This window comes from Aedes aegypti, chromosome 2 (assembly GCF_002204515.2).
Source record: "Aedes aegypti strain LVP_AGWG chromosome 2, AaegL5.0 Primary Assembly, whole genome shotgun sequence".
In the NCBI taxonomy this organism is placed as follows: Eukaryota; Metazoa; Arthropoda; class Insecta; order Diptera; family Culicidae; genus Aedes; species Aedes aegypti.
Window position 1 is genome coordinate 452,321,751 of NC_035108.1, and position 72,089 is coordinate 452,393,839.

The 72,089-nt window shown below is 37.1% G+C and overlaps 1 protein-coding gene across 1 annotated transcript; it reads right to left on the minus strand.

Annotated features, from left to right (window-relative positions):
• Positions 1-8,506: 8,506 nt before the first annotated feature.
• LOC5564932 (ankyrin repeat domain-containing protein 29) lies at positions 8,507-52,050 on the minus strand. The gene is made up of 6 exons (XM_001649220.2): positions 52,003-52,050; positions 40,302-40,400; positions 28,200-28,298; positions 27,702-27,800; positions 9,677-9,874; positions 8,507-9,347 (listed from the first exon to the last, which is right to left on the minus strand). The coding sequence occupies exons 1-6, from the start codon at positions 52,048-52,050 to the stop codon at positions 8,952-8,954; spliced, it is 939 nt and encodes a 312-aa protein (XP_001649270.2). The 3' UTR covers positions 8,507-8,951.
• Positions 52,051-72,089: the final 20,039 nt, after the last annotated feature.

Sequence of the window (72,089 nt, forward strand, 5' to 3'; positions counted from 1 at the left end):
TTAAGTATTTTTGAGTGATTTATAGACAAATCAAAAGTTTAATAGTGCATGAGTGATCGGTGCGTAGCTTTTGTGACAAATTGGTATTGGAGCAGAGAATTGGACCTTTCAAAGTGGTGAGTTTTTCTTAAGCTGTTCTTGTGTTGTTTTAGTCGGCAGCTCACGAATGACGATAATATCGTAAGCATTTATTTCATTCAATGATAAAGCCCATGTTATATAATATTTTTGTGAAAGATGAGGTTTACATGGAAGATTATAGTTCAAGGAATATGTTGAGTACATTGAAGTTAACTCAGGACGATAAGTTGGTGCTGCCGAAAATATCCTCAGGGTGCTGAAGCCATCATTTACCCTACTATTCATGCTGTAAGCTCTGCATAAAAATAAATTAAAATTTCTGTAGAACTATATTTATGAAGCAATGTGTCCTGTAATTCCTACATTTAGAACTGTATTTGATGTTATTTATTCGCTTTTGGAACAAAAAGAGGTGTATTTCAAATAACCGTTATATGGAATCATCGGGAAACTAAGGAGTTACGTTGAATAAACTATCAAATCTTGAATCACAAAATTGAGCCGTTTTACAACAAAAAAAATGTAGGGAAAAGAAAAGTTTTTTATTCAAAAATACTTAAAAATCAAGTTGATCAGAATTAGGTTTTTACTGCGCATAATATTCCATGATTGAACAGGATATATTGTCGATGAATTAAGAATCAGCTGGTCTGGATAATACCACACAGTTATAGGGATAGAACATTTGTTAAATATATATCAAAGGAACGAGACTAAATTACAAATTATCAATATCTTCTATTGACTAAATATAATCGCTTTTTTCAGCTGTGTGTTTTATTATAAATATCTTTGTGCGTGTCTCTTAAGAGGTCCGATATATTAAATAATCTTTAAATCGGTAGCAAATTTATTACATGGCATCAATCCTTAAAGAAGTTTCAAATAGTTATTCGAAGACAAAAGTAGGTAACCGAGAGATTTAATAACGTTTGAAAGGTTCAGACAACTTTGTTGCACTATGTTGCTCATGTCTTTTTGCTCAATTGATCAATTCTCACAATTTTTACAGTTTTGTGTAGGGGGTTAGTTGCGCCTCCAAAGATTTGGATACCAGCCATTCCCGACACACAGCTGCAGATATAGTGTACACCTCCTATTCAGGCTTTATTTTGCTCATCTTGATGTTCATTGAATAATCCGTGGCTGAGAGAGTAAAGAGAAACGTTGGATCTAGCCAAATGCACATCTCTCATTTGACAGCTCTTGCTTACAGCGATGCTCATCAGAAGGAGGAAAGTACCCAAAATCCGGGTGTACATTTTTCAAATTGGGTACTATTTCCATGTGCATTTTTATGACTCTGGAAAGCGTGTGCAAGTTTCTTTGAGGAAAACAATACCGAACTGTGTATGACGAGCGTATGCTTCGTGAGCGTGTTCGTGCGTTCAAATGTCACTAAGCTCTATAAACTCTCACCCCGCAAAGTACGTTTGCTCAGTTTGTGTACACACAAACTGTGTGTGGGTAAAATCACTTCTCTTTTGTAGTTCATCAGGGGGAGAAAGAAGCTATGTCAAAAACAAGGAAGAAACCTGCTCCCATTATACCTTAATTCTTGATAAAACTCCAATATAATTGAAATTTTGCGTAACTTATCAAAATGGTTTATCTAACATTGAAAGGCTCTCTTTTTTACTCTCTCTAATCAATAACAGAACCACATTAAACACTTCTGCTGCATTTTGTGCATGGATCATTTTCTTCCAATCCATAGTGAAAAAAGTACCAAAAAAACTTTTAGTATTGCACTGCTATAATCGAAATAGAATGAAAGAGGAGAGAATCTCTCATTGTTACATAGGGCCTTGAGAATTCATGCGAAACATTTTGGAACAACAATAATCACTTGGCCATTTGAAATGTTCAGATACACGACGCCGGAATTCTTAGTATGCGATCCCGGAGAACCAACCCAAATCAAATGTTCATTTTCATAATACTGTGTCAAATAAAATCAAATTTACTTGACAAAATACGGCCATCGGAAACTTTTCTGGTCATTTTAAACACATAATAAGTCCAGGGTCAGATCAGAACCAGAGTTTTTGATTCCAAAAGAACAATTGTTATCATTAGAAAACACCCATTATTCTAATTTGGAACATTGTGAACGTCTAAGGGCCATTTTGAGAATTCTTCAGTAACTCCGGTATTCAGTTTCGGAATACAAATTGATATTTTAACGAATGAATTACTTTGTGGCACAAAATTGCAAAATTTGAAGGTATTTTTATCATGAGAAATATAAAATGCAACTGTTTCGAAAAAGTCGATCTATCGGAAGCTAAGAAAAAGTATTTGGGATACGGTTGAACATTATTCAGCAACTTAGGTTTAGTTACCAAGTTCCACTTTTTGATTTCGAAAGATCCATGGTTTCCTTTTTTTTATTTTTGTCACACTGGGAGGGTTCTTGTGGGAATACTTAAACGATTTAATTAGGAAACCTGAGAAAGCCTATGGGAATCCTAAAAGGATTCTGAAAAGAATCCGAGAAAGCTTCTAATGAAATCCCTGGAATGTTTCTGATAACAATTCTGGACAGTTTGTGGTAACAATAGTGGAAGATTTCTGGTGAAAATCCTTGTAGGATGCTGATACGATTCCTGGGAATGAGAAGTCTGGAAGAAGCACTTTGGGAATCCTGGAAGAATTGTGAAAGGATTTAGATAAAAGTCCTGAAAAGAAGATTCTGTAGCGAATATGTATCCTGGAAGGATTCTGATGAGAACCATGTAAAGATTCTGATAAGACTCCTGGAACGAAAGCATTCCGATGAAAACTTTGGAATGGTTCTGATGAGCAGAGCTGATAAAATTTCAGACGCCAATCCTACGAGGATTCTGACAAACATCTTAAGAAATATATGCTAATATATTTTATAAATTTAGAGCGGGATTTGTCTCAGCTAAAACGTAATTTCCAAAAAAAATCGGTGGTGGAAGGGGTATTCTCTGGAATAAATCCTGAAAGGACCCATTATGAATTTCTAGAGTTATTCTAGTAGTAATTCTGGCAGAGGGTGCTCCATTGAGAGATTCCTGATGCATGAAAAATTTGAAGTTACTTGCCAAATTTTGTTTTCAAATATTGAGGTAATTACTGGTAGAACCCAAGACAAAATTTCTAAACAGTTACCTGAAAAAATACCTGAAAAAACTCTGGAGGAATTCTTGAAAGAAAATTTAAAAAAAAAATCTTTAGACTAATTTAAGAAAGAAAGCGTTTTGAAAAATTTCTCGAAAGAATTCAAGTTTTTATTTTCACGTGCAAAATAATAATAAGTCAGCTTTTAGTATTTTTATCTATTATTATTATTATCTACCAACCGTAACAAAAAATAAATTTTAATTTTAAAATAGAAGGAAAGTTTTTCAATGAAAATTTTGATAAAGATTCCATCCATGCTATGACTTTTTTTGGAAAGCTTCGTGGGTTTTATTTAAAAACTCTCATTACCTCCTTTAAAATTCAATGGACTTTTACAATATATTCACAAAGATTCTAACAAAAGCTCTCCAAATTTTCATTTATTTCATAGATATGATTTATTTTAGGGACTGCTTTAGGGATTATGTTTTATGGATTCTCCAGAAGCTCATCCAATTTAACATCGCTTTGTAATTCTCCCAAATTATCGCCTGATAATTCCTGCGGGGATTTTTTCAGAAACTCTTCATGTTTCCAAATGTTTTTTTTTCCAGAAGTTAATTAAGGATTTTAACAAAAAAAAAATCCAGAGATTTCATTTCATTGAACTTGCCCACCTGGCTAATGTTGTACTACCACCCAGTAGGTTTTTTTTTATTATTCATAGTTTTCTCCAAATATCTACAAAAGCTAATTATCCAGAGATTTCTTTAAAGAATTTTTCATAGAATTTTTCCAAAAGATTATCTAGATATTCCCTCAGAATCTTTCAATCAATATTTTCTAAATCAGTTCCGATAAGGCTCGAATCCTTTACTCCAAGAATTTATCAAAAAAAAAAATCTTTCCAAGACTCGTCCGGTGATTTATTAAATAATATTTTCAGAGATGCTTCCTGGTATTTCTCTATAAATTTGGCAATTCGTCCAAGGATTATTCCAGGATTTTTTTTTTCAGAAAAATATTCACAAAGAATTCTTTAGCAAATTTTTTACAGTGGTTCTTCCAAAAAACTGTCCGAGCATACTCTAGGGATTTCTTCAAAGATGACTCTAGCGATGACTCCAAGAAGTTCTTTAGCAATTTAGCCGGGTTATCCTTCTGAGATTTCTCCAGTAATTTCTTCAGGAATTTCCCCAGAGATTAAACCAGAAAATTCTTTTCCTTTTCCTTCCTAAAAGTTGTTGTAGGGTTTTTTTTTCAGGAATTTCTCCAGAGATTTTTCTAGGTATTCCTCAAAAAACTTCAACAAGAATCTCCAGCACGGATTTTTCCAGAGATTCCTTCAGGAATTTTCCTAGAACTCCAGCAATTTCTCTAAATAATTCTTCCAGAGGCCCCTCCTGTGATTCCTCCAGTAATATCTCCAGAGATGGTTCCTAGTATTTCTTCATTTTGCAATTCGTCCAAGGATTATTCCAGGGATTTAAAAAAAAATATTAACAGAGATTTCTCCAGCAAAATTTCTACAGCTATTCTTCCATAAATTGTCCGATCATACTCCATGGATTTCTCCAAAGATGACTCTATAGATGGATTTTCTCCAGCGATTTCATCAGGAATTTTCCCGGAGATTACACTGGCAAACTCTTTTTATAAGTCTTATAAAAGTTGTTCTAGGTATTTTTCCAGGAATCCTTACAGAGATTTTCTCAGGTATTTCTCGAAAAACCTCCGGCCAGAATTTCTGCAGGGATTTATCCAGGGACTCCTCCAGGATTTATTTTTCCAGAATTGTCTCTAGCGATTCCTCCATAAAAATCCTACAGGGATTTAAATTTTTTTCTGGCGTTCCTCTGGGGATTGCTTCTGGAATTGCTCCAAGTATTTCTCTAAGAGTTTTTCTACGGATTTCTCCAAAAAGTTTTTTCGAGGATTTCCTGGACAAATTCTAGAAGGGAGGAATCTTGGGTTTATTTCTGATGAACATCTGGTATAATTCATGGTGGAATCTCGGGAGGAATCCTCAAAACGATCCCCGGAGATAACTTTTGAGGCTCAAAACAATTCTCTAGATAAACTTCTAGGGAAGCTGAAAAAACCCTTGAATAATTCTTGTGGCGATTATGCTAAAGCAATCTCCAGGAGAATTGCTGGTGAAAACTCTCGAGGAATCCTCTTAGGAATTTGTGAAGTTATTACTCCTAGAATCCATGAAAAAAATCCTGCGTTCCTGCAGGAATTCCTGACAGAATACCTGGAGCAATCCGTGGAGAATCCCTGAAGAATCTAATGTAAATCCTGCGATGATTTTGATGTATATTGTGAGCATTCTTACTATAATTATGAATAGATTCTGATGAGAATCCTGCAAAGAATCTTATATGAATACTACCAGAAATCCAATGAGAATCCAGAGAGGACACTGATAAAAATTCTGTGGTGATTCTGAGAAATTCATATTTTATGGGAAGTAAGTTTTGCAAATTTTTGTAACTTTTTGAAGTGGAGAAATAACCCTCTAAGCGTCAGGCAACTTGAACCGCTAGGTCCATGATTCCGACAAATGCAGACAAATCTTATTAGGCATTCCAAAATCTGAAAGCGAACATTTCCATATTTTAAATCATCTGCTAATATCGATAGATTCATGCTACCAAACTTACAGAATACTGCTGAAGAATCGTACCCAGGATCCTGTATTTCTCCAGAAAATTCTTCTTCTTCGACCGAACTTTATTCAGGAATCCAACAGATTCCTATGAAGGATTGCAACCAAATTCTATTTAGGATTCTATTCAGGTCACAGATAGATTCCCTTGTGAAATCTAATCAGTATTCAAACATAATCCTGCTCAAGATTACAGCCAATACCTGCTAAGGATTCCGACAAAATTCTATTCACGGATCTGACAAAATCCTGCACATGATTCCAAAAGAATTTTGCTCAGAATTTCAACAGAATCCTGCTGAGGATTCCAACAGAATACTTCTAAGAATTTCGGCAGAATCCTGCTCAGGAATTCAACCGATACCTGCTCAGGATTCCGACAAAATTCTGTTCAGAATACTACTCAGGATTTCGACAGAATCCTTTTCAGCATTTTGAACAGAATCCGACTCAGAATTTTGAACAGAAACTTGCTCAGAATTCCAACAGAATGCAGTATTCTCAGTATTCTGACAAAATCCTGTTCAGGTTTCCGACAATCACTGTCCAAGACTCCAGCAAAATCTTGTCAAGAATTCCGACAGAATTCCGACAGATTCCGATAGAGTCCTACTCAGGATTCTGACAGAATCCTGCTCAGAATTTCGATAGAATGTTTCTAATGATTTTGAACAGAATACTGCTCAGCATTTCGAACAGAATCCTACTCAAGACTTCGATTAGAAAATTTCTCAGTATCCTGCACAGGCTTTCGACAGGATCCTGCTCAAGATTCCTTTAAAATCCTGCACTGGATTCTGATTGAATCCTGCTCAGTATTCCAACAGAATCCTGTTCAGGTTTCCGACAAAATTCCTCTCTTGCTCCTCAACGATTCATTTGCGAGAAGGGCAACCTAAAAGTTAGACTTAGTCTTGCCCCCACTTTTCGGTATCTTCCTTCACAAGACAGACGTCCTTAGCGTGAAAAGAATCTTCGCAAATCATCCATTTAGCATCCATGCTACAATGTTTGGTAGTCTTGCTTTTTCTTAAGCAGAAGAATATCAGAATATATATATTTTGATATATATCTTATATTTCAGAAGAATAATAAGAATTAGGTTTCTTTTTTTCATATTGATTGGGGAAAGTCCGAAGATTCGATGTTCAGGAAATTTGTCTAAAGCGTCGAATTGATTGCTCATTTCGATGCAGTAATCAACATAAACCATTAAACTTTTGGAAGAAAGCACGTATTCCGGAGGAACGCCCTTTCTACCATTTTTACCGTGTTTAGTTTCAAAACCCACTTTTTGAAAGAAAGTTGTGAATTGTGCGATTAACCCTACCATTTGTTAGTGGTGGCAACCATATTCAGTGAAAAAAAAAACAAAAAAAAAGTTATTGCTAGCTTTTCGGGTTCAAAGAAAAATCGAAGGCACTGGTCCAAACAAGGATCAAAAAGGGATCAATATGTAGAAAAGTATTACTGATAAGTACTGTTTTTGAAGCACTGAAAAATATTGTTGTATTGCTCTAAGTAGATTTAAAAATTTCCGAGAGCAGAAAAAAAAATTGTGTACGCACAGCACGAAGCATCGTTCCAACAGCACTTGCAACAACAGTACTGTTTTCATCGAACAAGAGCGATTGTTTAAGTCATACATTTCCATCAAGTTCACCACACTGCATACCAACCTGATCGCCTTCTGATTAATACCCCCGCTTTCCGGCAAATTAACGATCTGCCCTCGCCCCTCATTTGTTAATCAATAATTAAATGTTTTGACATTTGATTAAGATTATGATTTCACCTTCGCATATTTCTCCGCATTGTGTCCATTCCGCTTCAGAAAACTTTCATCATCGATCGAGCGAGCTGTGCCCAAAAACTTTCGTGCGCTGAAAGTCGTTTTCTCCTATCTCCCGTGTACTATCCGACTATCCAATCTGCTAGTTTCGTGCACTTGGCTGATTATTGATTTCTTTTGAGCAAAAAACAACAAATCTACGCGGCTGAGCGCCACATCTCAATCACACTGTTTCGCTGTGCGAGAGGAATTCCCCCGCATATATTTTTTACTGCCTTATACCTCTAATTTGTTAGTCTAATTTCTAATCTGTTGCAGTGAATAAATTATACACAACGACGCGACGACGACGGCGACGATCAAATCTACAAACTGTAGCAGTTCACACAATGGCAAAGCGAATGCGCGATCGAGAAATGCGTACAATCTAAGAAAAAACACGTTATAAAGCAGCTTTAACGACATTATTTCGAGTGATATACACTTTGGGGCAGGTCGTTGGTTTTGATGGACAAAACCTCTAGTACTCTGGAGATCAGAAAGCTTTGGTGTCTTCGACTAAATTCCTTTAAGTAGATGAAAAAACAGAATTTAGTACTGTACCATTTAATTCCACTAGAGTTTGTATCCTTTGACAGATACGCGTATTTCGACCTCAACTGTAAGGCCGTCTTCAGTGTCGTGTACTAGACTCGACTTACGCGTATCTGTCAAACGAAATACGCGTATCTGTCAAAGGATACAAACTCTAGTGGAATTAAATGGTATAGTACTAAATTCGGTTTTTTCATCTACTTATAGGTATTCTACTAAACAGCTCGAGGATTTATTATAAATTCCTTTGTTAATTATTTTCACTTAATTTTTGATTTTTTTTTTGCGCAAAAAAACTAAATCTATTTTTTGGATGCTTTTTATAAAACTCCTTACAGCGCCTTAAATTTCAGTGATTAAGCGTAGCTTTCTTCCATAGAAAATTACTCAATGAACAACTTTGCAGAAGAAAGCTTTTAACTGGGAGTCTCCTATCAAAAGATAAAACTTATCTAGATATTTTAGACTTATCTTGATTATCTTCCAAAATGGTTGTCGAAGACACCAAACCTCTAGGATGCATATTCAGAGAACCAGAAGTTTTAGTCGTCGAATCTGCCCCAGTGTGCAAAACCGACTGGCTTTACTGTGGCTGGGATCTGAACCGAGATCCAAGTATGGGCGATACGTTAATTGCCACCCCCAAAATTATTTTTTTTTTTATGTTTCTCAACTAGCATTATTATTGTTGTTGCCCCTGTCGGCAACGGACTCCTCCTTCTAGCTGGTGATCGCAACGACGCTGCTTCCGCTGGTGGTTCCCGCACTGGACACCACAGTAACGAGCCCCTTACCACTGACTCCGCCTCCTCCGCCCACGGAAGCGCTCTGATGACGCAGGAAGTGTTCGCGATCCTTCAGATACTGATAGACGGAGAGATACTTTTGCTGACGGGCGATCTGCAGAGGCGTCAGCCCTTCCTGATTTTTGAGGCAGACTTCAGCGCCAGCGGCAATTAGCTGCTTCACGATCGGCAGATGACCGAAGAGGGCGGCTGCATGAAGGGCGGACTCTCCGTTCGGGATAAGACCGAGATTCGGGCGATACTTGAGCAACTCGTGGACCACCGAACTGTGTCCCTTGTGGGCGGCTTTGAAGAGTGCCGTGGCACCGTCCTGCAGAACATGGGCCATTGTTTCGATAAGTGAGTATCGTAAAACGGGGTATCATCGAACAGCGGGGTAACATTGATTGGTATGACTCAGAGCAAAAAAAGTTACCATTAACGTATCAAAAACATGATTCATGTTCTTATATATAAGATAATAAGAATTAATTTCTGTAATCTAAAAGTGTTTGTATATGCGAAAAAAAATTGTAATGCTTGTAAATTTTGTATTTTTACACGAAATTTTAAAGAAATATAAAAAACCGATCAATGTTACCCCAGATTACAGAAGCTGTGTGGGGAACAGGGATTTGTAAGGGGGTTTAATATACTTACGCAACGGACGGCATCCACGTAGGCTCCATGCAGCAGAAGCATTTTAACGATGTGATCGTGACCCATCTGGGAGGCAATCCACAGGGGGGTGGCCCCATCGTTGCGAGGGGTGTCCGGTTGGGCACCGGCCGCCAACAGAAGCTTGAGGACAGCGTTGTGACCATTTTGGGCCGCAATGAACAGCGGAGTGGCTCGATCCTGTGAAAGGAAGAAAATGTAAGGTTATTGATTGTTTTATCTAATTGAAGTTCGATCGCATATTAAAGTCAACTCTCCATGCACAATGATTGGGCTCCATACAAAGGGGCGGCCAAAACTACCAAAAACTTTTTTGAGATTTTTATGGTTTTTACTGTTTTAAAATATACCTCATCATCTTTGGTAAATAGGCCTTGACCGGGTTGCCGGTATTTTTTCTGCGCTTGTCAATTTTTTTCCATTTTTCAGGTGGATTTCATAATTTATAGTGTTGAAAAATTAACTAATTGATGGGAAGTTACATTTAATTTCAATGTATAATAATTTTTTATTTCAAAATATTTTACCAATGGAATGGCGTTTTGTAAAAGTTGTAAGTATTTTAAATCCTTCTCTAGTTGAAAGTAGAAGACCAATTAGTTTATTATCCTGTCTTCGTAAATTAATGGAAAGGATGATTTTAAATCGGCTTGAGTTATGGGCTGAAAAAAACAACATGTTTTCTTCGTCTCAATTTGGTTTTAGAAAAGGTCGAGGTACACGTGATTGTGTAACTCTTTTAACTTCACATATTGAGTAGATGAAAAAACCGAATTTAAAAACTCGACTCTGAAGTTCGAAAGTCGAGTCCAGTACACGACACTGAAGACGGCCTTACAGTTGAGGTCGAAATACGCGTATCTGTCAAAGGATACAAACTCTAGTGGAATTAAATGGTATAGTACTAAATTCGGTTTTTTCATCTACTTATAGGTATTCTACTAAACAGTTCGAAGATTTATTATTCACATATTGAGTTATCATTTAACAAGAAACAAGATGTAGTTTCCACATTTCTTGATGTTTCTGGTGCATATGATTCTGTTCTGATAGATTTGCTTTATAATAAAATGATCGATTGTAAACTTCCCTTAATTATTGCTAATTTTTGTACAATTTATTTTCTTTTAAAATTATGCATTTTTTTCATAACGGTGCAACGAAAATGATCCGTTATAGTTATTTTGGTCTTCCACAGGGGTCTTGTTTAAGTCCATTTTTATATAATCTATTCACTAGAGATTTTGTTTCTATTATTCCTAATGGATGTTATTTCATTCAATTTGCTGATGATAAGGTTATTTCCATCAGTGGTAAGAATAGAGAAGTTATCCGTCATTCCGTCATCATATGCAAAGTTGTTTAGACAAAATTGATACATGGGCGCATAGTAATGGTTTTACTTTTTCAGTGCAAAAAACTAATTTTATTATTTTTTCTCGAAAGCACTCTCCAATTGATATTGAATTGTATTTAAATAATCACCATATTGATCAAGTTTTTGAATATAAATATTTAGGTATATGGTTTGATCCTAAATTAACATGGAATAATCATATTCAATATATTCAAACCGTTTGTTCCAAGAGAATTAATTTTCTTCGAACGATCACTGGTACTTAGTGGGGAGCTCATCCCAGTGATTTAATTACACTTTATAAAACAACTATTCGTTCTGTAATGGAGTATGGTTGTTTTTCTTTTGGAAGTGCTGTTCAATCGCATTTTTCTAAACTGAAAAAAAAATCAATTTCGTTGTTTAAGAATTTGTTTGAAATTAATTAATTCAACCCATACTAAATCTGTTGAAGTTTTAGCTGGTATTACTCCTCTCCGAATTCATTTCGATGAATTGAATTGTAAATTTTTATTTCAATGTTTTTCAAATAATCATCCAATAATAAATATGTTGAAATCTTTGTATGAAATTAATCCTTCCAGTAAAATATTGAGCTCATTTATTTATTGTTCTGCTCATAATGTCATGTTAGATACATCTCCTGGTTTTCATGAATACAGCATGAATGTTCACTCTTTTCAACCTCATATTGATTTTACCTTACATGAAGAATTGAAAAATATTCATCCAAATGCTCGTGCTTCTTTTGCTAATTTATTATTTCAGCGTAAATTTATTGGAGTTGAACCCAAACAAATTTATTTTACAGATAAATAATGTAGCAGGTTTTGGAGTATTTAACTTTTATATAGCACATTTTTTTTTTTTTCAAATTAGAAACTCCTTGTTCCATTTACATAGCTGAGTTAACAGCTCTTCATTTTGCTTGTTGCTTGCTCGAAAAATTGTGCCCCAAACATTTATATGGTGTGCTCTGATAGTTTTAGTTTTCATGCTTTGAATACTATCATTTTTAATTTTAAAACAAGTAATATTATTTTATCTATTAAAGAAATATTAAATGAATTGTTTTGCAGAGGATTTATCATAAAATTTGTTTGGGTTCCAGCACATTGTAATATTTACGGTAATGAACAAGCTGATTCTTTAGCAAAATTAGGTGTTTCTCGTGGTGTAATTTATAATCGTGTAATTTATCCATCCGAATACTTTTCTAAATTGAAACAATATTCTATGGACAATTGGCAAAATACTTGGAAGGCAAGTGATAAAGGGCGTTATTGTTATTCTATTTGTCCAAAGGTAAAGTGTTTGCCTTGGTTTGATCAATTGTCACTTGGACGTAATTTTATTTGTTTCTGTTCTAGACTTATGTCTAATCATTATATATGTAACAATCATTTATATCGCATAAATATCATAGATTGAAATCTTTGTGAATGCTGTGAGTCATATGAAGATATAGATCATATTGTCTTTAATTGCACTCGTTTCAATTTGCCAAGAAAGGCTATTTTTGAAAAAAATTACAAAATCGGGTCACAATATTCCAAATTCTATCCGAGATATTCTGGCGTGTACAAATTTGAATATTTTAAAAATTTTATATGAGTATTTTAATGAGATTTCTTATTTTAGTTGATACGTTTTTTATATATTTTCAGATAGTGGACCTTCCGTATAATTTGTTTTTCTTCGAACATTTTAGCTGTTTCAGTTCCAGTCACTTGGATACAAAAGGTCCCTCATGATGATTACGACGGCTCCGATATGGATCAATTCCGGATGAGCCTTTAAATCTTAAGTTTTCTTTTTGTCATGATTTAAGAAAAGATAAAGAGGTTTTGTGCCTTTTGGAGAAAGATTCCAAAGTGAAATCACTCAAAGGGGTTTTTCTCTCTTTCAAAATTGAAGTTAAAAATAAATAAATAAATAAATAAAATATACCTCATGTATTATATTATTATGATCTTTAATTGAAATTGAACTAAAATTTAAATTTTATGACTTTTATGACGGCAAATCGGCTAAAGTCAAAAAATTGAAAAATGTAACAATAAAATAAAGCACAAAATTAATAATTTAGAAATGCAAGTTTTTCCCAAAGTAACGTACTATCTGGAAGCTTATGGTTCAACACATTTATCGAGCATGAGGATGAAAAGAAATATTTGGTTGAAGTTTTAATACTACTCAATATTGAACTTTAGTAATTTTGATGATTTTGATCATGAAAAACAACTCTTGTCGCGTCATGTCGCCGCCATTTCGAATATTGCTTATCAAAAAACATCCTTTGATCTTACAAAAAACGTTTAATTTTTTTTTTGCAGAAATTTGCTGATTTGCAAGTATGAGCTATTTGAATAATTCAATATTTTACATTCAGATTGCATATTTCATCGATTAAGGCAATAAAACTAGTTTTGGCCAAACTTCATTTTTTCCGACCATTGTGCCATGATTGGATATTGAAGGAATTATCGAAATAAAACCTAAACCGCAAACGGAGCCTGTGGAGTAACAGGGCACCCTCTGCAGTTTTGTGCCCTTCCTGTGCTACCCGGAGCAATGGCGCAGGTGACCTTGTGTTTCTCCGAGATATTCGGCTGCTCTTTTTCAGTCTCTAGCCTGAGGCAAAATAAGGGTGGGATTATGAATATGTTGCTATTTAATTTAAATTATCACCTATATGATTTCGCATTATGCGTTTTACACAGTGTATTCTGTGCTTTTTGCCTTTGGCTACTTTCAATAGATACCGATCTGTTTTTTTTTCGCTGCTGGTCTTTTTCGTGCTGAGATTGAAAAAAAGCTCAATCCTGCCTAGTTTGGGTAGTGGCTACGGTTAGGTTAGCTCAGATCAATCTTCAGCATAAAAGAACAGCAACGATCAATCTTTGCAGACTCATGCAAAATGGTGCAGCCAAAGTGGCGCTAGTTCAAGAACCCTACTTTCGTAGAGGGAACTTCTATCTAGGTAACCTTGTGGACCGATTTTATGCTACTTTCAGCAAACTTGAAATGGCAAACTCGCGCGCCATGCCCCGCGCATGCATGCTCATTAATAAAGCAATCTTTGCTACACTCATTTCTGAGCTAACTACCAGAGATGTATGTGCTGTCACAATCGATGTTTCTGTTGGTGACCTCAATAGAAAATACGTCTATTGTTCGGTATATATAGCATCATGTGGTACCATCCCCAATGGATAACTTCAAACGAGTTGTCGTACACTGCGTGACAAAAAGCCTTCCGCTAATTGTGGGCAGTGATGCTCATCACATCATTTGGGGCAGCTCAGATATCAATTTGAAAGGCTCCAGTCTGATGGAATACTTAAGTAGTACAGATCTTGGATTACTTACCATAGGCAATCGCCCAACCTTAATGGTATCTAATAGAGAAGAAGTGTATGACATAACTAGGATCAATGGAAATTCTCGAATTCGCGGAAGCCGCGAAATCCGCAAAATTTGAGCATTGCTGCGAAATATGGAAAATCCCGCGAAATGCCGCGAAAATAGTTAAATTTGGAGAATTTATATGAAAATCACAATCAATTTCAATGTTTTTGCTTATGAAAATTGTTTTTTTTTCATTTAATTTTAACTTGGACGTCTTTCTGGCTTACTACTTACTTACTACTTACCTACTTACTACTTACTAAACCTTGCACTACTCCTCTAATAACAAATTCTATCATCTAGGTTTGTAAAATAAAGTATTTTTTTTTTGTTCACTGAAAATGTGTATGAAATGTGTAAAATATGGCCAAATGTATCAGACCGCGACAAAGCCGCGAAATTTTAAGATTTTTGTTTTGGTCGCCCACGAAATTTTAAAAATTTTGCCGCGAATTTCCATTGTCCCTAGACATAACGCTCTACGAACAGAATCAGTCACGAGTTGACGAATTGGCATGTATCAGATAAGGAATCATTATCTAATCATCGCTACATCTTCTTGAAACATTCAAATGTTACTGCGCAGATTTTGCATTTTAGGAATCCCCGGTCAACAAACTGGGAACTCTATATTGAATTGGTTGCGACCAAATTTCATTGATATTCTCCGTCCATTGAACATCCAAGTGATTGGATGATGCCGTTGATACTACAACATCCTACATTATGGAAGCTTTTAAAGAAGCATGTCCTTTGCGGTCTGTGAAGACTATAAGAGGAATTCCATGGTGGAATTCCGATCTGACTAGACTCAGGAAAACAATGTAGAAGGAGTTTGAACAGCTCGCAAGGCTTACAAGAAGGCTCTTCGTTCTGCTGAACGATCCGGCTGGAAAAACCTTTGTACAAATGTTTCCAGTTTGAGTGAAGTCAGTCGGCTGAAAAAAATCATTGCAAAATCTAAGGATTTCCAAGTGAACGAAATTCGCTTACCTAATGGTGACTTTACTTCTTCCGATGAAGAAGTTATATAATGTTTATTCAATACACACTTCCCCGGATGTGTGGACATAGCATCTACGGATGAACCAAATGTCTTTTTATGTAGTTACGAGTCTCTGGCCTCGGCTAGCAGTATCGTAACTACGGAATTGATTCAATGGGCACTTAATAGTTTTGCTCCTTTCAAATCTCCAGGAGCGGATGGGATTTATCCTGTTCTGCTTCAAAAGGGATTTGAGTTTATCAAACATGTTTTGAAAAAGCTACTTGTAAGCAGTTTTGCTACCGGGTACATTCCCAGATCCTGGCGTGATATTACTGTAAAGTTTATCCCGAAAGGAGGACGTGCGTTGTATGAAGAAGCGAAGAGTTTAGACCAATCCGTCTGACTTCTTTTCTTCTGAAATGTCTCGAAGGCATTATCGATCATCACATCCGTGATGTTTATTTGGCAAACATGCCTCTTCATATGAATCAACATGCTTACCAATCTGGAAAGTCCACTGTGACTCTTTTACACAAAGTTGTATACGATATCGAGAAAGCATTCGCTCAGAAGCAATCCTGCTTGGGATTGAGGGTGGCGGTGCCTTTGATAATGTGTCTTTCGATGCCATATTGGAAGCCGCACGAAACCATGGGCTACCTACAAAGATTACCAATTGGATTCATCAAATGCTCAAAAACCGACATCTCTTCTCGACATTGCGTCAAGCAGCAATTCGAAAATTGAGTGTTTGCGGATGCCCCCAAGGGGGAGTCTTGTCACCACTTTTGTGGAATCTCGTAGCAGATACGCTATTGAGGCAACTCAATAATTGCGGTTTTCCAACTTATGGATTTGCCGACGACTATCTAGCTCTGATAGTTGGTATGTACATAAGCACCCTATTCGACCTGATGCAAAGTGCTCTTCAGGTAGTCGAGAGTATTTTTGACCCTAATATGGCCTTTCAGTTAACCCGAATAAAACATCTATTGTTCTTTTTACGGAAAGACGAAACCGCGATGGAATTCGACCTTTACGTCTTTTTGGCACTGAGATTAATGTAACTGATCAGGTAAAGTATATCGGAGTCGTTCTAGATTCCAAACTTTCTTGGACACCTCACATTGATTTCAGAGTCAATGCCAGCGAATCTTTGATGAAACCTGGTTGAGGCCAAGTATATCAAATGGATTTACACAACAGTTGTTCGACCAATATTGGTATATGGATGTCTTGTGTGGTGCAAAAAGGGCGAAGTGAGAACTATCCAATCAAAATTGGGCCATCTCCAAAGGATGTGCTTGATGGCGATGTCTGGTGCGTTCTCTACAACTCCCACAGCAGTGCTCGAGGCCCTTTTTTGTCGAAGCACTTTCTTGCTTTTACCGTTTATGGGTACTGGATCTACTGGAGAAAAATCCAGTGAATCGTAGATCTACACACACTTCGTTGTTTCCACTTTAGGTGAATTGGGACAAAATGGTCCTTGCTCCAAGTGATCTCACAATTGCTTGTCACTTTCCTTACAGGACATTTATCACACAATTCCCTTCACGGGAAAAGTGGACGTCTGGCTATTTGGAAGAAGTATATCAAACAATATAGTATGTTACACTGATGGCTCCCTTCTTGAAAGTAGAGCTGGTGCAGGAGTATATTCTCGTGAGTTGAGGCTGAATCAGTTTTAATCACTTGGTAGAAACTGCACCATTTTTCAGGCGAAAATATTTGCTCTTTTGTGTGGAGTGCAATCAGCACTTCAACAGCGCGTAATGGGTAAAGTCAAATACTTCTGTTCAGATAGTCAGGCTGCTATAAAAGCTCTTGTTTCGGCCAACTCAAGGTCGAAGCTTGTTATCGCATGTCGAACTCAAATTGAGGAACTGAATTCAGTCAACTCTGTAAACCTTGTATGGGTACCTGGCCATTCTTCCATCGTTGGAAATGAATTGGCTGATGAGCTAGCTCGTGATGGAGTATCACATGACTTCATTGGCCCTGTTTTGAATGTATCCAAACTACTATTTCTGTCCAAACATGTACACTTGATTTCTTCAAAAGAATTTATGCTAAAAAACAAAATGGCATTGCTTTGAACATTGTTTCACAGACAAACGGAAAGAAAATTGAGGGTTTAAGTAGGTTTCTAGCAAAAGAATCTAAAATTTATATTTCCACTCAAACATGTACACTGGACACGTACAATGCAGTTTACGCCGAAAAAACTACAAATCATCGCTTTGAAATTTGATTTATAGGCAAACAGGTTAAACAATAGGATTTCTTCAAGTTTATCTCTCATATTTTTAATTCATCAACATCTTTTGGAATGTGTCTAACATTTTTGTTAATGTTTTGTTAATATGTTTTGTGAAGATACTAGATTTTTTAGAAAATGCAACTTCGTCTCTGATTATTTGTCTACATAACTATGGTCATTCAGATTTGAAAAACCTGAAAATATATAATTTGCAGTAAAATTTGACACGATTCTAATGCCACGTCAGTGTGCAAAAAAAAATGTGTTGGTTTCATTGCTCTAGGGGAAATTTGAAAACCATAGGAACATTTTTTTTACCGTACTACACTATAATATATGGGGCCCAGATAGCCGTAGCGGTAAACGCGCAACTATTCAGCATGACCATGCTGAGGGTCGTGGTTTTGAATCCCACTGGTCGAGGATCTTTTCGTGAAGGAAATTTTCTCGATTCCCAGGGCATAGAGTATCATCGTACCTGCCACACATACACATGCAAACATGGTCAATCGGCAAAGAAAGCTCTCAGTTAATAACTGTGGAAGTGCTCATAAGAACACTAATCTAAGAAGCAGGCTTTGTCCCAGTTGGGACGTAACGCCAGAAAGAAGAAGAAGAAGAAGAACTATGGAATATAAATTTTAATATAAATTTTGAAAATCGGTTGGGCAGTTGCTGAGGGTTTATGGACATAAGGACGAAATACAAAAGGTCGAAAACAATTTGCACGGTGGGAAATTTTTCCTTATATGAAAAAAGATTTTCGACCTTTTGTCCCTTCTTTTTGTTCTTCAACTTTTTGTCTTTTCGACCTTTTGTCTTTTCGACCTTTTGTCTTTCAATTTTTTGTCATAGATTGCAGCTGATATTTATAGCATCTAAGGCAAAGAATGTCTCTTGAGATTTCCTTCTGTAGAACATTTCCTGTTTTTTCATACTAAATTTCGGCGCCTCGAAGATTAACAAAAATGAAGTTAAATTGTTAACTAGCCTAAACGGTTTCATGTAAATGCGTTTGCAGCTATATTGTCAGATACGACGATATCGTGATCTCTAAGCCACGGCCAGAATCGAGCTAAAGCATGATCATAAATAAGCGGTCAGAGAGATTCATACCAAAAAATTTTATTCAATTTGCTTATCGGCATATCGGTCTATTTTGCTTTGGCGTTTAACTTTTCGCAAATTTTCACCATATCTTAGAGTCTTAATGTACTTTAAAAACAACCCTTTTACAAAGTAAGTTTCTCAGTAATTTAACATACAACAAAACCAGTTAGTCAAAGTGCCTATCCACTTCCCCTTCAAGTGAGAGTCAATTTCACATAACGAAGACACATTTGCAAATTCCTCCAATCTTCCGAAGCATGCCACAGTAGTCAATTCGCGGAAGGTCTCCTCAACTTAAACCCAAGTGGCGATATACCACATTCCCATTCACCACCAAGTCAAGTCGGCAGCAGTCGGTGTGGTCGCTCATATCGTGTGCCTCTTCTACTAGTTACTTGAACCAATTCAGGTCAAGCCCCAATATGGAGAAAAAAAAATGAAGCAAAGCAAGATTCGCATGCTGATGGTGCCGGGGCAAGTTGGCATTTTTGAACGCGAAAAGCGAAAACCACTGAAGCGTTATCTTTCACAAACGATGGGACTTCAACACTCTCTTTCCCACCCGGTTGGGCCGATCGGGGCTTGTGGAGTCCCTGCGGGTTGCACTCCCTGGTTAGTAGGGTGCGGCTTATTTTTCGAATGTTCTCAAAACAAAAAGTTCGAGAGTTTTAGTCATGTTTCATTCTACTGACTTATTGTTCTTGATGAAGAATCGCGATTAACTAATGAATATGGCCTTTTTTTATTAAACTCACCTATTCTCGTTTACGTTCGAAAGCTCTTTCGATCGAAAACGATTTTGCATTCCCGTTTACGCCAGCAAAATCAAGTGGGCCATGGATTCGAACGAATAGGATTCGATCGAAAGTTGAATTCGCTGTAAACAAGAATGAGGGTGATAGTTTACTCTCCTTTACTTGATATTCCGTGTCTCTACACACTCAATCTGTTCGGTAAAAATAACTGGGTTTTTGAACTACCGAAAAAATCAGTAAACAAAAAAAAAATGTCAGAAATCGAAAAACAAAGATTTTTGCTGAAATTTTGCAGAGACCTTTCTTTTTAAATCATACATCGATAAAAAAATAAAACATGGTGAAATTTGCTTTTCAATTACGCGTGGCGACACTTTTTAAATTTTACTGACTTTTTCGGTAGTTCCAAAACCCAGTAAAATTTTACCGACCCCAGTACTTCAATCTAAGTGTGTATATCCAGTTAGAGAACCATAGTAAAAGTTGGGATTCATGACTACCTCGATATTCCCTTGTGTCGCATTTGCATTTGTTTTGTGTTCTAAAGCTCGATACCTCCCTTCAATATGGTCCCTTCAATTTCGAGTTATGGAGAGTTGACTGTATTCAATAAATACATTCAGTGCATTAAACTACTGGAATACAAAAGAACAAACGAACATTTGCTTTTGAAAACATTCAAAAAATAAGCCACACCCTATTGGTTATCCATATTCTGTCACATTGTTGCTGAGATTGGCAGTGCCCTCAGTGGAAGTGGACACAAACTGACGGAGGCAAGTATCGTTCGCTTTACGATCTATTAAGCAAAAATTCCATTAAGCCTAAATTGTCTGCATGCATCATTTATCTTCATTTCATTATATTCTTATGCATCTCTTCGTTGACGAACGAATTGGGGATTGGCGATTGTCGTCTGTTCTGGTAGTTGGATCGATCAATTGGGGTTTCTTCTTCGCCAGTTGTGATTTGCACCGGCAACTTAATCATGTTTTAAAACAATAAACACAGTAGCTTGGAAAGTGTGTGTGTTTTTTTTTTCGAAGAAGTAGCAATCACAGCATACTGAGGTGCCGTCGACTAACGGCAACAGCAGAAGAAGATATGACCGTAGGCAAAGAAGGCCAAAAACTTATTGAAACTAAATACCTATCACTTTAAAACAGTCTTCCCATGAACCGAACCGATGTGCAACTTTGGTTTGAACATTGCTACTTGTGTTGGACCACAAACGCGCTTTGTCTCTGTACCAGTGTATCAAACCGAACCCGGTACATGTGTACCTCGGTTCAAACTTTGGTTCAAACTTGGGTTCAAATAATGGAACAAACCAGGCAGACAGAGAACGGTTGAAATCCACGCGGATAAATTTCTACGATCATATATGGAACTTCTTGGTTCAAATCGCAAGACCCTTGAGGCGTGAATAAACGTTTTGTTTGAGCAAATTTATTGAGATCAATACTTTGAGGAACATTCAGTGGTAACTTTATGAAAAAAACAAGGATTTTACTATATCAAACAACAAGACACGATAAGTAGAAATTGATAAGCGTGGATATCAACATTTTTTTGTCTCTCCGTTTGTGTCATCATTCTGAAGCTCGAATACAACCGAAGATTTGCACCAAAATTTGAACCACGGTTGCAATCGAGGTACAAATGGACCGGTTTTCGAACCGGCGTTTGCACCGATGTTCACTTTACACATGTTTGGGTTTAGGTTCAGTTTCGAGCGTTTCGGTTTGTACACGAAAACAGAGTACAAGGAGAGTACCGAAACCGCCTGAACCAACGTGTTCGGTGTTCGTTTGGGAAGACTGCTTTAAAATCACTTCTATATACTTCAAGCTGCTTGTGCTGATGGTGATGGTTCTATTTTGTTTATAATGGAGGGTCAAAAGGATCGATATATTGATAAATTTGGAGCCTATTACAGAAGCATAAAAGACAATCGTCTTGAAGAAAAGTTTGCCAGTAAGTCTGACAATGATCGTGGAGTTTGCTAGGAATCTAAGTAGAGACTAAAATTAGATGCATTTAAGATACCGGTTTTAAGGGAAATAAATGACTAAGGTTGTTATTAGTAATGAACCGTAATCCAAGCAAGAGCAAGTGAAGTTACACACCAAAAAACTACAATAAAAAACTGCAAAACTTTTTGCATTCAGTTTGACCAATAACATTGGATTCCGCATTATGATTATTTCCTTGTTGATCAAAACTCAAATGACACATGCACTATTCAAATCCACTACAATGGCTGAAGCAGTCCAAGTTGGTGTAAAATTCACTCTCAAAATTGTTATTGGATTGCGTTTCTCTAATGGATCCAAATATTTTTTTAAATATTTTAAATCGAAATGCTTGTTCTTCTACTGATAAAGAGGACGAGCTGTTTAATTTTCTATAAGGTAATAACATACATATAGCAGTTATTACTTAAACTTATTTGAAACCCCGATCCCAACTCAAAAGAGATTCAAACTTTTTTGTTTATCGTAATGACTATCGACTTATCGAGCATGTGGGGTAGTTGCTATCATTAGTCATAGGCGTATAAAACATCAACTTTTTAAGTAGATGAAAAAACCGAATTTAGTACTATACCATTTAATTCCACTAGAGTTTGAGGATATTACGGCCTTACAGTTGAGGTCGAAATACGCGTATCTGTCAAAGGATACAAACTCTAGTGGAATTAAATGGTATAGTACTAAATTTGGTTTTTTCATCTACTTATAGGTATTCTACTAAACAGCTCGAAGATTTATTATCATCAACTTTTTGGTCATTTGAAACCAAAGTTTTTGAAACTGTGGATGTTTCAGCTTTGTAAATTTACTTTCATAGCTGCCCATTTGCCTTTTAAATGCACTGGAGAGCAAGTTAATTTGTACATGGATGCTTTTTATGCAAAACACCGCAATACCAATAACGGAGCTCTTGAGGATATTTCTCAATGTAATACCCTGATAGCCCTACTTGTTTTTCCTCTTATAGAAACTCTTCTACGATTGATTTGGTCCTAACCGACTCTAGTCACCATTATAGCCAACTGATTACTCACGCTGATTTTGATTCTGATCATGCATCCTGTTACATTTCAAACATCCCATGAAATTATTCCCAATTTTATTAGCTTCGATATAAATGTTTTCGAGCCGTTTCTAATACATATGAAACATATATCGATAGCAAACTTGATGTTAACATTTCTTTGCAAACAAAACTTGATATTGGTAATCCTCTCGAAACTTTAACTTATTCTATTGCTGATGCAAGAGGCATTGTAATACCAAAATGTGAAGTAAAATTGGAATCCGTTATCGTAGACGATGATCTTTAACTCTTGATCTTTTTGTTTTACGAAAATTTAGAGCCGGTCGTCTGATACCTGACACGTCGTTATACATAAAAAATACAGTTCTTCAAACAAAACTCCAAAACATAAAACGATATGTTTCTTTCGCATCAAAATGACAAAGTGTAGAAATTCACGTTTCGTGAGCGATGATAAATGGCACCCGTTAGCTATATGCTCTTTTCTGCATACCCGCAAGGGATTCAGTTTCCAAGAAGGATCCGTGGGTGTTCATTTCGTGTCTTTATTGGGCAGACCATTTCGAAGAAACAACACTTAGTTAGACTGATATCCTGGGTCTCGTGCTTGGGGATAATCTCCCTTCGCCAGAGAAAGTAGGTTAGCAGACCGTGTAAATTTGTGTGACTGCCTTCCCCAGTTTGCATCCGTCACTGCCAGCGGCGGTACTTTCTTCGTTATCTTTCGCAGTTGATTGAATGTATCGAACGTGTGCTGTCATCGCCAAATATCCGTTTTAATCGCATTGTAATTTAGGCCAGTTTGATGAACTTTACAGTTACAGCAAGTCAATCATTCTGTTTCTCCCTTATTTCAGCGACATGTTGCTGTCGCTTCAAAAAAATACACACGTGCCGGAAGAAATAATAAACATCTTTACGGTACTGTCGGTGCTATTAACGAACGCATTTAAGGGATGTGCGTAACCCCTGTGGGTATTTGGTACAAACTCGTTGAAATTTTCAATCCTGATGTGATGACCTTTTCATATTTGTTTTGAGGGTTATATTCAATCCGTAGTAAAATGTGTTCTGTACTTCCACATTGAATCCTAGAAGGAATCCAAGGAAGTTTTAACATTAAATCACTGGAATTTCTGATAAGAAACCTGGAAGGTTCCTGATGTAAATCTTTGACAGTGTCTGGTTTGAAGGGTTTCTAATGAAAATTCTGGTAAGATTCTGATGAGAAATGAAAGATTTTATGTGAATCCTGAAATAAGCAGCATTAATTTAAGCAATTAAATTAAAATCCAAGAAGAATTCAGAAAGAATTTCGATCAAAATACTGGAAATAGTTTGGAATGAGCTCTCCAAGGGTTTCAATTAGATTGTCCAAAGGATTCTGATGCGAATGCGTAATAGATTCTGATGAGAATCCTGGATGAGTTTTGGTAAGAGACTTGGAAGGATTCTGTTGAGGATTCTATGGAGCATCATTTAGTGGAAAATCCTTGAAGGATTATAATGAAAATGTTAAAATAAGTGTGATAAGAATCGTAGAAGGATTCTAATAAGAATCATGTCAGTTTTCTGAAGACAAATATAGAAAGTTTTGATGATTCATATTAGAATCCTCAACTTGAGTTCGGGACATAGTCATCATTTCCGGGTTACTCTGAATTTCGATAATCTTTTCTAGTGATATAAGCCGTATCAATCTCCGCAAGTTTGCTAGCATAGCATGTTAATAGCAATGATTTAGCTGAAGAAAGTTTTAGCGCAATAAATCTTGTGAAGTTATTGAAATAGCTGAGATTGCCGCCGATATATCTGCTCAAGACTACAGATAACAGACGTTTAAGCTCGATTATAGAACTGTGTAAGATAATTAACGGTCATTTTAAATGGCAACACATGTAGCAACATCGTGGTGGCGCTGTTATCGCTAAGTTCCCATGACGATATCAGTGGTGATAATGGAACATTTCTAGATTCTGATATTCATCACTGTTTGACGCAATAAGCTGTGTGACGGTGCTAGTGATTTCAACGTGTTTTAGTTTGAATATTTACACAGGTTTTCAGAAGATTTTTGCTCTAGCATAATCATCTGTTATCTGTGTTTATAGCGAAAACCGTGAAAAGGGAAGAGAGACTCGACAGCAGTCAATAAACTATTTTGATTGCCGTTACAACATCCCGGCCTGATGGCCGAGGCAAAACATGCCTCGTCTAGTGGTGATCCTGGCGATCCAGGTGGGTGTTGCTTCTACGCAAAAAACTAAACGAAGCAAATACGCAAAATAGCGTTAGCGTAGCGTTAGCGTTAGCGTTAGCGTAGTTACGGTATACTTCGTAGATTGGATACTAGCAACATTCATGTTTCTTTTTAATAATCTCATCCTGACTACTTTCAAGAACAAGGCAGGGGAGTATACCTTGTTCAAATCATAAACAATAATACTAAAAGCATGAATATCGCTATTCCCGGCCACGCCCATCTTTACCGTAACTTGGGATAGGGAAAGGAAATGTTGATGCAGCACTTACTTAACGAGAGGCCACCGACTCAGCGACACCCTCATAAGTGCTACGGAGTTGGAGGTTGGGGAAGGTATATTGTCAGGATTCGCCTAGAAAGCTGGCGATAGACCATAAATATTTGTTGTTTAAGCGTTTTCAAATTAATCTTTTGAATGCCGGCAATCAAAAGAAAAAACAATAGCTTATTTATAGTATAAATAGTATTTCGCGAAATGCTTGTCGATTGTGCAGTAATATTTTTGCTCAATAACCAGTAAAAAGCAAAACCGATCCCTCCAGGGTCATCGGATTGTATAAAATAACGATACGCGTAAAAAAAAATCACGCCTATTGAAAAACTGTACTGTGCCCATTGAAAAACTGTACTGGGTGGTACTGTATTTTTAGATAATCGAAAAACGAAAGGAAGCGCGTTCGAACTTAACACTCTAGGATAACACAGTCGGTTTTTCTGCTCAAAATTATACGAAAAGCAGAATCGATCCCTCCAGGGTCATCGAACGGTTAAAAAGCATCCACAACCGATTGTTAGTTGCGTAACACCCGCCCGGACAGAATGCGCTATCTGAACATAATTATCAAACTCCGAAAATAACATTTTCCGTTCAAGAAACGATCAGAAGTTCCACGACGCGGACAAAAACGATCCGGAAGGCTCACAAAAGAAAAAGTATCATACTGGAACAAACTCACCGGATTGATTCTCTAAATTTATGTGCTGCATGTCACTACCAAACGAAGCAAATACGCAAAATAGCCCACAAACGCCACTAACAAACCCTTACATCATTTACGCATCTATTGAACTAGCGGTCGGAGTGCAAGATGCAGCGAAGATAGGAATGACCAAGGAGGGCCGTGGAACTAGGTACATGCTTCGTATAAATTTGAAATCAGTACATCGTAAGGTGAAGATAAATCGAAGCCAAACCTCAAATTTTCAAGAGCACGGATCTGGAGAACTAAACATCCGTTTAATCTGAAAACTTAATCGATTGGTCACTCGCTGGTGGTGACCAATCGATTAAGTTTTCAGCTTAAACGGATGTTTGGTTCTCCAGATCCGTGCTCTTGAAAATTTGAGGTTTGGCTTCGATTCATCTTCACCGTAAGCTGACTAAAATGACCCAGCTCACTAAAGAAAGACAATTTACACCGTCTTCGGTCTAAGGCTGCACAGACTGAACAATCACGAACATTAGGCAACGGACAACACGGAACACCCAGTAGCCCAGTGATGAATTTTTCGTTTGACGAAAAATTTTCACCGTCTGGAGCGGGAATCGAACCCACACCTCGTGGCACAATATGCCTAGACGACTGACGCCGCCAACCGTACGACCACGAAGCCCACGGAACCGTCGTCGAAATTACTTCCCATCCTACGATGAACAAGATGCAGGGCGTCGTCTACGAATCTGATTCTACTGAAGTCGACGAGGTAGCACATCTCAGCTATCTGACGTCGCAAGGAGTATCATTCCCGGAAGTCGAGCTTACTACGGGCTCCACAAGACCTTGCGGTCTGGTAAACTCGTCCTAAGTGTACCATGTAAGCTGATAAGACCGGTAGTCCTCTACGGGCATGAAACGTGGAGGATCCTCGAAGAGGACCTGCAAACGCCCTGGATTTCGACCGACTTGTGCTTAGGACGATCTTTGGCGGAGTATTTATGAGATGTTTGTTCACTCTACGGTGAACTCAGTATCCAAACTCACGTGATATTCATGATAACTGACAGCTCGGCCTACAATCTGCTTTATAAGCAGTCATTAGACTACCGTTTTGTCTCCAATTCTGAACATACAATGGTAAGAATCGATATTTTTACATCTTTTCAATGTAGAGAACTGTAATCATAGTAGAATTGATTGATTCTATAACATTTCCCCGAATATCATTACCCCGAAAACCATCACCCCGAAAGTCAATACCCCGAATGGTCAAGTACCCCGAAAACCAAGACCCCGAAATCCATTACCCCGAACTCAATTTTGTGTAACTTCTTCTAAGCTTGTTTTAGGTCATGCGTCATATCAACACTCTTAAATCTTTTCAGTTAGCTACATTTTCCACTCCTTATAAATTTAGGACAATAACATATCTCATTCAATACATCACCCTCTTTTGACCAGACGATTTGCAATACAATTAGTTCAATTCAAATGGAATTCACTGTTGATGGATCACCATCTAAAAATGCAGTTTATTTTTTTAAAGAATATACTGTAAGCCGTTGTTATCAATAAATTAACGCAAAGGCCGTAAGAGCATCCATAGTAACTGTTGGTATACATTCAATTGCCTTTGCTGGTTACCTCATTTGCTCTGGGCCACCTTATTATACCCAGTTATTTTCGACACTTGATTTTCATTGCAAACTGTTCCGAAAACTTGCTCAACTCTTAGAAGTATTTGAAACTCGCTCAAAGGAAATTTAGTGCTTTTTTATCATCATCCTCCAAACAGCGATGCACACCTAGCGTTTATTAATAAATCAGTGAAATAATGAAAACTAATTTAAACCACTCACCTTCATGCAGGCATGAACGTTGGCCCCGTAGCTGAGCAGTTCGCTAACCATGTTCTCGTGACCGCCCTGACAGGCGACGAACAGTGGCGTTCCTCCGTCCTTCCGAATGCCGGAAATTTCGTAGCGCGCACCAAAAGTCGTCCCGGAAGGTGAGAAACGGCAACGCAGCAGCAGCATAGTAGAAGAAAGAAAAAGGATTTAATTAAAAAATATTCATTTACACAATGTTATGGCAGTGCACCGAGGCGTGGACATGGACGACAACTATGGACGGAATCTGGGAAAGGTTGAGAGTGACATAGTGCTTGGAAAAAGTGTCCTGGAGAATAGTGCATTAGACGTTGAAACGTTGCTAGTGCGGGTATTGGTTGGGAAGCAATCGTTAAAATTAAAAAAAGCAATTGACATGGAGCAAAAGGATTTTCTAATATGGTTGAGGGGAAATAAGAAAGGATCATTTCCTAGACTGAGCGAATGGCTACAGCTATAGCTACTTACAACCGAGCAGCAGTCCACGGGTGCTCCGGATTTCAAAAGTATTCTAGCGACGTCCACAAAGCCACCCTGGGCGGCAAAGAAAAGCGCTGTCGTTCCGGTCTGGAAATAGAAAAAAAATGCTAAAGGAACTGGTACCAAAAACTTAACCTTCTCACAATATTGAGTGAGAATTTACGAATGATGTAGTCAACGATTGTTTGAAAAATATAACATTTCACAAAAATTGGTAAGTTAAATTTCATCAAAAATAACACATTGGATAAAGGTTGCCAGTAAGACTACCGTAGGTTTGAAAATGAATCTAAACATAATTTGAAAGTTCTGTGCAAATAGGGTTATGCAAAACCAGTTATGGACAAAATGGTTCCCTATTTCGCCATACGGGATTACATTTTGAAAGATTTTTTGTGTTGTAGTAGTAAGATTTAAGATGTATCTTTATGTTTAAACATTCAAAATGATTTAATATGTGAAAGTTATCGAAATTTCCCGTATGGCCAAATGGGGAACCACTATGGCCATAACTGGTACTCTTTCCCTAGTTGAAATATTTATTTGCAATAACCATGTTGCATTCATTACAGATGTCAAAAGAAATCAGAATCCTAAAACAAGCTTATGACTCATGATATCATGATTTCAATGTGTCTTATGAAAATACACCATGATTTGGACTCTTGATGATAATTGAGTCAGATTGCCGTAACGCAACGCACGTGTTATTTATTTGTTGCTGATTGCTTGGAATCATCATTCATATGCATAAAATAATGATATCATGGTCGAAAAACAAAATACAACTATAAAGCGGGATTTGAATCTAAAACCTTCGTATTCCAATACGATATCTGGGAGAAGTAGATAATTTCAAACAAATCATCGAAAAAGATTGAAAAAAAACTTCTGTTAATATTATGTTAAACTTTTAAAAAAATGTAAATCTTTTTTAAATTTTTGATTTTTTTTTGTGCATAATATTCTCTGTTATTGGCAAGTACATATTATCAAACTGAAATAGAAATGCTTTGTTCCTTATGCGGTTTCTGTGACCCAATGTCACCCCTTCAAACGGGCCAATTTTCATACATTTAATTTTCATTTTTTGTAACAGATTTGTGAAAATTAAATGAATTCCGTATATTTATTCAACATTTGCAAATACAGTCGACTCTCCGACTTCACAATATTGAAGGGACTATCGAGATATGGAAAGATCAAGACAAAAAACACGCTGATAATGAATTACTAAATTGAAAACCATTCCGTTACCAAGAAAATAATAAACGTCACTTCGTGTTCTCGAACTGTGTTGAATCAATGAGATCAGGTGTAGTAACCTTTCATAATGGGCATATCGACATACGGAGAGGAAATCGGAAACGAAAATCAACCAGGAACACATCGAGAAAGGGAGTTATCGAGATCAGTGGTGGAAAAGTTCGCATCACGAAGCAGCTCCCATTTGCTCGGGAGAACCTGCAAACAAGTAGCAACAAGTTCAGGAACGTTTACTGATAGCAGCAAGCCATGCGCGCGGGCGGCTGCGTTTTGAATTTTATGTCACGTTTATCTCGTCTGCGTTCTTTTTTTTTTCTTCAATTCCGCTGGTGAAAATTAGATTCGGCGGTGCTACGCCACGTGCAAATGTCCTGTGGAAACATGTTTTTCGAAGCGATAGATGTGTTTAATATCGTAGATTACATCTGAAGATGTTTTGTGAAGCTTTGTTTTTTACTTTTATTCGAATTGCTTACGTTTTGCTCGAAAATGCACTAGAAATTAAATTCGTTTTGCATTTCTTTTTTTTTATCTGCGGTTCTTGCATTTTGATGGGCAGTGCTAAGTTACGGCTTACGCTATTGTTCATTATTAAAAGAGCGACAGATTGCAGCGGATTTTCGAAAAAGGAATTTGGTGAGTTTGTTCTGATCAACAGCGCATAATCACAATGCGTAAATACTAACCATTTGTCGGCCAGAACGTCTACCGAACGTATCCTATGGCACTACCCTTTCCATCAACATTCCACAACATCCCGTAACACCTATGAGAGGTCGTAGAGTTCTCTGCATCTTTCTTAAGTAGGTGTTCAATCAATCATCCTTTCCCATTTTCCAGCTTTCGCTAGGACGTGGCCAGGACAGCTCTCGATTATTAGAAGATGCGTTCATCTTGTCTAAGAGTTAGAGGTTAATCCCAAATCTCTGACTTTGGTAACGGACGGAAAGGAGGCAACCCTCATACAACGGTCTAGGACTGTACCACCTACGAATTTGTGCGAAATGCCAAATGCTAATGCTAATTCAAACAAACTCAGGAATGTTTACTCACGAGTAACCGAGCAAGATGTGATTTATCATGATTTGCAAGACTAATTAATTGTATAACCAACAAATCGACAGTAAACAACCAGTTTGTAGTCAAAAACTCTTGAAAACATACATACAAATGGACTGGATGTACGAGTCTTCAAACTTCACGGGCTTCAAACGACAAACGGCAACAGGGACGAATCTTGACGAATGGAATATTTTCAAAACAAAGACTAAAGTTTGTTTTTCGAATGGGACCGGTTGATACAGACTTGCTCATGATTTAGCTTAGCTTAGCTTAGCTTAGACTGACTACACATATCAATGGTTGCTATTCCGTGATTAACCGAAGTCAGTGAAAATGCACAAAGAATCAACTAGAAGTTCGGCTGGGATTGGCCATAATCTTCTTCAGTGTGCATAATTCAGTGCCTCTATTCATACAGGGTCAATAACGGCGCCGGCCACGTCCTTGCAGTCAGGTGGGATTGGGGAAAGAATGTTAGTGTGTAACCTTTGCTTTTTGGAGACCGTGTTTGCCTCTGCATCGCCACAAAGGTTACTGGGAGGGATGTTTGTTAATGGGGAGGATCGTTGGGTCATATGATTCACTTTGATAAGCGATTAGACCATGATAAACAATGATTTGTGAGATATATACATGCTTATATGTAAATATAATATTTTCATTTGATATGAACAATTTCTATGTAGAGGAAAATTATGCCGACACTTGAGGTGACGAACCATTCAAAGTTTGTTGAACAAATACCTAAATGTAACATTCCTACAGCTGTCAGGACGAAAGCATGTGTTATTATATTTTACTCATTTGAAAAGAAACAAAAAACTCGATTGGTTGGGACATCATAGAACACTCTTATTCTTATGCCGACACTTACAGTGGCGAACCATCCAAAGTTTGTTGAATAAAGTGAACCTTTCGCAAGTCTACATTTGTAGTGTCGAACCATTCAAAGTTTTTTTAATTACAAAAATAAAGGTATATAAGAGGTGTTCTGAAAAAAAAATGGTAAACATAAATAAATCATGAATCAGAGTTTGTGTCGACACTCACAGTGACGAACCATCCATAGTTTGTTGAAAAATCATATTTACATCCCACCATTGTAACGATTGAATGTGCAGTCATACATATTTTATAGATTAGTAGTAGCATGAAACAAGCTCACCAATTGATCCGTTATCCTTAACTGAGCAGCCACAATCCACTTTCGGCTTCACTCGTTTGCTCGGCTATAAAAAAGAACTCAGGAAAAAAAATAAGCGCGCGACCCAAAAAGAATAAAAAAAAAACTGTTCGGGCTTTCTTGACGCACTGCCCAGGAGCAAGCGTCAAGGTCGAAGGATCAAACAGAACTAACCGATCGCGGCACTTTTTCAGTTACTCCAACCGAACTCACCGATCACGCCACTTTTTCGCTTACGAGACCGACGCGCGACATGTTTGATCCTGCCCTCGTTGCTCGCCCCGGCAAAAGCAAGTGTCCAATACAGACTTGCTCATGATTTAGTACAGAAACTGTAATTTCTAGAGAACGATATTTACGAAATTTGAAACATACAATAAGGTCCGTTGCAGCTGACAACATTACAGATCACATGGTTTTAAAATTCAAAATAAACATCGATCAATCTAAAACTTTGGGGCATTGTTAATCAATACTGAAGAAATGAAGAAAAATATCCATAAAGGAATTTGCAAAAAATCATTATCATTATCAATCTGAGCAGAATTTACATCGAATTAATCAAAAAGTAGTTTTAAGTATTGCACGCCAAAACTGCTAAGCTTTGTGAAGAAAGGAAAAATGAATGATCATACTTTGACTAACTTTTGAAACCAAACATATCTGAAACTTTTCGACCTCTAGGAGAAGCGCTACAAACAAAAGCTTGAAAGGCAAAAAATGGACAATAACTTTCAAACTCTCTAAAAATTAAATAATTTTTTACCCGATTTCCATTTTTTAACTCTAAATGAGTGTTATAAGCCTCTAGGAATTTTATGAAAGTTTGGCCATTCTGGGCACTGTAGGACATCAGTAACCTTTTCCAAGAGGATCTGATACATTCAATGTTCATAAGGACTGTTCATTTTATAAAGTGGACACCTTGTGCATGCTGTATCTTTCTTATTAATCAATGAAATTTCAATCGGTTTTTTGCACATCGTTCGACTAGTATTGTACAATGTTGTGATAATAAAAATTCTCCAAAATAATTAAATTTCACACGAACATGGAACAACGATTAGATCGGTCGATTTTTTGAGGTTATCAAAATCAATGATTGTAAGAAATTGGCTGGAAAATTCGATAATTTATATTTTCTATTTTCAAAAAAGGCTTGTTCTTCGAAAGCATCATCAATCAAAAGCCTGATGGAAAAAATCAAGTTATTTTTGGAGCAACAATTTTACAGATATAATAAAATCAATTTTCCCGTATATTTTTAAAGAAATTTTTTTTTAAATTTGATGGGAATTGATATGAGTAGAATTTTTTATGTAAAAGTACGTCCTGACGGAAGTCCTAATATAGTATTAATATGACTAATAACTTACGCCTTCATAGAGTTACTTAATAAGTCCCCACGTCACATTCAAAGCACAACAGAAACACAATTGTTTTATTCTTAGAAGACCTATCAAAGTACATTGACAATCATCAAAATTGGCAACACTGCTGTAATAAAATCGATTTTATTTTCCACATATTATTTTCATAATATGTTATTCTGAGATTACCAATTGAAAAATTCGGAGAAAACTGTTTACAATTTGCTGTAGATCGATAAATATCGTACATGATTTTAAAAGTATGAGACTTTTTAGTAAAACTACCATAAACAGTAAAATTTATACTTAAGACTGTAGTTTAATCTCACGATTTAGCTTTCGTTTATACTAATATAGTTTCTTTAGTAATCCAAACTAGTTTTGAACACGCTTTTTACTTTTCTCTTTTGCTGGGAGTGAAAGGATGGTGTGTCAGCAAATTTGGCCATAAATGGGTAAATCACTAAAGTTACCTAATGTCATAGAATGGTGGAATATAATTGATATTTTTAAAGCTTTACCTTTAGTAGAATAGTAAAGGATACAAACATACAATTTGTTCATAAAAATAAGGATTGTTTTGCGAAAAATAATGTTAAACTTTGACGGACAGCTTTTTTTAAGAGTTTTTGGAAAAACTATTTAGCTCTTCAACCAAAAGCATTTTCAAAGATTTTATATTTTCATTGCATTTCAGAATAATAGGTCAACGATACACAGAAAACCGATTACGATTTTATCAATAAATAAAAAAGATATAGCATAAACAAAGTGTCCACTTTATAAAATGAACAGTCCTTAATTTCATGCGCTTGTATGGTATAATCGTTCAACTTTCATGATTTTTTATTCCAATTTACAAGATCTTCGAGCCATTAACGTTTGAATTTGACCATTCCAGAATATTTCCAAACCAATTTTGGTAGGGCGTGGTGTGGATATTCCAAAGACATCATCGACCACACAACATTTATGATTTTTCATCTAGATTTCAATAAAAAAAAAGTTCCATTCGGATACTCAAAACCGGTTTTGATCCCACCAAAACATGAGAATTTGATTATAACATATTATACAGTATTCGTCAGCTCAAAATTCATGATGTTTTTTTTTTTAATATAAGTGAAACAGTCTATTAATAAGAACTTTTGATCGCTAGCGGATTGTTGAATTCTGTTGAGATTAGTGATGGAATTTGGCGAACATGTCTGCTGAACCGAAACAAAATGCTCATTTACGCTCGTCTGTCGTACTCGGGAGTAAACGAAGCTAAAGTGGTTCTTGAACGTGTTTAAATCTATTCAGTCATTTGCGCTTTTGAAAAAAAAGCTGTTTTACCTCCGAGCTTTCTGGTTTTTAAAGTTTTTTGACTGCAACCTAGTAGTTTACTGTCGTTTTGAAGGATATACCGTGTTGACTCATACTCCGAACACTTAGTCAACAGGGGCTTCAGATGCATCTGATGAGCAATAATAAACTAATATTTATGAATATTTCAATTCCTTCGCAAAGTCTAACTGCTAGCTGTTGGGTGTGATGAAAAAATGTATATTTAAACATGTTTAGTATTGTTTTTACGTAGAAGTGAAGAACAGCATATTGATTCAAATGTCGAACACGGTGTTCATTCTGGCTCATATTCCAAACACCTTGATTCGAATTCCGAATAGCACGAATAAATCGTACTCCAATGAATAATTTTGCATATAAATTTATCTGAGCTAATTTTACTGACCTCGAAGAAGAGAATCATAATTATAATAATAATCATACAAAATTTCTGTACGTCATGGTGGGCTGAGATTCTGCTGTCACGAATTGTCATTGTGAGCCCGGATCTTTAACAATGGACAATCATGTTAAAAGACGAAAATCAATTGAGAATGCATTGAGGCTTATTTAAAAGTAATGTCAGCATATTTTATTCTGATATAATGTAAAGTATACAAATACGCGTCATTTTGCTTATTCCAATAAAAACGAAAAAATTGAAAAGATTGGCCCTATTTCCATGTCAGCACTTGTCATTAAGTCTGCTTTGATTGTCGTTGAAAAGCTGGAGTTTTCTTGCAGTTTGAAAAAACTTTGTGTCATATTTCGTGTGTAGTATCTGTACCTCCCTCATAGGTCAAAACCATAATAAATAAGACCTTATTCGATCACTCGCGAGTAAATGTTCACGAAGGGGCCCAGATAGCCGTAGCGGTAAACGCGCAGCTATTCAGCAAGACCAAGCTGAGGGTCGTGGGTTCGAATCCCACTGGTCCAGTGGTCCAGGATCTTTTCGGGTTGGAAATTTTCTCGACTTCTCAGGGCATAGAGTATCTTCGTCTCAGAAATTTACACGTTTCTAACTGTGTAGGCTGAGAAGCAGGCTCTGTCCCAGTGGGGACGTAACGCCAGAAAGAAGAAGAAATGTTCACGAACTTTTTGCCATTTCTTTTGATTAGTTCTCCCGAACAGGCGAGTGTGAACTTATTCACACCAAGCATGTTCGTGAGTCTGTCTTGTTTGTTTTGCGTTACCTGCAGAATACCTTTATAAAATCTGTAGGCTTTCTTTCGTGTACTCTAAGGTGAAGCATACCAATATTATCCATGAGTTCTTCTAAAATTCTCTCAAGCATATATTCAAATAGTCCGACGAAAATCTCTCCAGACATTGCTTAAAAAAATATTTTAACAGTCTTTTAATAATTGTATTTTTCTTACTTCTTAAATTTATCTGCAAGCAAATCTTTATTAATTATTGGCCAATTTCTTCTATGGAGTCGTGTTCGGTCCGCGTGGTACGAGTGCGAAGAAAGAGTCGCGTTTCTCATATAGTCCGTATGCAGTACTCAAAGCTGAAAGTGGATTATGGCTGCTCAATCGAGGATGAAGGATCAATTAGGGAGCTTGTTTCATGCTTTCATTCCAAAACTGTGAAATATGTATGACTGTACATTCAATCGTTACAACGGAGGGATGTCAATGATTTTTCAACAAACTATGATTGGTTCGTCACTGTGAGTGTCGGCATAAACTCTTATTCATAAATTATTTACGTTTTACAGATTTTTTCTCTTATATGTAGTTGATGTCTTGTAATTGAAACAATGATTTATTTGTAATTGAAACATAACTTTGAATGGTTCGCCACTGTAAATGTCGGCATAAACGCGTTCTGTGATGGTCCAGCCATTCGAGTTGGTTTTTTTTCATATCATTGGAATATGGTAACACACGCTGTAGCTGTGTTCATATTTTTTCAAAAAGCTTTGAATGGTTTGCCATTTCAAGTGTTGACATTGTTTTTTTTTCTTCTTCTTTAAAATTTTTCATATCAATTGAAATATTATATATAACAGCATGTTTATATCTGACAAAAAAAAGTGTATATCATGGTCTTATCGCTTATCAAATTAAATCCTGTGACCCAACGATCCTTCCGATTAACGAACATCCTTCTCAGTGACCTTTGTAGCGATGTAGAGGCAAACTCGGTCTTCAAATAGCAAAGGTTACACATTAACATTCCTTCCCCCAATCCCACCTGATTGCAAGGACGTGGCCGGTGCCGTTATTGTATGAATAGAGGCACTGAATTATGCACGCTGAAGGAGATTATGGCCAATCTCAGCCGAACTTCTAGTTGATTCTTTGGGCATCTTCACTGACTTCGGTCAAGCACGGAATAGCAACCATTGATATGTGTGGTCAGTCTAAGCTAAGCTAAACTTTGTAAAGAAGCTTAGCAGTGTTACCATATTGTTGGTTTCAAAACCATTAAATTATAGGTGATACAAATATTGATTTTCTTTTATTTCCGAGACGACTTGTACTTGCACAACTAGGTACGAGGAGATTTCAGAACATATAAGGATGGATTAATGGGAAATTTTGAGTTATTTTTAATATTTGTAGTAGCATCATTAAAAAAAATATTTGTACAAATTTCGCTTAGTTGTATTGAGAAACGTGTTTAAAATCATGTCTGGATCAATGGGCTTCTGATACTTGTATTTAAGGTACCGTAAAACGGGGTAACTTTGAAAGGTTTTTCGAAGAAATCTCATTAATATCGCAACTATTAGGAGCAAACTATGTTTAGCAATAAATGCATTAACGAATCTGTGTAAACTACATTAAAATACAAAAAAATAATAAATTGCCTTGATTTTTTTTTTTTTTTTTCAAACTGTTGTTAGTTTTTGAAAACCTCAATATCTCTCATATTTAAAAAATTGAGTAATTTGGAACTAAAAGTCCCACGGGGCATGAGTTCGCAGTGGATTTTTTCGGCTCACACAACAGAAATCCTGACAACACTGTAGGGCAAAGGTTCGCACCTAACTGTCCGCAGAAGATATCAATTGAATTAAAAGTATTTCAGATCCAGCTTGTTAGTAGGGCAAGCTATACCTTATCATATACTATCGTTGAGGGTAAGATTGGGCCAAAAACGCGTAAGTCCGGATTTATTTTTAAACTAGTGTCGCAATTTCGTTAGAAACGGTTTGCTAAATATGATTATGCGTTTGATGGTAATAAATTTGAAAATTCTGAAAAAGTAATTGAAATTTGTTTATTTTCCTTTGAATAGTGTTGCGTCTTCGGAAAGACCAACACGAGATAGTTTGTCGAAAACACGAGGAATTAAGTTGTTGATAATTTGTTTTTTTTTTTTTTGTTAACGACACTTTACACTATAAGTGCATTCGTGTCAACACTTATGTCTACATTGCTCTATAAACATATATAGCGATAAATTTGTCTTGCCGTTTTGAGCGTCTGATGAATTTGGCGATCCATCCTGCTGAATCTTTTGAATCGGAAATTTAGTGGACTGTAACACTAATAGCAAGGAATTTCGATTCCGGAAATAAAAAAGCACTTGGAAAATGTAAGCTTAACTTTAACAATTAATTACATTCATGAAAAGGTACCAAGGTAAGGTTTCGCGTTAATACCGTGCGGTCTACTTGAATAATATTTTTTCGTACACCGTCACATCGATGTCAGTATGAAAATCAGTAGGAAAATTGATGTAATCCCAGCCCTTCGAAGGGGTGACATTGGGCCATAGAAACTAGAATTGATACGCAATAAGAACAAATCAAAAGAATCGTCTTCCAAATAAGTTTTCTAGAGCTTTCAAATAACAGTTGATATATTGGACATGTATATGGACATGAATATCCTTGAAGCCCACAACATCTGCTGTGAAATATTAATAAAAATAACAGCTTTTTTTTTAAAGAAAAAATATCGATTATTAATGATAAATTAAATTAAGCCTTCTTTCTCATATTTTCCAGAGATGAATTTAAAGATGATCTCTGTAAAAATTTGCGAAGAAGAAAAAATTTCCAAAAAAATTAGAAAAAAGTCCTGATAGTGATATAATTTGAAAAACTCTGAAGGGGACTAGAATTGACAACTTCAGAAAATTCTTTAAGATTTCTAAGAAAATACTTGAAATTTCTGGAGAAATCTCTAAAGGATTTCTTGAAGGTATCTAATTTTCGGAAAAAATCAAGAGGAATTTCTTGCAGAAACCTTGAAATTTTGGGAGCAGTCTCTGTAGAAAACTGTACATAAATAACTAGCGGAAACCACTGCACCAGTGCACTGGAAGAGCATATGGAAGAATCTCAAGAAGAATACCTACAGTAGTCGCTTAAGAATTTTTAAAAAGAAGCTTTTGTACGGATCTCTTAACCTTTTTGATCTCAATATCAATTTAAGTTATCTAAAATCGTTCTAAACACGTTTTGGACAATGATTTATTTTTATTCGCAAATCTATGAATTTTGGTTTTTGATTATTAAAATTTTTATTTTTGAACATCCCTATCCTTTTTAATTTTTTCTTGCAGCCTCTTCTAGTTACTGATTTTTGGCAATAATAAAAATTCAAGTTTTAAAGGTACTTTTAAAAATAATAACTTTTTAATATTTTTCAAGAAACATTTTTATTTTCCGTGTAATTAACGGAAAAACTGGTTTGAAATTATTCTTATACCACCAAGCTCTTCTTCTGTTATAGGTTGATAGTAGAAAAATATAAAAGGTACGATTTTTTATATTACACGTTAAATAAACCCCAGGCATTTGTAGATTCTATAAGAATACAATTTTTCAAACAATTTTCAAAAATACAAAAAAGTTCAAAAGCCATAAAAAACTTTTCTCATATGCGTCAAGGTTTAAGCCAAAAATAAAATCATTTTGATTCCCGAGCTACGAAAAAATACACAAAATTCCAAAGTGTACCTCGTCTAAAGGCGGGGTTGGGTATTAGAGGGTTAAAGAAGACCTGAAACAATTTCAAATGGAATCAATAGAGGACAAATATTTTGTGGAATGCATGCAAGCACCCCTTGAAGAAAATTTAAGAGGTATCCATGAGGAATTTCTGTAAGAATTTTCGGCAAAAAAACAATGTCGTTTTAGACTGTAAAAGGCAAAAAAAAACCTAGGTACCGAAAGTTAAGCTTCACCACAGCATTGAGTGAGCAAATCCTGATGGTGTATTAAATAGTTGTATGCAATACACTACGTTCATAAAAAAAAATGTTCAGTTATGCTTCATCGAAAACATTTTAGCGGATAAAAGACGTCAATGAGACTGCAGTGCAAAACAGTTCAAGGTGGTCTATTTTGCCAACCTGAAATATTAGAAAGTTGAGACATATTTGCTATGGACGAAACAAAAGCAGCAAAAAGCATTGATTGAAACTTAAATGCTTTTAGATGGATGACGGTAACATCCCTCCCCATGCCTTAAGTGTCCGAAACATAAATGGGAACGGTGGCACAGGTTTTAGCCTTTGCGCGTCACTAATGAAGTAATCATCATGTGAAGTACAAACATCGGACTCATCCAGGGCACTTAATAGCACATGTAATGGAAAAATAAATTGCCCGAAATCAAATGCCACGAATCCGCCGCAAACCACTGCACTGCCTCTGCTTATGATGATGATGACGATGAATTATTCATGCGGTACAAGCATTCAACAAATTGCGTGAGCCTCAAACCGGTAGCCACTTGAGCTCGAGGGTCCACTCGAGAACTGTAGCTAATTTAGACAATTTGGAATTTTGCTACTCTCCCATCACCCCACCCCAAACTTTTTAGCAGGTAGATCTGCGAATGCAGAGAGATTACCTAAAATTATTGCTCTACTTCTACGAAACTTTTTGGCTTTGTAGGTGCTACTTACAACTCGTCTTGCATTGGGGTCCGCTCCTTGCTCCAGCAGTTCTATGACGCAGGCCGTGTGCCCTCCTGCAGCAGCCAAAATTAGTGGCGTTGTGTAGTCCTGCAAGGAAAAAGAACGAGAAAACATGAAAAATTCGGATAGGGTAAACGCATTGTATTTCGACCGATGAAACGGGCAAACCATTGATATTCAAAATTCTCTATCATATAGAAAGCAAAGTTGGCATCAATGTTGAGCCTTATTGAAACGAAATATACTGGTATATTTTACATTAAAAGAATAAATGTAAACCGCATTTAGTGCTTTACCTTTTAATTCCACTAGAATTTGTATCATTTGACAAATACGCGTATTTCGACCTCAACTATGAGGCCATCTTCAATGCTGTGTACTAGACTTGTTTTTTAATTGAATTGGGTTCAACAACATTGAGGGGGATTATTCAATTTTAGGTTTTGACGTTAAAAACTGGCTCCAAAACCAAATTTTTAATAGTTTTCATCTGAGGGGTGCGGTCTGGAACATTTTGTTCATTCAATTTGAACGCATTTTTTTCTACCAGTGCTAACCGTGGTTTGTTTGCCATTTTCAAGGTTCACACTTAAAATACTTCACACAAAGCTTTTACAGTTCGATGCAGGCAATAAGTTCAATAAATCAGCTGAATCGGGTAGTTTCTGACGGTGTTTTAGTTCAGAATATATTTTGCAAAAAATCTGAATACTACACGCTTCAAAAGGACCAAGTAGAACGTTCCTTCAACACCTTTAATATTTCATAGTGTTTGTATCACATAAAATGTATAACATTTTTTAGCGTGACGAGGTAATGACCACAAACTTCTAGACATACTCGGATCATTTTGATGAAAATTTAGGCTTGACAGCAGCCTGGCTGCTTGTTTATATCCACTGCGGTTTTCAAGACCTGAAACTAATAGAAAAAAACAAGTTGAAAATTTGAGTTCAGACAGAAGAGCATTAACAAACAGCCAACTTTTCATTTGGACAACCTTTTCATCCTCGCAGCATGGCCTCCTTGGCCGGTTATAAACTGAAACCTGATGTTCTAATTTTTGACCGTTTTCAAAAACAGAATAAATAATTTTTGTTTTTAATTAGAAAAAAAAACAAACAATTTTGTTCTGGGACACTCGATGTGTTTTATTGTTAAAACATATCAATTACATATAAATTCTAATAAATTCTTGCAGAATTTATATAAAGTTTATTCTACCAATGAGCCGAAAACCAGCACGTTGTCGATTATTCAATCCCTTACCCTACCTTTCTCGTCTTCAGCAATACACCAACACTCTTTCTTATTTGGACAGTAGAATGAGGCATTTTTCGGTCCTGCAGAGAGGAAATCTTCAGCGGGCGAGTACTTTTAAATTAAATTACGTAACAAAACTCCCCATGCCTGTCAAACAACTCAAGGATCCACAGGGGTGCCCCTCCTCTCGGGACACTGAATTTTGAAGGCAAACGGTGGTGCCGAAATTGAAAATATGACGTAAACGAGAGCAGCAAGCCCATTAAACATTTTGAATAATTCAGGAAGTGCACACAAAACGGGAGTACATTCGACACCATCGGCGGCCATGACTTGGGTGAATCGCGTCGAAAGTGGTTTTTGCTGGTGCGGATTTGAAAGCCGAAGAGATATTTGCACTTCAGTTGTGCAATGGAGTTTCTATAGTGTGGTAGGAAATGGTTGAAGTTTACCTGAAAATCCCAAAACTTTGAAAATATGAGGGGAAAATGGAGCAAATTTAGTTGCAAAGGTAACGATTAAGAAGGCTGTAAGATGTAAGGTCACAGTTTTTTGCAACATTTCAATAGAGTCCGTAAATTCTTGATAAAACCATTCTTCTATATGAAAACACGATAGAGCGTGTTCTTGTAACTACTTAGGCGTTCGGGTGTTTATCGAAATTCTGCTTCCATCTTTGATACAATTCGCGATGATCCATTAATATGGTTCTGCTCCTAGTGTAATGTAAAAATAAACTATTCACTTTTAACGCATTTCTAAAATAAACCTTGAAAAAGAAATTGTAGCAACGCTTGAAGATCGACTTGTGGAATAGAAACAAATCCCAATGTCTGATTTTTGTTATATGGAGTGGAGACTGTGATTGTATATGAATCGTTATGTTGCACTAACTTATTGCTGTACGCTTAACACATGATGTAATATATGGATCTACCGTTCAAGTTTGCATCCCGTACAGAAAATTAAATTCACCGGTATATCAAAATGCGTAACTTCGACGGCTTCCGTCGCCAAATGATTCGTAACTCTCTCTCTCTAATTGGGTTACTGAGGCACGGCACCCGATGAAAACTGTAATAAACAACATCCTTCTCCGTTCAGATTCGGTATGTATCCTCCGAAGCAGCATGTGAGTTGTTGTCGAAAATATTTGGCACATTCTGGGCATCCATTCCTGGGCCTATGATGGGGAAAAAGTCGGTCACCAACTGCCATAAAAAAGCCTGTACTGCGTGTTTCTGCTGCCGGTAAGAATAAAGCACAGCATACACATAACCCTTACATGCTCTTTCGGGCATATCAAAAGGAAACTTTTCAGGAGGCTATTTCTCCATTCTCTGCTGTGGGAATAAATCACACGTGTGTGAGCTATGAGATGCGGATGATGGAGTTTGATGCTGCCAAACAATAAACCTGAACAGGCTCCTCTTCCGAAGCGGAGTCACTTTTGGAAAGGGAAGTGGCCAATAATGAACGAATTGATAGGTGCACACAAAAAAGTCTGAATCTATCCAACTACGGTGATGCCGTTTGGACGGCTTAAGGACATTTCATCGAAAGACATTTTGTCGAATGACGTATGATCGAATGACATTTGGTCGGACGTTTATTTTGTAATGGTTTGTTGACAAATTGGGCCGTTTTATTTCATCCGGTACAGCAGAACTTCGAATGTAATTCTGTCAAATAATTTAAAACTAGTTTCCTCAAGTTGATCGATGTTGTTCATTTTTATTGAATTTATTATTCTTTCAAAATATCATCATTCTTTGGAAAAATGCCATCCAATCATTTTTGTTAGTATTTTTTTGGTATTATTCAGCTATAAGAATATCAAGTTTTATTGGATTTATTATTCTTTCTAAATTTCATCGTTCTTCCTATAAAGCTGTTGATAATAATCTAATGATATTCAGTGTGCGTGCTTGAAAACTTTTGTGATTTTCAGATATTAAAGCGTATGAACTTGGTTAGGAATTTAGGATGCAGAGACCAGACTTGGAACGGTTGGGCTGAGAACTATAATTGATTTTTTTTTCTTAGCATTACGTCCTCACTGGGACAGGAGCCCGCTTCTCAGCTTAGTGTTCTTATGAGCACTTCCACAGTTATTAACTGAGAGCTTTCTTTGCCAAAACTTGCCATTTTCGCATTCGTATATCGTGTGGCAGGTACAGTTATACCCTATGCCCATGGAAATCAAGGAAATTTCCATTACGAAAAGATCCTGGACCGACCGGGAATCGAACCCAGACACCTTCAGCATGGCTTTGCTTTGTAGCTAAGGAAGGCCCCTATAATTGAATATAAAATGAACTTTTATACAGCGTCAATTTTGATGGTCAACGCTTCTTATTGTCGCCATCAAAAGTGCCGCCTATATGATAGTATAATAAAGATACCATTTTGTACTCATCATAAATCAGGTTATTGTGACTTCCACCTAAAATATAGGGCAAATATGATGAGATAATAAGTAATAATAGTTTGATAAATAATTTAGACAAGAAAGAAACTCAAATTGGAGAATCGAGTTTATTCTGTGTATCGGGTGAGGTGAGAAATGTCGACTGAGGTGACAAAAGTAGAGTAGAACTAGCGCAAACAGTGCCTAATAAGGACAAAATGTCACTATGTGAAATAATTTGGAAAATCCCTATTCAAATGTCCTTTCGACCAAATATCATATGCTTCTCAAAGCAACTAAATTTGTTTCGACCAAATGTCCATTTCGACTACACGTCATTCGACTAAATGTCATTCGACCAAATGTCATAGATTCGAATAAATCATTTCATCGCATACTTATTTGAACTTTTATTTGCATCCGCAAATTTTGGACCAGTCTTGACAGGGGCCCAATAAAATCTCCAGGAATTTCTTCAGGAAAACCCCTTAAGATTCCAGCAAGGAATATTTCAGAATTTTTTCCAAGGAATCCTTCAGGAATGCCTTTAGAGATTCATTCCAGAATTTATACTGGGATTTCTCCTGAAATGCTTCGAAACATTCCTTCAGGGATTCTTTCGGAAAATCCTCTAGGGACTCCTCCAAGGATTTAGCTTGATAACCTTATTAGATTTCCCTTGGAAGAACTATTGATCACAACTAGTTTTTTAGACCGGTTTCAATAGGGCTTCAAGAATTGTTCCTGTTATTCTATCAGGACTTGCTCTTAAGGAATTCTACACAGATTTTTTCAAGAAGTACTTCAGAAATTTTTGTAGGTTTTTTTCATGAATTCCTCTAAATGTTCCTCCAGGGATTTTCTCGGATTCTCTCAGACTTGCATATTCATTCAGATGTTCCTCCCGAGTGCTAAATCCCATCCAGGAGTTCCTCCACAAATTTCTCAACAGGGTTTCCTCCAGACACTTCTTTATATATTCCTCCAGTAATTTTGCCAGAAATTTGCCCAGAGATTTTTTCAAGAACCAAGAATATCTCCAGGGAATTTTGTTTAGGGATACCCTTCAGCAGGGCCGCTTAAGGAGGTGGTGGGGTATCATGATATCTTGGAAGGCTTCTGAATAAAACCTACTGAGATATATTGAAGGGCGAAGAAACGGTCTTCAAGTGCTTATACTCTGTTTTTCAATATTCACATCTCAGAGTATTTTGAACCAAAAATACTTTTTAAAGAACTGTTAAGGTTAATTTTCAAAACAGAATGCTGGCATTTAGAACTGTAACTAGAACATCAACCAAAAAGTTATGTGGAAAATAATCTTCTAGTCCATTCTATAATACTAAAAAAGCTTACTTGGAAAAAGGCCAGCCCCCACATTTATATATCCGGCCCTGCCCTTCAAGTATTTTTCCAGAGATAACTGCAGGGACTTTTTTACCATTTTATCCAAGTATTCCTTTAGAGATTCTTCATGAAGTTTTTCCAGGGACTGCGCCAGGGATCTTTCCAAGGTTCTACAGAAATCCTTCTAGAGATATCACCATGAATACCATCGGAAAAACCTCTGCATAGATTCTTCCAGTGATTGTTCCTGGTATTTCTCCTCTAACTCTTCTCTAATCTCCTGCAATATATCCAAGTAAGTCTTTCCAACAACAAAACCAATGTTTAACTTTGGTTTGAACCTTGCAACTTGTGTTGAACCACGAACGCGCTTCTTCTATAAGTCAGTGTACCACGCTATACCCGGTACATGTGTACTTCGGTTCAAACTTTAGTGCAAATAATGGCACAAAGCAGACAGACCGAGAATTGTTGTAATCCACGTGGATAAATTTCTACGATCATACATGGAACTTCTTGATACTAATCGCAAGACACTTGAGGCTTAAATAAATGTTATTTTTTTTTCAAGCAGATGAACTAGGATCTATACTTAAGGTAACATTAAGTGGTAACTTTATGAAAAAACAGAGGATTCTACTATGTCATACAACAAGACACGATAAGCAAAAATTGATAAGCGTTTATTTCGACTGTTTTCTGTCTGTTTGTTTTGTGCCATTATTCTTAACCTCGGATGCAATCGAATACTTGCGGTTGCAATCGAGGTACAAATGGACCAGTGTTCGAACCGGTGTTCAAACCGATGTTTACATTACACATGTTTGGGTTTAGGTTCAGTTTCGAACGTTTCAGTTCGAGTACGAGAACAAAGCACAACGAGAGTGAGAAACCGCTTGAACCAACGTGTTCGTTTGGGAAGACTGATCCAAGGATTTCACCAATGATTTATTCAGAGAATCATGCAAAAATTCCTTCAGAGATTTATTCTTGGGTTCTCCCATGGATTCCTCCATGAAATCCTATAGGGATTCTTAGAAGAACTACTTATGGCCTTGCACTTAAATCAGGAGAAATTTCTGGAGGAATCTCTTAAAAAAGAGGGTATCCCTAAAGAGATTTTCCTTGAGAAAGCCCTTAAAAAATTCCTGAGTTCGTCAGTGACAGACGGAAGCTTAAGCATTCGTATTTTTGTTTTGTGTCATCAGAGTGTGGCTGCTCTGTCAAGCATGAAGGATCAAATGGTGAGCTCGTTTCATGCTCTTATTTCGAATCTGTAAATATGTATGAATGCACATTTAATCGTTACAATGGTGGGACGTAAATTAGATTTTTCAACCAACTATGAATTGTTCGTCACTGTGAGTATCGATGAAAACTCTTATTCATAATTTATTTATGTTTAATTTTTTTCAAAACATTTCTTTCCATTCAGCTTTATTTTTGAAATAAAAAAAAGTCTTTGAATGGTTCGACACTAAAAGTGTAGATTCACTTTATTCAACAAAATTTGGATGGTTCACCTCTGTGAGTGTTGGCATATGAGTTTTGTGTACAGCCAATCAATTTTTTTTTTTATATATAAGTAAAATATAATAACACGTGCTTTCATCCTGACAGCAGTAGAAATATTGCGTTTGGCAATTTGTTGAACAAAGTGGAATGATTCGTCTCTACAAACATTGACATTATTTTCTTCGACCTGGAAAATTTTAAATATCAATTGAAATTATTATATGTATAAGCGTGTTTATACCTCATAAATAATTGTTTATCATGGTCTAATCACATTAACAAACAGCCCTCCCAGTAACCTTTGTGGAGATGCAAAAGTACACACTAACATTCCTTCCCCCAATACCATCTGACTGCAAGGACATGGCCGCCGCCGTTATTGACTATGTATAAATAGAGGCACTGAAAAAGATAATGGGCCATCCCAGCGATGGAATTCCTCCAGCGACATCTCCAGAAAAAAAACTTTTGATCACAACATTGTTTTAAGACCGATTCCAATAGGGCTCTAAGAAAACTTTCTCAAATTCTACCTGGAATCGCACTAAGAGATATCTCCAAAAATAACCTCTGACAGCTTTACAGGAATTTTCTCACGGATTCCTCTCATCATTCCTCCAGGGATTCTTCCAGCATTCTACCCACGTATTCATTTAAAGTTTCCGCCAGATTTTTTTTCCTAAGCCCCCTCCTGGAGGGATTCCTCCAGAAAAATCTTTACAGAGATTCGTCCAACGATTTCTCCAAGGATTAAATCAAGAATATATCCAAGGATACCTCCAGCTATTCCTCTAGGAATTTCTTCAGAGAGGTCTCCAGGGATTTTGTTCATCATTTTCTCCAGGAATACCCTGAATCAGAGATTCATCATGGTTTTCTTTTTCCCTTAACTCCTCCATAGATTTCTCCAGAAAAATCACTGCAAAGATTATTCCAGAGATTGTACCAGGGATTCTTCCAGGAGCTCTTCCACAAATTCCTGCAAGCATATCTGCAAGGATTTGACTAGAGATTCCTCCAGAGATAAATTCATGGGTTCTACCTTGGATTCTTCTCTGGGTTCCTCTATGAAATACTACAGGAATGTCACACTATTTTTTCTAGCGGTTATTCTTCAGATTTTTTTTAAGAATTCGAGAATAAACCCTTAGAGAAATTCATGAAGAAATTACCTGATGGAATACCCAGAAGAGTTCATGTATCTTAATCTCTGTAAAAATTTATAGAGGAATTTCAGAAGACCTTGAATTCAACTCTGGAAAAATTTGGGACAAATCGCAGGTAAAACCCGATAGAAATCAATGAATAAATTCACCTAGAGGAAATCCTGAAAGAATTTCAGGAGGAGCCTCTTGAGCTATCTCTGGAGGAATACCAGAATGAGTCTCTATGAGAATTTCTGAAGAAACCTCTAGAGGAATACCTGGAGAAGCCGCTTTGAAGCTCTCTGGAGGAATCCATGTCCTAGAGTAACCAATGGAAAATTTCCTGACAAAAGACATGGGGACACCTTTGAAAGAATTCTCCAGAAAGAAATGCGCTTCTTTGAAGTTTTTGAAGATTTTTTTTTCCTGGACGAATCTATAGAAGAACCACTTGAGACGTTTTTGTTGGAATTCCTCAAGTAATACCTTGAGAAATCTCTAACGAAATTCCTGTAGAGATTTTTCTGGAGAAATTCCTGAAGTAATCCTTGGAATCCCAAAAATTATTCCTGGGGAAGTTGCAGGGGGTATTCCGTGAACCAACTAGTTGCGGTTTAAATTTCTTTTTAAAGGAATCCCTATTTATGTATAAATATAATTATCACAAACTTCGAAACCTTTTTCTACTTTCTGGCATTACCAATGACCATTTTTGCATGCGTAAATCGTGTGGCAGGTACGAAGATACTCAATGCCCAGGGAAGTCGAGGAAATTTCCAACCCGAAAAGATCCTCGACCGGTGGGATTCGAACCTACGACTCTCAGCTTGGTCTTGCTGAATAGCTGCGCGTTTACCGCTACGGCTATCTGGGCCCTCAACTAAACTAAACTTCAAACCTACCAACGCTCTTTTGTTTACGCGTATGAGGTACGCACCTTGTGTACAATAGATGGACGTCGCGTTATAGTGGTCCATCATCAGCAGCGTAATTAGACCGGTGCAGAAATTGAATTTCAATACCCCCAATTTCTTCTCGAACTACATCTTTTTTTAGTATCAATCCAAACATTACATTAATTTCTTATATCTAGGTGTTCTAGATATCTAAATTTTATTAACGTTTTGATAACAACATATTACATTTCATTTGCCGTAGTAGTTCAGATTTTTAATAGGTGAGTTGATTTAACCTGCCCATAAGAGAAAAAAACTCTCTCTGTTACCTGAATGGACCGTAGCGAAATGGAGGGAGGAACTTTAACCGGAAGCTGACTTCCGGGACGACCGTCATACTTCCGCGAATATTTTTTCGGACGATTCCGACGGAGAAGAAATAAAACGCGACCGACTTGTTCAATGTACTGTACTTTTAATAATTCTGTTTGTATAAAAATATATAGGTACATGAGCTTTGTTCGTGTTAATCATTGGAAAGAAAGAAAAGTGGTAGAGTGGCGGCGCGTCGAAGGGTCGACGCATTGGTGATCATGAACACTTTCAATTTACTCAACCTAACTTAACCTCACTATATAACGCATCAATCGTGGCAATAGAAGATTTCAACGATTTTTGTCTAAATTTATAAATTATTTTATTTGAAATGTGTTCCAATGTTTCAACATTGGATATTCTATGTAACTCATTGGTACTATACCAGGGAGGAAGCTTCAGAATCATTTTCAAAATTTTATTTTGAATCTTCTGCAGAGCTTTCTTCCTGATATTACAACAACTTGTCCATATCGATACAGCACACAGCATGGCTGGCCTGAAAATTTGATTGAATATCAAAAGCTTGTTCTTAAGATAAACTTTTGATTTTCTATTAATAAGGGGATAGAGACATTTTACATATTTGTTACATTTGGCTTGAATGCCCTCAATGTGATTTTTGAGGGTTAAATTCTTATCTAGCAAGAGCCCTAGATACTTAACTTCATCTGACCAATTTATTGGAACCCCTCTTAACGTGAAAACATGTCTACTTGAAGGATTCAAATGAAGAGATTTTGGTTTATGTGGGAATATTTCTAGTTGAGTTTTGGAAGCACTAGGAGGAATCTTCCATTTTCGTTACTTCCCATTACAACATTAACATGTAAATACATTGCGCTACTTGAATTTTGAAGGGTTAAATAAAGTTGAACCGTGCTTAGTACCTCCACTATTGGAACATTTACCCTAAGTCAGAGGTGAAAATATTGTATAATGTTGGTCCCAAAATGCTGCCTTGAGAAACACCAGCTCTTACAGGAAATCTTGCAGACTTGGAGTTAAGATAATTAACCTAAAGTGTACGATTTGACAGATAACTATGGATTATTCTAACAATGAATGTTGGAAAATTAAAGTTTTTAAATTTTACGATTACAAGCACAACACTGTCGAATGCTTTTTCTATGCCTAGAAGAGCAAGACCAGTAGAATAGCCTTCAGATTTGTTGGAACGAATCAAATATGTTACACGTAAAAGTTGATCAGTGTTAGAATGTCCATGGTGGAATCCGAACTGTTCATTGGCGAAAATTGAATTTTCGTTGATATAGACCATCAATCTATTCAAAATGACCTTTTCAAAAAGTTTACTGATGGAGGAAAACAAACTGATTGGACGATAACTAAAAGTTTTTGCAGGATTTTTGTCTGGTTTTAAAATTGGTACAACCTTAGCATTTTTTCATTTGTCAGGAAAATATGCCAACTGAAGACAACTATATATAAACTAAGAATGATTAGCTACTTTCTGGAAGTTTCTTGATGAGAATTGAATTTAAGTACTGTAAACAACCCAATAAAGCTCTATACGGCCTATTCTTTGTAATACTTTCACACGCTACCAATTTCATGTTTACATCCATTGGTGTAACAGTCTTGCATACTGGAACAAATCAGAATTTTCTTAATATATTTTTGCTGAGAAATCATAATTTCTTATGTCTCATAATTCCTTTCTATCTCTAACCGCTATAGGTTCCAATATCCTTCATTTGGAATCTTTTCGACAACTTTTTGCTTTATTCAGTTAACTCTTGTAACATCTTCTGCTCTAATTTGAATATATTCCCAGCCTTATCATAAAATCTCGCATAATCTGGGATAACACACTAAAAGCCATTGGTAACTATGTGTGTAGCTCGTTGTTTTTGAGCAGATGAATGAATAAGCATCCAAACTAACTCCACTAGCAGGTAGAAAATGACCCTTTCTTCTCCATAACGTTGTTAAATAACGTGCAATTCCATTCAAATGCTCAGAAACAAGGAGCTACACACATGGTTACCAATGGCTTTTAGGACGAGATCATAAGTTATGCGAGAAATCATCAAAGCATTGATTCCAGTTTCTTCCAGCTTGCTTCAGCCCATAAAGGCTTCTGTTCAAACGACATATTGGACTTAGTCCATCTTCATCACATGGTAGCATCATATAAACTTCTTCTTTCCAATATCTGGTATACAAAATATTTTGGATCACATTTTTGACAAAATCCCTGGAGGAATTTCCTTATGTATTTCTGTAGGAATAGCTGGAATGATTCCCAAAGATATACATATTATGAGGGATATCGAAAGAAATTCCAAGAAGCATTTCTGGAAGAAACCTGAAAGTTTTTCTTTTATTCATGTCATCATATCTTTTCTAAAAAAACAAGAAAGGTAAAACTTAAGGTATTGCGAATCAAAGAGAAGCTGCCACGAGTGGAAAAAAACAAAATGCAATTAGTTATTGGTTTGTGATAAAGTCAAGTTTCCGGTCGCCGGGAGTGTTTTAGTCTCTTTCACTTTTTTGCAAAAGCGATATTTTAGAGAAGGTAGCTTACGAGTTGGCTCCGGTCCCAGTGGGGCGAACGAGATTGCTTCTCTAATGAGCCATAATTATCGGTTATTGTTTTGGGAGGCCCCGAGTCGGTCGGACAGCAGTAGGTACATGTATGAGCTTTATGGAGTGTGCAGACCGCACATAGCACTCATCTGCCGAAGCCCATTGTTTCAGTATCCCACAAATACATTGTACTCGATGGCTGGCTGTCCGATGCGCATTCGAGATGTGCTCATTGTTGTTCCTGTCGGGTCGGCGAGTTCGGCTTCGACACAATAAAGTTATGATGGATATTGAAAATGCTTAGACAGGCGTATCGTGTGTGTTCGCTTGGGTGAGATATTTAAATTAAACCAGCTGACTGAGTAGTACTTATACGCTCAATTAACACTCACTGTGCACAGATTGGCGCAGGCGGTTGACTTCGGCTTCGGGAACAAACAAGAGTCAAGCAATTTCTCCCTGGTTGAAGTTCTTCTTAAGATGCTGGACCGGGGATATTGTGAGGCTTGGGCCTCAATGGGCAATGATGGTTATTATTGCGGTGTAGTCTAGCGATTATGAGTGAATATGCTTGACAAGGGGGAGGTGTGTTATTAGTTCACCCCTGGCATGACTTCTCTAGCTTGCAAAGATGGTTATACCGACGTTAGAGCCATTTGCTCATTGGCATGCAACGTTTTGTTGAAATTGAGATGCTTCAATATTGCGAAAACCTTGAGAAGCGTGAACTCGAAATAATTGTTTTGAATCGTTCCATTATATAAACGCATCCAACACCAACGAGTGAAAGTCTATTGATCGAATGACGAACTAAATTATTGCGATAAATAGTCAGTAAAACAATCACATTCAAGAACACTAAGCTGAGAAGCAGGCACTGTCCCAGTGAGGACGAAATGGTAAGAAGAAGAAGAAATGCAATCTAAATTATTTTCTCTTGAAAAGTTTAGTTCATCACCCAAACTTACTCAGTCATCTTTTTCACACCCTCTCTCAATGGCAGCACCTTTGGCGAATCGCAGCCAAAGTCTAATGCATAATACAATTTTCATCGATCCAACTAATTTAGGTAGACGCTAATGAAGCATTTAACATATTTTCAGCGAGTGCTTTGGCTTCTGCCTAAGCCTCGGTGATGTTTCCAGCATTGCATCGGAATCGTCGAGTAGACAGCTTTTCCAACTTTTCACCGGTCACGAAAGGGGCGGAGCGGATTTCGGATCGGAAGGTTGTTCGTACGTAAATATTTGATGTGCGTTCAACGGTGCGGAAGAGAAGGCATCCAACTTGCGCTCGGCAACCTGTCCTATAGCAATCCCTCTAAACTTTATTGGCTTTTTTGTGCAGCGCAAGTTGCACATCAAGAAAAGGGCCATCGAAACATTTCGCTGGTGAGCTAGTTGTCGTCATCGTCGTCGTTGAGGACGCGAAATTTTGGACGAGAGAAAGGCGTAAATTTGGCAGCGCGAGATCGGTGTACATGCATATTACATTCTGTCATTTTCCGGAAAGCTTTTCGGGTAATAAGTTTCCCTCATTGAAAGTTGATGCCTGAACAGTGACTAGCTTCGGAATGCCGGGAAAGTTGACAGCAAAGTTTGTTTGGAATGATCTGAGTCAGCTGGAACAGTGACTCGATTCCATATTTGCACAGGTCACTTTTTTTTACCTCAAGTCCATGAAAAACTGTCAAATAATCTATCGAATTTACTATGTGCCCAGAGAAGTCAAGGAAATTTCCTACCCGAAAAGATCCTCGACCAGTGGGATTCGAACTCCCGACCCTCAGCTTGGTCTTGCAAAACAGCTTCCTGTTTATGGATATGGTTGCTAGGGTTTCTTAACACACGATATACGAATGAGAAAATTAATAACTGATAGCCTAATAATTAATAACTGGTAAAGCGCTCTTAGAACGTCAAGCTGAGAAAAAGGCTCTGCACTATTGGGAACAATCCACTAAGAAGAAAAAGTAGAAACTATTTTCATTTTTGGAATAATTTGTTCCCTTTATGATTGATTTAAAATTACCCAATTCTGTATTCGTATATCTATCTGAACTTTTTTGTTCTATATAATCCCATGGAAATCTACCTAATTTGATGGCTACAGCGTAGAGTCCCGTAATTGCTGGACGTATTATAGAGCTCCATCTTCGTCGGTCTTGGCCGATACCTCTCCTGTTGCCCCAAACGTTTAGGGTCGCCAAATCCTCTTCCACTGCGTATAGCCAGTGTATTCGTGGTCTTCCACAATGTCGCCAACTTCTTCCTGGTTTCCTGCTGAATATTATTTTCGCAATTCTTCCTTCCGACATTGTTTCTTAGTTGCCCGCCCACTGAAGTCTGCCGTGTTTTACACAGCTTACAATATTCGGATCTATATGCACTTTATAAAACTCTTGATTCATGCGTCCTCGCCACATAATAATTTCTAGTTTCCCACCGAGTATAGTCCACTGCACTTTACGCTTGAAAACAGCGATAGTTCTGATCTGCCTCTTAGTTCGCAAACGACCTATTCGCAGCCACAATACGTCTTTTCACTTAGCGGATAACTTGTACAATGTAACCCCTTAAGGGGGTGAGATAAGAGGTGATAGGATATTAAATGTTCCTTTATATAACATTAAATGCAACCAATTATTTAGTTTTAGACTTCCTATAATTACATATTTTTCTGGTGTTCCTTTAGTTAAGGAATGTTATTTGGACACTAAGTTGTAAGTAGCTGAACTTGAAATTGAAATTGAGCTCACGTAGTGCAAGACTGGCGCGTGAGATGCAGTGCCTCGAGGAAGAACGCCGCTTGCAATAAAGATCCAGCAAGCTACCACAGAGAACCTGGTGCGCGAAAAGGAGTACATTGCACGAAAATACGAACTTCTGGAACAACAAGACGAAGCTGACACGTCAAGCTTGAATAGTGGGCGGTCCAATCGAACGAGCAGGGTGAAGGAATGGGTCCATGAGCATAACAGTGCTGTCGGATTTGCCAGTGCTATTGCTGATATACCTACTGTAAGTGTTGAGAGCAGTCACACACACGCTGGGACTTCAGTTGACCAGAACAACGTGAAAATTACGTTCACTCCATTGAAGACGAGGGTGTGTGCTTTTGGCGCAAAGCAGAAGAGCAATGATAGCACTGCGGAACACGTTTTTGTCTTCAGCATCAGAATACCTCTATTTACTTAATTAAGGGTTGCTGAATCCATTGCCGTTTACAGAAATATCACAATACGTCTAGTTTTTGAGATATTGTCTGTTGAAAATGCGAAAATTGACTATTTCAGCCAACTTGCATGCAAGTTTGTCAGCTTGTAAGGAAATTTATTTGCTTAATTTGCCACAGAATTCAATCTTTAGGTGTAGAACAATACTTATCATCAAAGTTTGTAATACTTTTAACGTCGAAAAGTTATTTTTTGATGGTTTAGAAAAGTATTGTATTTTACCATATAAAAGAAACGAAGAATTTTGTATGGAGACTGCAAGCATGTCGAAAAAATCGGTGTAATCTAAATTTAATCGTGCAATTTCAATCAAAATACATCTAAAATGAAAGTTCAAGTCCTCTTTTGCATGCTAGGTGGATAAAATTACAAAAAAGTTTGATAAAACATACTTCAATTTTAGGTAAACATCAATAAAACCAATGTTTTATACAACTTTGGCGACCTGTAGCTAAAACTTGTGACGTGCTGGGAAATTTATGAACACGGCATCATATTAGGCAACCCCAAATCTACTAGAGACACATAATTTGATCCTTGAGACACGCAACAATGTCAGTTTTGTTGCGCTGTGTAGTCATCCAGCGTCCAGCATCAATGGCGTCGCTAACAGCGACATGGAGAAGACCTTTGGAAGCATTACCATCGATGATAATGTAGTGAAAGAGGCCGACAGGGAGAACATCTTGCCGCTTGTAGATGTACAGCCTCTAGCGAATACACCGCGCCCCAAATCCCTGAGAGAGGCGCTCGTCCAAAGAATACGTTACCCTTGTACGAAAAGTGGTGGAGAGATGCCGAAGACCTTCGGGAAGAACACGATCGTCAACAGAAACAGCACGAACAGGGAATCGAGATGCGTCGCAAGCGAGAGCTGGACCTGATTAGTAAAATCAACGAGCTAATAGGAGCAAAGAAGAGCAGTTCGAATTGAAGTGTCGGTGGGAAGCAGACCTCGTGCGTCAACTGCGGCGTTGGGAGGAAGAAGATGCCGAGTTCTTAAGACAGCGACAGAAAGAACTGGAACAACGGGGCGTAGAGTTCCAGGGATTGAGTGAGCGTTCATAGAAATGCAGATGTCGGCACAGTAGAAGCAGATCGGCACGAGTGACCCACAAGCGAATGGAGTACAGGCGGTTCGGGCGCAGGTGGTTATCCAACTACCGGATCTACCAATACCGGAGGAGAATCTCGTCGGAATGAGACCCCATGCAAGTAAGAGAAGGCAACAATAATCGTTGCCAGAATACACCCTCGGTACCGTAATCCGGGGGCAAATTGATCGTTATTTTATTTTATTTTTGTTGTGTTGTTCTTCGGATTTCAAATATTGTCAAATAAATTTCGACTAAATCAGTACTCCATAGATCTTTATCAGTTTATGTAATCGACTATTCATGAAATAATATATAACGTATCATAAAAATTGTTTTAATATCAAAAACTAAAATGACACACTGGAGCGAAATTGATCATCATACAAAAAAGCAGGGTTAAGAATAAAAAATGTTCCTCTTTGCTAAATTTGGGTCTCCTGAATCTGAAAATGATGTCAAAATTCTTACAACTCGAGTATTTCCTCATTTTATTGCAAAAACAAACTTTGAAAATCCGCCCAAAACGCCTAAATGTAGGCAATTTTCCTTGAAATAAGCACATTATATGAGAATAAACAATTTAATGAGCAAAACACTATACTTGATATGCTGTATGATATCAAAAATGAGTTGAAAAGTTCATACTTAATCTAACACAACATTTTAAACACTCAAAGTTGACATGCAAGAATAGCACCAGAGGATTGTTTAGCACCGACATTTCCAACTGTGTTGCTTACACCTTCAAAATCTGTGCATATTTCTATGCAAAACAGACCCTACTAAAATGAAATAGTTCAAAATCATCATTAGACATCTATAAACTAGAAAACATGGGATGTCTATGGTGCTAACTTACCCTTCAACATCCTTGGGAGGAAATGTGTTTTGGCACCGACCTGATCAAATTCGCCCCAGTGATCAATTTGTCCCCGGATTACGGTAAGTGGAACCAATCTATCTGCCATTCCCTTGGGTCCGATAAACCACTCCCCTCTGAGTCTCCTTCACCACTAAAATGAAACAAGGTATACCGGGGCAAGTTGAAACGGGTGGGGCAATAAATGTTGGCAGATTTTTCTTCCCTTAAAGTTGGCAACATTTGTTCACTTAATGTTTCTGTAATCAAATTTCTCATCATTATAAAACTTCACAATGATACTTGGCCATTTCATCTTACCCCAGCCGTTTCAACTTGCCCCGGTGTACCTTAGATGAGCTTTCTATGATCACCCCAGTGATAGGGCGATCTCAATACTCGATTCCCCTGAACCAATCAGTGCCAATAACTGCCCAGACAACCAGAAGTCGCATAACAGTTTACAAACAAAGTCTTTAATTTACACAAATTTCATCACACCCGCACTAAATGGTGGTTAATATCGTTTGATCGATGAGTTTCCTCGCATAAAACGCCATTTTATGAGTTCATACGTACATTTCGTTTCATTCCGTATACTCGTACAAAGTAAGTCGGATCAATCCGTAGCAGCTGTCAAATCAACTTTGTTATCATAAATTAAGTCGCATAAGAGTACAGCTTAGTTCGCAATAAATTTTACACACTCGCATTGTATGTTATTTTTCATCATATAAAATATGCACGTATATTGCCTCCACTTTTGTACGTATAAGGCCTTTTCGCAACATCTTATACGTGAAACTTTGCACATATAAGCATCGCATAACGCAAAAGGTGATTTCGTTATACGTACATTCTGGTTGTCTGGGTGGCTCTAACACATTCACCCTACATTAACGAATACACATGTCACCAGAGTTCCAAAGTGAACAAATTTTTCATCAACTTCAAACACATCCTTATCAAATACTACCTTAGCACATACACCACCAAGAGGTAGCTCTATCTACCTGAAGCCATATACTTCGTTTTGGTATAATTGATGGTCAGGCCTCCTCGCTGTCTACCAACTTCATACGCACGAAGGCCTCTTCCATTGACCAGCGATCGATTCCAATAAGGTCGATATTGTATGCAAAGCCAAGAAGCATGTGCGACCGTGTGATGATAGTGCCGTTCCTCTGCACGTTAGATCACCTAATAGTACCCTCGATTGCGATGTTGAACAGTAAATTCGAAAGTGCGTCTCATGGATTCAATACGTTTAACGTCACAAACGAGGTTAACACCTCGTCTGCCATCCGAACACTTGATTACGAACCATCCAGCGTAGCGTGTTTCAGCCAACCCCCTGAAGAAAGCGCTAGTTCTTGAAGCCTACCACCATCTCTGTGGCGCTAGTGCTGGAGTAAACAAATTTAGGCTTTGCCCTCATCAAACCCGGTGCGGAAGCGACAAATGCCGTATGAGAAAAACATTAAGCTATTGATAATCGTTTATCGTTGTGCGTAATAAAATGTGGCAATTACAGAAAAACTGGATAAAGTAATACGCACTCAACACCAGATTGATAGGTAAAATATGAATGTCGCATTCGAAAACGAGTGTGTCTCGTGCCTAAAACGGTATTTTTGGTCGAGCTGTCAAATCAGCACCTTCTCCAGCACCAAATTTTTGGCTTCACTTCAGTTGTTCGTGGATGACAGCCGTTTCAGTCCTGTGGTTTTAGCTTAATTAGTTTCGCTGGAAAACTATGTTCAGACATTATCTGCCACAGCTCATTTGTTTTCACTGGGTTGTACGCTGCCTTAAAATCAATAAACAGATGATGATGATGATGATGCAAGTTGTACTTTAGGAATTTATCTAGGATCATTCACAAGGTGATCATCTGGTCCGTTGCCAGGCGACCTTCATGAAAACCAGCTTGGTATTCACCGACGAAGGACTCCTCGAGAGGTCTCAGTCTGTTAAACAGGATGCGCGACATCGTCCTCCAATACCTTCAGAAGTACTTGGTGTATCGACTGGTATAAATGCTCACTTCCGTGCTCGACTAGGATTTCGTCTTTCCCATCAGCCTTACAGGTCTTCAGCTCTCTGATAGCCTTTTAAACTTCTGCTATAGTCGGTGTGGGTCCACAGCTTGATCGTCATAATCAATGTTCTCAATTCAATTTCCATTTTCACCGTACAACAACTATTGGAAGTGCTCCTTCCTGGCAGCCTCCGCCGTTTTATTGTTCAGAAAATTCCCATCTCTACAATTGTACATGGCGGTTACGGTATTGTGCCGCGCGCCATTGACCGCCATTGACATTCTTCACGTCTGTCACTCTCTGGCACTCTTCATCGAACCAGTCGTTTTGTCTTCGTCGTTGACCAGCGTCAATCACTTCCCGCGCCGTTGTTGTCACAGCTTCGTGGATAGGGTCCCACAGGCTGTTGATATCTCCAAAAACGTTGATTCTTCTCAACTGCTCGTCTAGCTGCTGACGGTACTGTGCAGCTACCCCATACGTCGACAACCGTTGGATATTGAAGCGCAGCGTTCTGTTAGTTCTGAAACTCGTGACGCTGAATAACCGCGCACGAATTTTAGCTGCAACGAGATAATAATCCGAGTCGACATCTGGGCCTCAAAAGGTTCTGACATCCATGACATTTTAGAAATGTCGCTCATCAACCAGCACGTGGTAAATTTAGAAGCAGGCATCGTCACTCGGGGGTCGCCAGGTGTGTTTGCGGGTATTCTTGCGTGCGAAGTAGGTGTTGATGATCGCCATCTCTCAAGCAGTAGCGATGATAACAAGCCGACGGTAACGGAATGAAGGCTTTTCGTTCCAATGACGTGTTGGAAGAAATCAACTTATCAGATTTGCTCATTTACATCGCCGATGACTATCTTGACATTGTGTTTTGAGCACCTAGGCCGAAGGGACTGTCCATTAACCACATTGTCATTTTTGTTGAACCTTCAGACCCCCCCTCTTCCTCGTGGTCTGTTGTCAATACAAAATTTTAAAATTTGTAAGAACCGTGGTTATTGGCTAGACCTTCCCTCCCCCATAGATGACCTCGTGATAAATGGGCGACCCCTTATCTAGGCTCTCATATAATTTGTCCTTAATGTCATCGGCATTGGCGTAGCTAGGATTTTTTGCTGGAGGGGGCCTCGGGGGGGCCTACCAAATACTTGTTTTACAGAAGTAATGTCGTTTGCAATAGTCACAATTTTTACAAATTTCGTAGTTTTATCAGAATTGTATTGATTTTATTAATTATTTATTTTGTCTCACTTCACGGCAAATCTGTGATAATTGTAAATTTCAATTTTCCCTTAGAAAAAGCTTTATTCTTTTTGTAATCAATTCAAAAATCCTTCAAGAAATCTATTAAAAAACTCACAATATCCTTTGTGATTCTTCCACGAACTTTTCAGGTATTCAACCATGTGATATGAACAGATTCCTCTGAGAATTCCTACGGGAATTTCTTCATTTATTATTTTCGTACTTTTCAGTGCTTTCACCAAGAACTTTTTTACCAGTTTTCACTGAGTTCGTCCTGGGATTCCCACTGAAAACCATTCCCATTACTCCTGGAAGGTCTTCTACGTACTTGTTATAAATAAATTCCAATTGTCAGTTTGAACTATCCACCTGTGTTCATTGATAATTTGTTTAGGATTCTCTGGAATTGATCGGGATTTCTTTAAAAAATATTGCAAAAATTCTTAGAGTCTCACCAAAAATGTCTTCAAGATCATCAAGCAAGAATTCATTCCACGAATTCTTCAGAGAGTTCGCCAACAGTTTAACCAACTTGGCTTATGAAGTTCATCTTAAAGTATCTCTACAGGATTGTTTGAAAAAGTCGCAGCAAAAATTATTCAAACTTCCTGTAAAAAATAATTAATATTCCACAAGAATTTCATGAGCAGTTAAAAATAGTTGAATTGAGAAAATGTTAATCATGATTCCTTATAGAAATTTTCCGAAGATCTATCTGTATTTTGGTCACAGATAGTTATATTTCAGATTTCAACATCTCGCCTTTATTTAACACTTCCTCGAAAATATTTTTTTTTTATTTTATCAAAAATGCCTATTCCTATAAAATTCTTAGCAGAACACGTTCATCTGTTCTTTTAAAAATACTTCCGTGAATTACTCGAAGATTTCTCGAGTAATTTCTTGAGGGGTTTCTAAGAAAATTATATAATTGTTTCTCTAATATGCATCCGAAAAATTCGCCGGAGATTCATATAAGTATTTTCCAAAGCTTTTTTTCTCTTTGAACCGCACTAACGTTTCTGATGAGAATTTTTGAATAAATTTTTCACTAGATTTACTAAGTTTTTGCAATTCATTCCTGAACTTCTCAAAAAATTTCTTCAGAAGTTACATCAAGTACTCTTTCTGGTTTTAAAAATAACTCCTTTTTTTGCGAATGGAAATCTCAGGATTTTTCAACAAAATTAAAAAAAAATATCCGCTCTCCATTTTTTGGTTCAAAAACTACTCCAGGAATATCTCAATACTTTTAAGGGATTGCTTCACCAACTCCTCTACGAATCACTTCATATCAGATTTTTAAAGAATCACATACAAAAGAAGGTTTACAAGAACCTTGTTGGCATTTTTTTTTTAAATTGGAGCGTAAATATAATTCTGAAAAATTTACTGAATTCCTGTCGTCATATTCAAGAAACAAATCGTAGAATTTCTGAAGCTTGTTGACAACGTATTTCACAGAAAATTGTTGGTGGCCCTTATAAGATTTACTACAAAAAATCTTGTTTATTTTGCGTCTTTTATGATAGAACATGATTTATAACACCAATCATTTGGATGAATGGAATTTTCACTGAAAGTATTTGTAACTAACATCTTAGATAATATGAACTCCAAAGTTTCATGATATTATGGTGAACATATTGATGTAAAACACAGTTTTCCTACCTTAAGAAATTCCAAACTTTTTTTTAAAGAGTATATTATAGAATATTTTGTAGTATTGTAGGAGTTTAACGCAAAAATGTTGCCGGTATTTTTAAAAACATTACCGAAGATGTATTGTGGTAAAATTCTAATTGCAGGATTTTAAGGAATTTAAATATTAGGGAGAACTTGTGCATTACTTTAAAAATTTGTTAAGGAATTCCTTATGAATTTTTAAGAATCAGACTATACGTATAAGAATCCTACAAGTTTTCAGAACTCCTATAATTTACCTTTATTTAGATTAATTAAATGTTGCTTTTTGTGCATGGAAAGATTCATGTACGACGTTCCTCAAAGCGTCATTCGAAGAGAATAGAAACAACAAAATGTTGAAGCAAGTAGATCAATAGATGCGCACAATACAATGAATGATAGTTTATATTTTCTCTAGAGGTAAATTACAGGATAGTTAAAACCTCCGTAATGAATTCACAAATAATACAAATCTTTCAAGAAGGTCCATCAGAATCTACTTATGAAAACATGCTTCGAATCTATCTTTTCTTGACTTCTGGTTTTCTAGCAAGAATATGAATTCTGCCAATAGCTGGTAAAATTATTTCAAAAGAAGTGATTTGAGAAAGATCAATACAAATTGCTTTATGAATATCTTAATAAATCATTTCCCCCTTCCCAGTTATTTTGCTACATTTATCTTTACAGATGCCTTTACCGCTATGCTAATTTCGGAAGCAAAAGTTTTCCTGTGAGTTTCAACAAATTTTCTCTGAAGATTCGGAGGCAAGAGATATTTCAAAAACAATATTCTTTCCAATTCTTGAAAAATCCAGGGATTTGAAGCAACATTTTTAGAAAAAAACATAGAACAATTTTTTATGCAAATTGTGAAGTATTTTGGAAATATTTATTAAGGGCTTTTGTTAAACTTTTTTTCATAAGAATATTTTTGAAAGAACTATTTAAAGAAATTTACAGAAGAATTTCCAATAGAACTTTCAGTAAAATATCTAAGTATTAGATTTGGCAGAATCAATTGTTTTTTGGAGAAATTGCGAGCGAAAACAGAACTTTTGATAGATGAAGTAACATTTTTTAGGTAAATCCGGGAACATTTTCCGGAATCAATTTGCTAGAAAAAGTAGACATAGAAGGAATTTATGTTCACCAGGAGGATTCACTTTGAACGTATGAACAACCCTCACAATATTATTTCATAATTTCCTAATTTCCGAAAGATTTGATAAAGCTCTGAAGCCACCCTTCCATATTCCTTGAGGATTTTGATTATACTAAAATTCTTTAAAGAATACGGAAAAGTATTTTAAAAAATCTGCTACAAATGTTTTAAAAATTACTTAAATAATTTATGAAATAATAAATTTCCTTGCAAAAATATAGCTCAGGATGAAGATGCATCGAAGCCAAACCTCTAATTTTCAAGAGCACAAACCTAGAGCACCAGACAATCGTTGTGCTGAAAATTTAACTAACTGGTAACTCGCTGATGGTGATTAATCGATCCAATTTTCAGCGCGAACGGTTGTCAGGTTCTCTAGATTTGTGCTCTTGAAAATTAGAGATTTGGCTGTGATGCATCTTCACCTTAAGCAAAAAATTTATTTATACAAAAATACTTAAAAAAAAATATTCAAAATCAAAGAGAAAATTTATTGCAGAGCACTATGGTTGATTTTGATACATTTTTTCACACCAGGTTAAATTTCTGACATTCATCTTATGAAAACTTGGCTGTGCCAAAGTTCCTTGAAAGTTAAGCCTTAGTTTTCGGCAAAAATTTTGCGCTATATATTATCGCAGAAATTCCTTTAGTAACTTTTAGTATGTTTTTCACGTCATACGAGTTTAAGTAAATGTATGGATTTCATAAGTGAATTCTCATAAGGGAAATCATCATCACCGGACACTTCGAGCAAGTTTTTTTTTCAAAACATGAGAAATCAGAATGCAGTGAACATGCTGCTTTATGCTGAAACAACATTATTTGGATTATTAAAAAAAAAAGAAATTTTGGGAATCAAACTTCCCGGATATTGACGCTTTTTTGTACACGGTATTTTTTGCAACGAAGATGTCGAAAAACTGAGCTTATCGCACACAACAAGAAACCATTTCTAACAGTATCCAATCGATCGACAGCCGGACGGTTAAGCTCTCGGTTGTCGCGCGATTCACCGAGGTCAGAACCGCTACGCTGATGCTGTGTAAGACAGGCGAGGTTTTCTACTGAAGAGATTTTCGTCAATAACAAGACTCATGTACATTGATTCAGAAGATTTTGCTTCATGTTAAATAGTTTTTTTTTATCATCGTCAAAAATTCTAGGGGGGGCCTGAATGATTCTGGAGGGGGCCAGTACTCCTACGCCAATGGTCATCGGGCTTATCTTTCGTTGGCACATATATGCTATTTATGCTGTAGTTGAAGATCTTGCCCTTCCAACGAACCACTCGCTTCATCTGCCAAGCAGATTCTGCTTCATATTCATTATAAAACCAACTCCACGTTCTGCTCTGTCGCCGCCGTTGTAGTAGATGTGATACTTGAATGAAGTGTTGGCGATTTCCATCCCACTCAGTTTTTCGACGACGCATTTTCGCCGATGTACTGCAGGACCGCGGATTCGACATTGTTGTGTTGCAGATAGTGTGTTGGAAGAAATCAATGGTGCCATCTGTAACCGTACGGTAGATGGTAGAGATGGTAGAGCTGCGAAAATACACACGAGCTGAGAGCAATTGTTTTAGTGATAAGTGATATGCTCACTCCGGAAGCACTGATGATGATAAAAACGCTTGTTACGCGCAGCTCAAACGCGAGTACGACAGCTGCCTAATCCACGACGTCAAAATCTAAACGCTCAAATTTTTCAAAAGAAGGAGTTCAGACCGACTATTGGGAAGTTCAGCGCCATCCGACTGACGAACAAAATCGGCTTACGAGTTATTGAATTCACCGCCTCCAAGAATATGGCCATTCGTAGCACCTACTTCCAGCACAGTCTTCCATATCGATACACCTGAAGATCACCACAGTAGACAGAATCACAAATCGATCACGTTCAGGTTGATGGACTGAACTTCGCCAACATTATCGACGTCAGAACCCATCGTAGCGCTAACATCGACTTCGATCACTATCTGGTGATGATTTAATTGCGCCCAAAACACTCCGTTGTTAACAACGTTCGGTACATACGGCCGCCCCGGTATGATCTAGAGCGGCTTAAGCAACCGGATGTCGCAACTGCATACGCGCAGCACCTCGCTGAAACGTGAAGCAGATCGGGTTGGATTGAAGGTAAATACGTCGAAGACGAAATATCTGCTGGCTGGAGGAACCGAGCGCGATAGAGCTCGCATAGGCAGACGCGTGACGATCGACGGGGAGGAATTCGAGGTGGTGGACGAATTTGTCTACCTCGGATGATTGATAACGTCGGATAACAACTGCAGCAGAGAAGTTCGAAGACGTATCATTGCCGGAAATCGTGCTTACTATGGACTCCACAAGAACTTGCGGTCTGGTAAACTACGGGCATGAGACGTGGACAATGCTCGAAGAGGACCTGCAAGCTAGGAGTTTTTGAACGACGTGTGCTTAGGACGATCTTCGGCGGAGTATGTGAGAACGGCGTATGGAGGAGAAGAATGAACCACGAGCTTGCGCAACTCTACGGTGAACCCTGTATCACGAAAGTCGCCAAAGCTGGAAGGGTACGATGGGCGGGACATGTTGTGAGAATGCCGGACAACAATCCCGCAAAAATGGTGTTCACCTCAAATCCGGCCGGTACAAGACGAAGGGGAGCGCAACGAGCTAGGTGGTTTGACCAAGTGGAGCAGGATCTTGGAAGTGTGGGGCGATCGAGGAATTGGAGGTTAGCAGCCATGGACCGAGTTAGTTGGCGTAACATTGTGGCGCAGGTCATGTCTTGAAGGACGTAGAGCCAGCAAAAGTAAGTAAGTAACTGCATACGCACAGCACCTCGAGGCTGCATTACCGGAAGAGGGTGAGCTGGATGAAGCCCCTCTTGAGGACTGCTGGAGAACAGTAAAAGCAGCCATCAACAATGGGTACGTGGGACGAAGTCGACGAATTCTGGAGGAGAAGAATGCAGCGCGGGCGGTTATGCTTCAGCAAGGGATCCGGCAGTACGTACAACGTTATATACGGAAATGGCAACAACACGCCCACCTGTATCGGGAGCGAAAACGCCACCTGGAGGAGACGGAGTGCGAGGAGATAGTATTGCTGTGCCGGTCTCAAGAAACACGTAAGTTCTATCAGAAGCTTAACGCATCCCGCAACGGCTTCGTATCGCGAGCCAAGATGTGCAGGGATACGGATGAGAGCATCTTGACGGAGTTAACGAGTTCGTTGGAAGTTATCAAGCCGGCTACGTTGATGCCCGATCGACAACGGACATGATCTTTACTGTACAGAAAATCCTTCACAAATGTCATGAATACCAGGTCCCAACGCATCACCTTTTCATCGATTTCAAGGCGGCATACGACAGTATCGACCGCGTAGAGCTATGGAAAATCATGAACGAGAACAGCTTTCCCGGGAGGCTCACGAAATAAGAACAACGAACAGGTGAGCAAAACTGTGTGAGGGTTTTCAGGCGAACATTCCAGTTCATTTGGATCCCGCCGGGGACTACGACTAGTATATGGAATTTCGTGCCTGTAGTTCAATATTGCGCGAGAAGATGTTATGTGGAGAGCCGGCGTTAACGACCGTACTACGATTTTTACAAGATCCAGTCAATTTGTTTGCTTCGCGGATGATATGTACATTATCGGCCGAACATTTGAAAAGGTGGCAGACCTGTAACGCGAGGTGGGGTCGAGCGCGATAGGGCTCGCCTATTTAGGTAGCAGTGTTACAATAGACGAGGATACGTTCGAGGTGGTCGACGAGTTCGTTTATGTTGCTGCCAACACTGCCAGTGATGACATTGCAATTAGGACTGAATTTGACGGAGAGATATGCATTGGCGTAGGAACAGGGGGGGCAGGGGGGCCAGGCCCCCCCAGAGTCATCCAGGCTCCCTCCAGAATTTTGGATGATAATAAAAAAAACAACTTAAAAAAACAAACAATTTGCAAGATTATAACATAAAGGAAAATCTTCTAAAATAATGTCCATGACTCCTATTATAGACAAAAAAGATCAACGGTAGTTAGGGTTTTCTATTTTGTGCAACAATATTGAGAAAACCTCGCTTATCATTCACTGCATCAGCGTGGCAGGTCTGAATCGCACTCCAATTTAAACATTAAAGGTCTGGCTGTCGCTCGTTTGGTTACCGCTAAAATAAAAATTACCGTGGTACCAAAAATCGCCAATATCCTGGAAATTTGGTTCCCAAAATACGTAATTTTGAATAATGCAAACAATGCTGTTTAAATGTTATAGCATGAAGCAGCACATTCAGTGCGTTATGATTGCCCGTGCGCTAATAATGTACGACAAAATTTATTAAAAAATAAAAATAAAAAAAATACTGCTGGAATTTTTTAATTAAAAAAATAAAAAAATCTTATTCGAAGAGAAGAAATTTTCTTTCATTACGTACCAGCAAGAACATTTTTTTTCTTCAAAGAAAATACGCGCCGGAATTCGCCTACTGGTGTAAAAAGCCCAATAAAATCTACCTCAGTTTATTATTGCAGCAATAAATTCTTTCTTTGATTTTACTTCAATTTTTTAAAGAAAGTTAGTATGAGTAAACTTATTGCTTAAATCCTAAACTACATTTCTCCAAGAAAACTTGTAATGTTTCAAATTCTTAAGAAATAAAACAAAAAGAATAATTGACTACTTACTAAAAGATTTGTAGCAATTTTTTTGTAGCCATCATTCGATTTCGCTTGAAGAATTTTAGTTTAATCAAATACCTCATGGAAAATTGAAGGATGACTTCAAAGCTGTTGCTACAAATCTTTTGAAAATTAGTCGACAATATTATAAGATTTGTTCATACTGCCAACATGAATTCCTTCTATGTCTAACTTTTATCCACAAATGGATTCCGGAATATGTCTCCAGATAGAGCTGAAAAAAAGATTATTATCTTTCAAAAGTTCAAAGTTTTCCCTCGCAATTCCTCCAACAAAAAACATGGATTATGTAAAATCTTTAACTGAAATATTTCGTTCTACTACAAATTCCTTTGCGAATTTGTTCAAATACTAATTATTTTGCGAAGTTCATCAAAAGCGTCCTACGGAAATATTTCCTAAATATGTGATATGTTTAGGAACTATTTTTGTAAGAGACTTTTGATGAACTTCGTAAAATTGCGTCAGAAGTTCTTTAATGTTTTTTTTTTTCTGGAAATTATTGTTCAGAACCCCGAATTCTACAAGAGTTAACTACTAAAGGATTTTGAAATGTTTCTTACCTTCTAATCTGTATAGGAAATTTGTTGAAACCCCACAGGAATGATTTTGATTCCTAAATTACCATAGTGGTAAAAGAATATGTGGAAAACATTTTGCTAAATATCTGGGATTTATTAAAATATTCATTAAAAAATTTATAAGGATCTTCCCTGCAAAATTTATTTGAACATTGTTTTAACAACTTAAGTCAGAGTCCTTATTCTTGGATTGAATTATTGTGCCAAACAAGGTCGGAGTTTTAAGAAACTCTCTGGGCAGGATTCGGTGGAATCCAGGAGCCAAAGAAGAAACTCAGCTAGATTTGCTAAAAAAAAATTCTGACTACTTGAGAAACTTTAATTTTTTTTTGTTATAATTAGAGAAATGTTAATTATCCTGAATTGATTCAACTCTAGAGAAAAGATTATACATAATAACTTATCTTTCGTTCTTCCGTTCTCCATCTATGGTTTCTACCTGTTTCAACATTTAGTTGTTTCTCCTTACTTCGCATGACGCTTTCTTGAGAACTTCCGTAAACAATATGTTTATTCTCCAAATAACACTTCTAAGAATCTAAAATAAAGGTAATTTTTAGGAGTTTTGTAAACATTGCCGAATTCTTATACGTATAATGTATGAAAGTCCATTAGGGATTCCTCAACAAATTTTCTTTCAAGATTTAAATTCAGTAAAATCTTACTTTCCGAATTTTACGAAAAGACATTTTTGGCAAAGTTCTTAAAAAAACCGACAATATTTGTTAGTTATACTTCTACAGTTTTTATAATACCAGTACAAATAGTTCCTCTAACGAAATTTGTTTGGAATTTTGTAGTCAATCATACAAAAACAAAACAAAGCTTTTCTAAAAGGTATAGCGTCAGAAATTTTGCCAAAAAGGTTCAGAAATTCTTAAGTGAATTCCCAAATTTTCAGACAAGAATTTAGCAATTTTTCCAAATTCAGATTAAGCTACAATTATCCAACAAATTTCTTAAGAAAAATTTCTTTTTGGTAAATTTCTTTTTGGTATGTGTTACTTTTAAAATCTGATGTGAATTGATATGGTTTGGAACTTTTCGTAAAGTAATTTTTAAGGAAATCCCTAAAAAAATTTGAGGTGTTCCTGGATTGGGTTTTGAATGAAAATGGATGGAGTATAGATTTCTAAATATTCATGGATTAATCCCGGGATTGACATTCGAAAAAAATATGGAGTAATTTCTAGTACCAAAAAGAATGGAATTTCTGATGAAATTGTTTGAGAAACTCAAAAATGAATTGCAAAATTTGTTAGCAAATTTGACGATATTTTCAAATCCCAAGAGGAATAGCTAGTGTTGTTTAAAAAATCTCTTGAGAATGCTTGAAAGAATCTCTGGTGAATTTTTCGAAAGAATCTTTGGAAGACTTCTCAGAGGAAACAATTGCGTTATTCTTTGAAGAAACTCCTAGAAAAATTGCTTGGGAAACTGTTGAGTATTGTTGAGGAAAGGGTTTTGAAAGAGCAGATGATTGTCCACTAGAAACTTTATACGAATGTTTGAAGGTTTTAAAATTTTCCTGGGTAGGTATATTTGGAGAAATTTTCATCACTTACGATAAAGTTTTGAAGGAATGCGGAGAGAAAAGTCAAAATGGTTTTAAGGTAAACTAAAGAAACACTTGAAGTAATATCTGTGACAAAAAAATTAAGAAAAAAGATCTGCAGAAAACATTTCTATGAAATCGCTAAGAACATTTTCCCACTTGAATTCTGTCTGATTGCCTATGAAATTTTTGTGAGATATTAGAAGGTATCCTTAGAACAATCATTTAATGTTTTCTTTTTGGCAGGAAGTCCTGGATAATTTTTGCTGTGAATCCTGAAAAGTTTTCGATAGATTTTCTGAAAGATTTATTGAATAAAGCTGAAGAGAATTTTAAGGAAGAATCACAAAGGCAAATACGCTGAAGAATTTGGGGAAAAATTCTATGCTTGGTGTTCTTGAAGACAATTTATGTGACAATCCTAGAATTTTGTTGATTATTTTTTGGACAAACCTTCAGTAATTCCGGAAAAACCTAAACAAATTATTAATGAACAACTCATCCAGTAGTTTTAAACTAACAATATGAACTTATATGTTATAGTTCGTAGAAGATCTTCTTGGAAAAATGTATGAAAGAATTTTTAAATCATTCTCTGGTGGGATTCTTTAACATATTTTTCTAAGGTGTTTGATAGCCTTTTTTGAGAATTTTTTTAGTAAGATCAGAAAGCCTGAAGAAACTCCAGGAAAAATCGTTTGAATAATAACTACTAATCCCGGGAATGATTTTTTGTGGGAATCTCAGGAGGAGCTCGGTGAAAACTGGTAAAGGAGTTCTTGGAGAAAGCACTGCAAAGGTTCGGAAAGAATTTATGATTTCTCAGAGGAATCTCTTGAAAGCACATGGTTGAATAACTGAATATTTCAATGAAGAATCACAAGGAATATTTCTCCTGAGCTCTTTGAAAGAGTTCTTGAAGGATTTTTTCACTGGATTAGACAAAGAATTTATATATTTATAGTAAAAGTTGAGATTTGCAAATATCACTAATGGTAGCGACATGAGACAAAATCACAAGCAAATAAATCAACACAAATCTATGCAAATTACGAAATTTGTGTAAATCGCGATTATTTTGACCAATATTTCGTCTATTAAACAAGAACTTGCTAGGCCCCCCCTAGGCCCCCTCCAGAAAAAAAAATCCTAGCTACGCCAATGGAGATATGACATAGAATTAGTAAGAGAGAAATATACTGAGCACTAGAATGAATAGTAGTGAGGTACAAAGCCACGCCAGTGTAATTTGAGATAGTGTGATTTAATAATTGATCTAATTTATTGATATCTATAAATCTACTTACAGCTACTTCTTAAAATACTAAAATAAATTAAAATGAACCAAACTAAACTAATTATCACAGCAGATATCACAGTAAGTTAGTTAAAGCTATTGAAATTTAAAATTCTAATCTAACCCCCATTTCCATCCTTGCTGACGGCTGACAATAACGTTAGCCCTAAATTACGGAGGCGCATCATAAGTGGCCTCCACAAGTAGCTGCGGTCAAAATAAATTCACACCCCACCAAATGTACCATATACAAAACGCTTATAAGGCTGGTAGTCCTCAACGGGCATGAAACGTGGACGATGCTTGAGGAGGACCTGCAAGCACAGGGAGTCTTCGAACGTCGGTGTGCAGGAAAACAGCGTGTGGTGGCGAAAGATGGACCACAAGCTCGCCCAACTCTACGGCGAACCCAGTATCCAGAAGGTGGCTAAAACTGGAAGAGTACGATGGGCAGGGCATGGCGCAAGAATGCCAGACAGCAACCCTGCAAAGATGGAGTTCGCTTTAGATCCGATTGGCACAAGAAGGCGTGGAGCGCAGCGAGCGAGGTGGGGGGATCAAGTGCGCATCGATTTGGCGAGTGTGGGGCAGAACCGAGGTTGGAGAGATGCGGCCACGAACCTAGTATTGTGGCGTGAAATTGTTGATTCAGTGTTATCTGTTTGGATGTTAACTAAATAAATTAATGCAATCTATGACTTCATGATTGCTAAAGTAATTTAAATGAGATGTATCATTGGATCGTTTTTAGCAGCTTAATGTGAAAACAGTGCCCTGCACGATTATGAATCTGATTCACTGTACTTTT

Bases quoted from the DNA above. Each gene is read 5' to 3' on its own strand.
- LOC5564932 (XM_001649220.2), bottom strand. From the start codon at position 52,050: ATGAGCACATCTCGAATGCGCATCGGACAGCCAGCCATCGAGTACAAT. The intron at 40,401-52,002 runs GTATTTGTGGGA...TTTTCCTTGCAG, and splicing joins AGCCAGCCATCGAGTACAAT to GACTACACAACGCCACTAAT. The intron at 9,875-27,701 runs GTGAGTGGTTTA...TTCCTTTCACAG, and splicing joins ACGTTCATGCCTGCATGAAG to GATCGAGCCACTCCGCTGTT.